Source organism: Phalangium opilio, unplaced genomic scaffold, assembly GCF_054372755.1.
Source record: "Phalangium opilio isolate 3A_F unplaced genomic scaffold, DU_Popi_V2 ptg000200l_1, whole genome shotgun sequence".
Classification (NCBI taxonomy): Eukaryota; Metazoa; Arthropoda; class Arachnida; order Opiliones; family Phalangiidae; genus Phalangium; species Phalangium opilio.
The window spans coordinates 1,345,253-1,417,149 of record NW_028324213.1 but is presented as its reverse complement, the minus strand read 5'-3'; the positions used below and the strand labels follow the sequence as shown (position 1 = coordinate 1,417,149).

Here is a 71,897-nt window from a genome sequence, read left to right as displayed (position 1 = left end):
AATCTCTCGCCTAAGGAGCGTAAATCATTCGCCTAAGTGGCGTAAATCACTCGCCTAAGGAGCGTAAATCACTCGCCCAAGGAGCGTAAATCACTCGCCCAAGGAGCGTAAATCACTCGCCCAAGGAGCGTAAATCACTCGCCCAAGGAGCGTAAATCACTCGCCCAAGGAACGTAAATCGCTCATCCAAAGAACGTAAATCACTTATCTAAGTGGCGTAATTCACTCATCCAAAGAACGTTAATCACTTATCTAAGTGGCGTAAATCACTCTCCTAAGTGGCGTAAATCACTCGCCCAAGGAGCGTAAATCACTCGACCAAGGAGCGTAAATCATTCGCCTAAGTGGCGTAAATCACTCGCCCAAGGAGCGTAAATCACTTGCCCAAGGAGCGTAAATCACTCATCAAAGTGGTGTAAATCACTCATCCAAAGAACGTAAATCACTTATCTAAGTGGCGTAAATCACTCGCCCAAGGAGCGTAAATCACTCGCCCAAGGAGCGTAAATCACTCGCCCAAGGAGCGTAAATCACTCGCTCAAGGAGCGTAAATCACTCATCCAAAGAACGTAAATCACTTATCTAAGTGGCGTAAATCATTCGCCTAAGTGGCGTAAATCACTCGCCTAAGGAGCGTAAATCACTCGCCCAAGGAGCGTAAATCACTCACCCAAGGAGCGTAAATCACACGCCCAAGGAGCGTAAATCACTCGCCCAAGGAGCGTAAATCACTCGCCCAAGGAACGTAAATCACTCATCCAAAGAACGTAAATCATTTATCTAAGTGGCGTAATTCACTCGCCCAAGGAGCGTAAATCACTCGCCCAAGAAGCGTAAATCACTCGCCCAAGGAGCGTAAATCACTCGCCCAAGGAGCGTAAATCACTCATCAAAGTGGCGTAAATCACTCATCCAAAGAACGTAAATCACTTATCTAAGTGGCGTAAGTCACTCTCCTAAGTGGCGTAAATCACTCGCTCAAGGAGCGTAAATCACTCGCCCAAGGAGCGTAAATCACTCGCCCAAGGAGCATAAATCAGTTATCTAAGTGGCGTAAATCACTCATCCAAAGAACGTAAATCACTTATCTACGTGGCGTAAATCACTCTCCTAAGTGGCGTAAATCACTCGCCTAAGGAGCGTAAATCATTCGCCTAAGTGGCGTAAATAACTCGCCTAAGGAGCGTAAATCACTCGCCCAAGGAGCGTAAATCACTCAAAGTGGCGTAAATCACTCATCCCAAGAACGTAAATCACTTATCTAAGTGGCGTAAATCACTCGCTCAAGGAGCGTAAATCACTCGCCCAAGGAGCGTAAATCACTCGCCCAAGGAGCGTAAATCACTCGCTCAAGGAGCGTAAATCACTCGCCCAAGGAGCGTAAATCACTCGCCCAAGGAGCGTAAATCACTCATCCAAGGAGCGTAAATCACTCATCCAAAGAACGTAAATCACTTATCTAAGTGGCGTAAATCACTCGCCTAAGGAGCGTAAATCATTCGCCTAAGTGGCGTAAATCACTCGCCTAAGGAGCGTAAATCACTCGCCCAAGGAGCGTAAATCACTCGCCCAAGGAACGTAAATCACTCATCCAAAGAACGTAAATCACTTATCTAAGTGGCGTAATTCACTCATCCAAAAAACGTAAATCACTCGCCTAAGGAGCGTAAATCATTCGCCTAAGTGGCGTAAATCACTCGCCTAAGGAGCGTAAATCATTCGCCTAAGTGGCGTAAATCACTCGCCCAAGGAGCGTAAATCACTCGCCCAAGGAGCGTAAATCACTCGCCCAAGGAGCGTAAATCACTCGCCCAAGGAACGTAAATCACTCATCCAAAGAGCGTAAATCACTTATTTAAGTGGCGTAAATCACTCATCCAAAGAACGTAAATCACTTATCTAAGTGGCGTAAATCACTCTCCTAAGTGGCGTAAATTAGTCGACCAAGGAGCGTAAATCACTTGCCCAAGAAGCGTAAATCATTCGCCTAAGTGGCGTAAATAACTCGCCTAAGGAGCGTAAATCACTCGCCCAAGGAGCGTAAATCACTCAAAGTGGCGTAAATCACTCATCCCAAGAACGTAAATCACTTATCTAACTGGCGTAAATCACTCGCTCAAGGAGCGTAAATCACTCGCCCAAGGAGCGTAAATCACTCGCTCAAGGAGCGTAAATCACTCATCCAAAGAACGTAAATCACTTATCTAAGTGGCGTAAATCACTTATCTAAGTGGCGTAAATCACTCGCCTAAGGAGCGTAAATCATTCGCCTAAGTGGCGTAAATCACTCGCCTAAGGAGCGTAAATCACTCGCCCAAGGAGCGTAAATCACTCGCCCAAGGAGCGTAAATCACTCACCCAAGGAGCGTAAATCACTCGCCCAAGGAGCGTAAATCACTCGCCCAAGGAGCGTAAATCACTCATCCAAAGAACGTAAATCATTTATCTAAGTGGCGTAATTCAATCATCCAAAGAACGTAAATCACTCGCCTAAGGAGCGTAAATCATTCGCCTAAGTGGCGTAAATCACTCGCCTAAGGAGCGTAAATCACTCATCCAAAGAACGTAAATCACTTATTTAAGTGGCGTAAATCACTCATCCAAAGAACGTAAATCACTTATCTAAGTGGCGTAAATCACTCTCCTAAGTGGCGTAAATCACTCGCCCAAGGAGCGTAAATCTTTCGCCCAAGAAGCGTAAATCACTCGCCCAAGGAGCGTAAATCACTCGCCCAAGGAGCGTAAATCACTCATCAAAGTGGCGTAAATCACTCATCCAAAGAACGTAAATCACTTATCTAAGTGGCGTAAGTCACTCTCCTAAGTGGCGTAAATCACTCGCTCAAGGAGCGTAAATCACTCGCCCAAGGAGCGTAAATCACTCGCCCAAGGAGCGTAAATCAGTTATCTAAGTGGCGTAAATCACTCATCCAAAGAACGTAAATCACTTATCTACGTGGTGTAAATCACTCTCCTAAGTGGCGTAAATCACTCGCCTAAGGAGCGTAAATCACTCTCCTAAGTGGCGTAAATCACTCGCCCAAGGAGCGTAAATCACTCGCCCAAGGAGCGTAAATCACTCAAAGTGGCGTAAATCACTCATCCCAAGAACGTAAATCACTTATCTAAGTGGCGTAAATCACTCGCTCAAGGAGCGTAAATCACTCGCCCAAGGAGCGTAAATCACTCGCCCAAGGAGCGTAAATCACTCGCTCAAGGAGCGTAAATCACTCGCCCAAGGAGCGTAAATCACTCACCCAAGGAGCGTAAATCACTCATCCAAGGAGCGTAAATCACTCATCCAAAGAACGTAAATCACTTATCTAAGTGGCGTAAATCACTCGCCTAAGGAGCGTAAATCATTCGCCTAAGTGGCGTAAATCACTCGCCTAAGGAGCGCAAATCACTCGCCCAAGGAGCGTAAATCACTCGCCCAAGGAGCGTAAATCACTCGCCCAAGGAGCGTAAATCACTCGCCCAAGGAGCGTAAATCACTCGCCCAAGGAGCGTAAATCACTCGCCCAAGGAACGTAAATCACTCATCCAAAGAACGTAAATCACTTATCTAAGTGGCGTAATACACTCATCCAAAGAACGTAAATCACTCGCCTAAGGAGCGTAAATCATTCGCCTAAGTGGCGTAAATCACTCGCCTAAGGAGCGTAAATCATTCGCCTAAGTGGCGTAAATCACTCGCCCAAGGAGCGTAAATCACTCGCCCAAGGAGCGTAAATCACTCGCCCAAGGAACGTAAATCACTCATCCAAAGAGCGTAAATCACTTATTTAAGTGGCGTAAATCACTCATCCAAAGAACGTAAATCACTTATCTAAGTGGCGTAAATCACTCTCCTAAGTGGCGTAAATTAGTCGACCAAGGAGCGTAAATCACTCGCCCAAGAAGCGTAAATCATTCGCCTAAGTGGCGTAAATAACTCGCCTAAGGAGCGTAAATCACTCGCCCAAGGAGCGTAAATCACTCAAAGTGGCGTAAATCACTCATCCCAAGAACGTAAATCACTTATCTAAGTGGCGTAAATCACTCGCTCAAGGAGCGTAAATCACTCGCCCAAGGAGCGTAAATCACTCGCCCAAGGAGCGTAAATCACTCGCCTAAGTGGCGTAAATCACTCGCCTAAGGAGCGCAAATCACTCGCCCAAGGAGCGTAAATCACTCGCCCAAGGAGCGTAAATCTTTCGCCCAAGGAGCGTAAATCACTCGCCCAAGGAGCGTAAATCACTCGCCCAAGGAGCGTAAATCACTCGCCCAAGGAACGTAAATCACTCATCCAAAGAACGTAAATCACTTATCTAAGTGGCGTAATACACTCATCCAAAGAACGTAAATCACTCGCCTAAGGAGCGTAAATCATTCGCCTAAGTGGCGTAAATCACTCGCCTAAGGAGCGTAAATCATTCGCCTAAGTGGCGTAAATCACTCGCCTAAGGAGCGTAAATCATTCGCCTAAGTGGCGTAAATCACTCGCCCAAGGAGCGTAAATCACTCGCCCAAGGAGCGTAAATCACTCGCCCAAGGAACGTAAATCACTCATCCAAAGAGCGTAAATCACTTATTTAAGTGGCGTAAATCACTCATCCAAAGAACGTAAATCACTTATCTAAGTGGCGTAAATCACTCTCCTAAGTGGCGTAAATTAGTCGACCAATGAGCGTAAATCACTCGCCCAAGAAGCGTAAATCATTCGCCTAAGTGGCGTAAATAACTCGCCTAAGGAGCGTAAATCACTCGCCCAAGGAGCGTAAATCACTCAAAGTGGCGTAAATCACTCATCCCAAGAACGTAAATCACTTATCTAAGTGGCGTAAATCACTCGCTCAAGGAGCGTAAATCACTCGCCCAAGGAGCGTAAATCACTCGCCCAAGGAGCGTAAATCACTCATCCAAGGAGCGTAAATCACTCATCCAAAGAACGTAAATCACTTATCTAAGTGGCGTAAATCACTCGCCTAAGGAGCGTAAATCATTCGCCTAAGTGGCGTAAATCACTCGCCTAAGGAGCGTAAATCACTCGCCTAAGGAGCGTAAATCACTCGCCTAAGGAGCGTAAATCACTCGCCCAAGGAGCGTAAATCACTCGCCCAAGGAGCGTAAATCACTCGCCCAAGGAGCGTAAATCACTCGCCCAAGGAGCGTAAATCACTCGCCCAAGGAGCGTAAATCACTCGCCCAAGGAGCGTAAATCACTCGCCCAAGGAGCGTAAATCACTCGCCCAAGGAGCGTAAATCACTCGCCCAAGGAGCGTAAATCACTCGCCCAAGGAGCGTAAATCACTCGCCCAAGGAGCGTAAATCACTCGCCCAAGGAGCGTAAATCACTCATCCAAGGAGCGTAAATCACTCATCCAAAGAACGTAAATCACTTATCTAAGTGGCGTAAATCACTCGCCTAAGGAGCGTAAATCATTCGCCTAAGTGGCGTAAATCACTCGCCTAAGGAGCGTAAATCACTCGCCCAAGGAGCGTAAATCACTCGCCCAAGGAGCGTAAATCACTCGCCCAAGGAGCGTAAATCACTCGCCCAAGGAGCGTAAATCACTCGCCCAAGGAGCGTAAATCACTCGCCCAAGGAATGTAAATCACTCATCCAAAGAACGTAAATCACTTATCTAAGTGGCGTAATTCACTCATCCAAAGAACGTAAATCACTCGCCCAAGGAGCGTAAATCACTCGCCCAAGGAATGTAAATCACTCATCCAAAGAACGTAAATCACTTATCTAAGTGGCGTAATTCACTCATCCAAAGAACGTAAATCACTCGCCTAAGGAGCGTAAATCACTCATCCAAAGAACGTAAATCATTTATCTAAGTGGCGTAATTCACTCGCCCAAGGAGCGTAAATCACTCGCCCAAGAAGCGTAAATCACTCGCCCAAGGAGCGTAAATCACTCGCCCAAGGAGCGTAAATCACTCATCAAAGTGGCGTAAATCACTCATCCAAAGAACGTAAATCACTTATCTAAGTGGCGTAAGTCACTCTCCTAAGTGGCGTAAATCACTCGCTCAAGGAGCGTAAATCACTCGCCCAAGGAGCGTAAATCACTCGCCCAAGGAGCATAAATCAGTTATCTAAGTGGCGTAAATCACTCATCCAAAGAACGTAAATCACTTATCTACGTGGCGTAAATCACTCTCCTAAGTGGCGTAAATCACTCGCCTAAGGAGCGTAAATCATTCGCCTAAGTGGCGTAAATAACTCGCCTAAGGAGCGTAAATCACTCGCCCAAGGAGCGTAAATCACTCAAAGTGGCGTAAATCACTCATCCCAAGAACGTAAATCACTTATCTAAGTGGCGTAAATCACTCGCTCAAGGAGCGTAAATCACTCGCCCAAGGAGCGTAAATCACTCGCCCAAGGAGCGTAAATCACTCGCTCAAGGAGCGTAAATCACTCGCCCAAGGAGCGTAAATCACTCGCCCAAGGAGCGTAAATCACTCATCCAAGGAGCGTAAATCACTCATCCAAAGAACGTAAATCACTTATCTAAGTGGCGTAAATCACTCGCCTAAGGAGCGTAAATCATTCGCCTAAGTGGCGTAAATCACTCGCCTAAGGAGCGTAAATCACTCGCCCAAGGAGCGTAAATCACTCGCCCAAGGAACGTAAATCACTCATCCAAAGAACGTAAATCACTTATCTAAGTGGCGTAATTCACTCATCCAAAAAACGTAAATCACTCGCCTAAGGAGCGTAAATCATTCGCCTAAGTGGCGTAAATCACTCGCCTAAGGAGCGTAAATCATTCGCCTAAGTGGCGTAAATCACTCGCCCAAGGAGCGTAAATCACTCGCCCAAGGAGCGTAAATCACTCGCCCAAGGAGCGTAAATCACTCGCCCAAGGAACGTAAATCACTCATCCAAAGAGCGTAAATCACTTATTTAAGTGGCGTAAATCACTCATCCAAAGAACGTAAATCACTTATCTAAGTGGCGTAAATCACTCTCCTAAGTGGCGTAAATTAGTCGACCAAGGAGCGTAAATCACTTGCCCAAGAAGCGTAAATCATTCGCCTAAGTGGCGTAAATAACTCGCCTAAGGAGCGTAAATCACTCGCCCAAGGAGCGTAAATCACTCAAAGTGGCGTAAATCACTCATCCCAAGAACGTAAATCACTTATCTAACTGGCGTAAATCACTCGCTCAAGGAGCGTAAATCACTCGCCCAAGGAGCGTAAATCACTCGCTCAAGGAGCGTAAATCACTCATCCAAAGAACGTAAATCACTTATCTAAGTGGCGTAAATCACTTATCTAAGTGGCGTAAATCACTCGCCTAAGGAGCGTAAATCATTCGCCTAAGTGGCGTAAATCACTCGCCTAAGGAGCGTAAATCACTCGCCCAAGGAGCGTAAATCACTCGCCCAAGGAGCGTAAATCACTCACCCAAGGAGCGTAAATCACTCGCCCAAGGAGCGTAAATCACTCGCCCAAGGAGCGTAAATCACTCATCCAAAGAACGTAAATCATTTATCTAAGTGGCGTAATTCAATCATCCAAAGAACGTAAATCACTCGCCTAAGGAGCGTAAATCATTCGCCTAAGTGGCGTAAATCACTCGCCTAAGGAGCGTAAATCACTCATCCAAAGAACGTAAATCACTTATTTAAGTGGCGTAAATCACTCATCCAAAGAACGTAAATCACTTATCTAAGTGGCGTAAATCACTCTCCTAAGTGGCGTAAATCACTCGCCCAAGGAGCGTAAATCTTTCGCCCAAGAAGCGTAAATCACTCGCCCAAGGAGCGTAAATCACTCGCCCAAGGAGCGTAAATCACTCATCAAAGTGGCGTAAATCACTCATCCAAAGAACGTAAATCACTTATCTAAGTGGCGTAAGTCACTCTCCTAAGTGGCGTAAATCACTCGCTCAAGGAGCGTAAATCACTCGCCCAAGGAGCGTAAATCACTCGCCCAAGGAGCGTAAATCAGTTATCTAAGTGGCGTAAATCACTCATCCAAAGAACGTAAATCACTTATCTACGTGGTGTAAATCACTCTCCTAAGTGGCGTAAATCACTCGCCTAAGGAGCGTAAATCACTCTCCTAAGTGGCGTAAATCACTCGCCCAAGGAGCGTAAATCACTCGCCCAAGGAGCGTAAATCACTCAAAGTGGCGTAAATCACTCATCCCAAGAACGTAAATCACTTATCTAAGTGGCGTAAATCACTCGCTCAAGGAGCGTAAATCACTCGCCCAAGGAGCGTAAATCACTCGCCCAAGGAGCGTAAATCACTCGCTCAAGGAGCGTAAATCACTCGCCCAAGGAGCGTAAATCACTCACCCAAGGAGCGTAAATCACTCATCCAAGGAGCGTAAATCACTCATCCAAAGAACGTAAATCACTTATCTAAGTGGCGTAAATCACTCGCCTAAGGAGCGTAAATCATTCGCCTAAGTGGCGTAAATCACTCGCCTAAGGAGCGCAAATCACTCGCCCAAGGAGCGTAAATCACTCGCCCAAGGAGCGTAAATCACTCGCCCAAGGAGCGTAAATCACTCGCCCAAGGAGCGTAAATCACTCGCCCAAGGAGCGTAAATCACTCGCCCAAGGAACGTAAATCACTCATCCAAAGAACGTAAATCACTTATCTAAGTGGCGTAATACACTCATCCAAAGAACGTAAATCACTCGCCTAAGGAGCGTAAATCATTCGCCTAAGTGGCGTAAATCACTCGCCTAAGGAGCGTAAATCATTCGCCTAAGTGGCGTAAATCACTCGCCCAAGGAGCGTAAATCACTCGCCCAAGGAGCGTAAATCACTCGCCCAAGGAACGTAAATCACTCATCCAAAGAGCGTAAATCACTTATTTAAGTGGCGTAAATCACTCATCCAAAGAACGTAAATCACTTATCTAAGTGGCGTAAATCACTCTCCTAAGTGGCGTAAATTAGTCGACCAAGGAGCGTAAATCACTCGCCCAAGAAGCGTAAATCATTCGCCTAAGTGGCGTAAATAACTCGCCTAAGGAGCGTAAATCACTCGCCCAAGGAGCGTAAATCACTCAAAGTGGCGTAAATCACTCTTCCCAAGAACGTAAATCACTTATCTAAGTGGCGTAAATCACTCGCTCAAGGAGCGTAAATCACTCGCCCAAGGAGCGTAAATCACTCGCCCAAGGAGCGTAAATCACTCGCCTAAGTGGCGTAAATCACTCGCCTAAGGAGCGCAAATCACTCGCCCAAGGAGCGTAAATCACTCGCCCAAGGAGCGTAAATCTTTCGCCCAAGGAGCGTAAATCACTCGCCCAAGGAGCGTAAATCACTCGCCCAAGGAGCGTAAATCACTCGCCCAAGGAACGTAAATCACTCATCCAAAGAACGTAAATCACTTATCTAAGTGGCGTAATACACTCATCCAAAGAACGTAAATCACTCGCCTAAGGAGCGTAAATCATTCGCCTAAGTGGCGTAAATCACTCGCCTAAGGAGCGTAAATCATTCGCCTAAGTGGCGTAAATCACTCGCCTAAGGAGCGTAAATCATTCGCCTAAGTGGCGTAAATCACTCGCCCAAGGAGCGTAAATCACTCGCCCAAGGAGCGTAAATCACTCGCCCAAGGAACGTAAATCACTCATCCAAAGAGCGTAAATCACTTATTTAAGTGGCGTAAATCACTCATCCAAAGAACGTAAATCACTTATCTAAGTGGCGTAAATCACTCTCCTAAGTGGCGTAAATTAGTCGACCAATGAGCGTAAATCACTCGCCCAAGAAGCGTAAATCATTCGCCTAAGTGGCGTAAATAACTCGCCTAAGGAGCGTAAATCACTCGCCCAAGGAGCGTAAATCACTCAAAGTGGCGTAAATCACTCATCCCAAGAACGTAAATCACTTATCTAAGTGGCGTAAATCACTCGCTCAAGGAGCGTAAATCACTCGCCCAAGGAGCGTAAATCACTCGCCCAAGGAGCGTAAATCACTCATCCAAGGAGCGTAAATCACTCATCCAAAGAACGTAAATCACTTATCTAAGTGGCGTAAATCACTCGCCTAAGGAGCGTAAATCATTCGCCTAAGTGGCGTAAATCACTCGCCTAAGGAGCGTAAATCACTCGCCTAAGGAGCGTAAATCACTCGCCCAAGGAGCGTAAATCACTCGCCCAAGGAGCGTAAATCACTCGCCCAAGGAGCGTAAATCACTCGCCCAAGGAGCGTAAATCACTCGCCCAAGGAGCGTAAATCACTCGCCCAAGGAGCGTAAATCACTCGCCCAAGGAGCGTAAATCACTCGCCCAAGGAGCGTAAATCACTCGCCCAAGGAGCGTAAATCACTCGCCCAAGGAGCGTAAATCACTCGCCCAAGGAGCGTAAATCACTCGCCCAAGGAGCGTAAATCACTCATCCAAGGAGCGTAAATCACTCATCCAAAGAACGTAAATCACTTATCTAAGTGGCGTAAATCACTCGCCTAAGGAGCGTAAATCATTCGCCTAAGTGGCGTAAATCACTCGCCTAAGGAGCGTAAATCACTCGCCCAAGGAGCGTAAATCACTCGCCCAAGGAGCGTAAATCACTCGCCCAAGGAGCGTAAATCACTCGCCCAAGGAATGTAAATCACTCATCCAAAGAACGTAAATCACTTATCTAAGTGGCGTAATTCACTCATCCAAAGAACGTAAATCACTCGCCCAAGGAGCGTAAATCACTCGCCCAAGGAATGTAAATCACTCATCCAAAGAACGTAAATCACTTATCTAAGTGGCGTAATTCACTCATCCAAAGAACGTAAATCACTCGCCTAAGGAGCGTAAATCATTCGCCTAAGTGGCGTAAATCACTCGCCTAAGGAGCGTAAATCATTCGCCTAAGTGGCGTAAATCACTCGCCCAAGGAGCGTAAATCACTCGCCCAAGGAGCGTAAATCACTCGCCCAAGGAGCGTAAATCACTCGCCCAAGGAACGTAAATCACTCATCCAAAGAGCGTAAATCACTTATTTAAGTGGCGTAAATCACTCATCCAAAGAACGTAAATCACTTATCTAAGTGGCGTAAATCACTCTCCTAAGTGGCGTAAATTAGTCGCCCAAGGAGCGTAAATCACTCGCCCAAGAAGCGTAAATCACTCGCCCAAGGAGCGTAAATCACTTATCTAAGTGGCGTAAATCAGTTATCAAAGTGGCGTAAATCACTCATCCAAAGAACGTAAATCACTTATCTAAGTGGCGTAAATCACTCTCCTAAGTGGCGTAAATCACTCTCCTAAGTGGCGTAAATCACTCGCCTAAGTGGCGTAAATCACTCGCCTAAGTGGCGTAAATCACTCGCCTAAGTGGCGTAAATCACTCGCCTAAGTGGCGTAAATCACTCGCCGAAGGAGCGTAAATCACTCGCCTAAGGAGCGTAAATCACTAGCCTAAGGGGCGTAAATCACTCGCGTAAGGGGCGTAAATCACTCACCTAAAAGGCGTACATCACTCACCTAAAAGGCGTAATCACTTCAATTACCCAAGGTTGTAAGTCAATTACATAAAGGGCGTAAATCAGTTACCTGAGGTAACGTAAAAGGTGTACTATAACGCCAAAAATGTGCCTAGTAAAGAAATTATTGGGTGTAAAAAACACCTTTATGGCTTTAAAATGGGGTTATATGTGTGTGTAGGCACACGAAAAAAGGGTGTCCGATCTTGGAAAAAGAGAAATTTCTTATGAATGTGTTACCATATACCCTTAAAAAGAGTGTATTGCACTCGCATGAGCCTAATCAATATTTTAAGGGTGTATTTGAGTCTTGCACTAAAGGATTCCGAAACTCTGGCTCTTTAGGATGAAACCGATATAGAATCCAAAAAATTAAGGGTCATACTTTGGATAATCGTAGCGTAGATAAAACAGATAACCCTATATCAACGTATCGCTCGGTGGTAGTGATCAATATGGAAAAAAAAATTACTGATTCAGATGATCGTCCACATTAATCAAATACATTACATTTTTAATTACGAATAATTTGGCCCATTCGCGATCTTTGTATTGGACATATGCATCAGTAAATAATTCTCCTTTTGTATTGTATATATTTGAAATTTTGATAGAATGTGCTCGATCTCGTGATTTGTAACCAAATTTTTTCATTGCACAATAAGCCGCTTAAACATTCATTCATAATTACTCAAATATAGAAAATAGCAGACATGATCCTGGAGTTAAATTATCGGATCATGAAAGGCTTAATACTTTGATAATTTTAGAAATTTGGGAAAAAACCACTATAGCCTACTTCCATTTCATTGCTAATAACAATTGCGCTTTACTAGAATTATTTAATGGCGTATTTTCTAACGGAACTACCACTCCACGAGACGCGCCTCTAGATGCTTTAAATTGGTCTAAATCATCATTTAGTATTGTAAGGAGCGAGTACTTATTTACGGGTGATTGAATAAAGATTTTTGCAACAGACAGACTGATAATATCACCAAAAAGTTTTATCTTAAAGATTTAGTTTAGACAGCATTTTTGCTTTTTCACGCCATCTATTGATGCATGAAAAAGTCATGCATTTATACGGAACATTTACTACCCGCACTTTTCTCTCTTTTTAGCGCGTTCCCTCTTTTTCCCCATTATAGCGTATTATATAGCTGGTTGCCTCTTCTACGCCCTCTCCCCGCCCATTTTCGGGAACTTGAAAATAATCACATTCGTAAATAATGGTCAGATGGATCTGGGTAGCTAAACCTAAATTTATTTTATTTCATAAATTTTGAAATCTGCAAGGAGTCTCTAACTCTAACGCTATCGATCAGAAAACCTATTTGCTAGCACTGAGTTTCGGATACTTACACAGTTAGAGTACTTTTAAAATAAGTGGCGCCAAAACTTGCAAAAGAGAGAAATTCAATAATCGCCCACTGCCAAGTTAATATGACGTTCAGTCAGCCTCAAAAACACGTTCTAAGCTTCAAGTTCTTTTCTTTATACCTTTTCAGTCTTTTATGTAGAAAGAAACGAATGAGCAGTCAAAGTTCACCATGAGTTAACCAATGATATCGTGTCATCACAACTAATCTGCTTGTTAAGCGAGCGGTCCAAGCTCAAGAGTGAGATTAATAATAACTTAGTAAATAATGATGTAGTTCAACTAAGTTTAAAATTAACCGTATGAGGAAGTTACCATAGTTTAATGAATATTACTCTGTAATTTATTAAAGATTAAACTAAACCTATCTTCACGAGTGAGATTAATGATAACTTTAAAAATAATGACGTTTCAAGTAAGTTAATTGAGGAATTTACTCTTGTTAAATTAATTTAATACTGTAATTCAATTAATATTATATTTTAGTTTATGATAACTTGACAAATAATGATGTAGTTAAAATACGTTTAAAAAACAAATTTAGAAATTTATTATAGTTTAATTAATATGATAAAGTAATAAAATTAAGATAACTTATTGTAGAATAAGTGTAAAATGAAGCTCATGAGTAAGTTACTGTAGATAATGATGTAGTTTAATTTTGTTTAAAACTAACTGATTGTGGAAGTTACTAAAGTTTAATTTATATTATTCTGTAATTTAACTCAGAATTAAATTAACCCATCTTCACGAGTCAGATCAATGATAAATATAAATAATAATGTTTCGAGTAAGTTAGTTGATAAGAATGCGTATTGTATCCGTGATGTTTTTATATTGAAGCGTTTAAATGGGTTGGGCACTAAGGGCCTAATCACTCAAACATTCTGTATGTCTGTTTTGGGCTACGTCCGGTTTACGGGTAATAATTTTATCACTGTGAAACCTAGCGCATCGAGGGGCTATTATTAAGGGTTACATTGGATTACAGTTACATGTAATGATTTTTGGAATGGTGATGGACAATTCACTCAAGTTTTCTGTAAGTACGAAACAGTACGATGTGGCTACTATTACGAGCACTGCCTTTGGGCCATCTTGTTAAATACAACTTTCAGGGCTTTAGAAACCGAAAGACAACATTTTGAACTTTACCAAAAGTATTGAAATAAATTAAAAATTTGAATAATAAATTAGTTTAAATGTAATTAAAACCATGGTGACTAAATGCAATATTTTTAATCTTCAAATTGAAGCAAATTTTTTGATAAGTGCGTAATTATATTTTATGTAGTGTTTAATCGATAAAACCAAAATTGGATGAGGGGAAAGTATGAAAATGGCCAAAAGTCGCGAGGCATCAGATTTTCGCCGTTGTTGGCCGTTGAATCGGCGTAGCTTTATCAGGCTTATTCACTCCCTAAAAGTAGGTCTTGTGTTAATGCTCAGTTACGCGGTTACCGTCATCTGCTATTGTGTATGGTAGAGCTTCCTCGAATGTGTTTTAAATCTGGACAGAGTTGGTAACTTTGATGTTCGCACTTTTTAACACGGTCTCTATGGCCATTTTCATACTTTTCCTCTCATCCACCTTTGATAAAACCTTTTGTACAGTCGGATTTAATAAAATATTTTAATAAGTTAAGAAATCAAACTGTGGAAAATTGTCTCCATTTCTCACTATAGTAGAGGAAATCATGCAAAATTTGCTCGTGTGAACGGAATTTAATTTTTTATAATAACACAGAAAATAACACTGAATACATTTCTGGAACCCCTAGAAGGAGAAGGATGGTCTCTTTCATTTCAGGCGGGGGTTTATGTTTCAGAATATGGTTTTAGATTTTGAGTAATGCGTGATTTCCTCTTACTGCAATATACGTTATGATTATCCAACCTACGATTGATTTGTGAGCTCGCGAATTTTGAAAATAACGTGAAACTATATTGATAGCAAACCCAAGTTTATTATTTTACGCGTTCTATAGGACTTTGGGTAGACTAGTGAGAAAATAAAAACTTAATCTTATCCAAATCTTCTCTTATTTTTACGAAAGGAAACTACTCATCGCAACCAAATGCTAATTTTCACATCGAAGCTATCAGCGTATTCGGTAATATTCGCCTTTGAAGATGGGCATTCAATGTTAAAAGATGGCGACGATTCCGAGATTTATTGGAGCTCTTGAAGGCCTTACCCCCAGATTTGTATAAATCTTGGCGCAAAGCTATCTCAGTACATGCTTATAATATCCTGAAAATTTGGTTTTGTAGGAACTAGTGGTATTGATGTAACAGATGGATAAAGAATATGACGTTTCCTTAAATGAATAGACTAATTATAGACAACAACACCTGATAGGGTGCTCCACTAAAAGAGTGGCTGCAACGTTGGAAACATCGCTACAAAGGAATCTCAGGAAGTGTTTTTCAATACCAAAAATCCCCGTGTTGAATGAAAATATTTCTTGTTAGTTGTTTTGCTTTCAATGAATATGATAAAAAAATACAACTGTTTGGGAAAACGTCGACCTTCTTAGGCTTACCCCCTCTCACAACCCTTACACAATTCACTATTCAAACAAACCTCTTTTTCATCGGCAGTTTAGTAGTAGCCGGACCGTAAACATGTAGGAGGGAAAAATTCTCTCTTGTTTTGATAATGTTACAAGATATTTTCGAGTGTGTTTTAACGAATCGTTAATTCTGTTTCCCACTGGCTGCTAGCAATTTATCACCCTCAAGTACTATTTAGGGAGACCAATTAATGCATTATTAATGAAACTTGCATTCTCTCTGATAAAGCTGCTCCGTGAAAATGCATATAGAAAAGCAACACTGTCATACCTTTGTGGGCATACAATACAATACCTTTTGTCCAGTTTATTGCAGAAACGTACTAATCAATGTATATTATTTAGTTTTTTTTTAAATGAAGAGACAAGAATTTTACGAACTTGCTGCTCGAGATCGTAGTATACATTTGAGATACAAGACGATTATCATCCACAACAACCATAAAATTTCTATATAACCACGATAATGATTCTGATCGTTAAAAGAGCGAACATTGGGGAAACTACCGAATGCAAACACTGGTGTCTACCATTATATGATGAAACAACGATTAACGGTGGTTCCTAGCTAACATACATATAATTCACTCTACTGTTTTCTTAAATTTTCCCGATATTATTAGGTACACAAAGATAAGCTACTTTCAGATTTCAGCCGTTATTTTTAATTGTTTGCTATCGAAACTTACGGTTTAAAAATGTTCGAACAACTCGTTCCTCACGAAGGCTTACCTACTTTAATGGACGTTTTATGCACTAGTTTACATTAATGGAAAATTTCCACAAACATGTTTTTTATTTTACCTTATACATAAGCAGATAATAAAAATAAGTGGGACAGTACACATTATATCCATACTCCATCGCAATGAATGTCTGTTTTATGACTGACAAGACGAAAATGGACTGATCTAGGACTATCTACCTTGTTTTTAGGTCCTATTAATACTTGGAATTTACAAGCGTAATCAAATGGTTCACGAGACTTTATTACGAGACTTTATTTTCTACCAATGATATTAACCCTTATGGATATAGTACACAACTAAAATGCCAGAGTTGACTCGCTTTGCAGACAATCGCGCTTAAGTTTAACACGTATTGAACATGATAAGTATAAAGAAAACCGGTAAAAATAAATCAAATTCTATTTTGCGTCCTGTAAGTAAAGACAATTTTAGTAAAGACTGTAAAAATGATGTTCCAAAATGAAGTGAATCTCGATCAAATGAAAATGAGCCTAGTCTTAATGTGATAGTTAGCCTTCAGAGTGGGGAGAGTACGACCCAAGATGCTTTAGAGAAGATGCTTGCGTTACAGTATATCGTTGAACACTGTTAAAAAAAGGCGTTCACAACCCGTTCAATATAGATAGTCGCGTTGGAGATTGAACAAAACTCTTAATTTCTTCAGTGCACTCTATGGTTTGTTTATTGACTATGAGCTCGTTCAAAACCAGAAAATTGCGTCAAAGACTATAGTCGTGCTAATTGCTCGTTCAATATAGAACCAAAAACATAAATGACGTCATATACTAGAATCCCTCTAAGTATGTCGTTCAATTTAGAACGAAAACAATAAATGACCCACCTGAGAAGAAATATTGAACCTTCTGAGTCCAATTCAATCGGAAAATATAGGTCAAGGTAAATTACTTGGCTTTCAAAGATAAGAAAACGAAATTCATAAAATCATCGCGCAAAGAATTTCCCAAAGGAAATGGAGATCTCTTTTCGGTCAGCACATCCGCGCATTCTTCCGGCTGAACGTAACATAATAAACAACCATAACAATTAGTTAATTACTAGTCGCGACAATTTAGAAGTTAAATAGGTCACAAGAAATGATGATACCCTGTTATACAAATTAAAAAATAAGATTTTTAGATATTTGAACTTACAAAATTGCAGGTAATTCTAAGTTTGTCCTCCATGACCTCTTAATAGAAAATGTTTGCCCGACTATTCGATTCTCGGCACTCGAATTGAAGCGAGTGTTATTGTGAAGGGAGAGATGATACTTTATGATTAATAAAGTATCGATTTCTTGGTAAAGAAACGCGAATTTCGCGTTAAATTTCTGATCGACAAAACATTAATCTCGTTTCCTCCGACACCAATTAACGAAATAGAGCCGGTAGGAAAGGTGAAGCGTTCCTAAACTAGATTGCCGATACCTTTATCTGTATTCAGCAGATTAGGCCACTCTAATAAAATAGCAATTTTCTCAATGCGGAAATATATTGTCCTATATATATATACACACAACAAATACTATGTTCCATTTAGAATATAGGAAAGTCCATTGGTAAACAAGCTAATGGATACCTTTCATTTGAACATAGTTAACGTTTTTTCCAATCTCCAGCACGCTATTATGTGCCAAAAGCTACTTTCTCTGTACATTAATTGAGTATAGAGTAACCTTCCACGCGTACCGTATTATGTACTTACCGTACAAAAGTGTTATTGAACTTTAGAGTAAATTAAAAGCAACACGAATGGTGATTAGTGCATGGTCAAGGGCAGCTTTTCATTCACACAGAGAATGACGTTCAGTTCATAACCAGGAGATTTTAGATGAAGGCATTATTGAAAGCGAGCATTGAAGCAAATTCCGCCTGAGTTTAAGAACTTACTGAATTTCGAAGGTTAAGCGACGCGATTCATTACTTTGTTTATCGATATTTAAAATTTAAGACCTCCTTCCGGACTTTTATCTACCGAATCTAAAGTACAATTAAGCCATGTTCACACTTGTTGGGATAAATGGTTCCAAGTGATTAAAAACGTTTCCAAAGTTAAGTTTTCAAAAAACTGAAACTGGAGCAACGGATTACGAACGCGGTTTCCTGAACTAAGCAACTTAATGCTGGTTTGGAGGCTTGTTTCTAGTTTTCAGGGATAATAGACTTGTATTAATGGTATTTTCACGAAAGATCCGACAATTACACGAAATCTTTGAAGAAATTACGAAATCAAAGAGAAAATTCCAAAATCTTTCGCAAAATTGTGTACCCAAGAAGCAATCATGAAATCTTTGGCAAAATTGCGAAATAAAATAAGAAATCTTTGGCTAAATCGTGAAATCAAAGAAGAAATCCCGAAATCTTTGTCGAAATCACGAAATAAATGAAGAAATCCCGAAAGTGTTGGCAAAATCGCGAAATTAATGAAGAAATCGTGAAATCACAAAATCTTTGGTGAAATCATGAAATCTTTTTCGAAATCATGAAATCTTTCTCGAAATCATGAAATATTTTTGGAAATCATGAAATCTTTGGCAATCACGAAATACCGTACGTTTTTTTGGGAATTTTGGACCCCTCGTATTTTCACCGGCCTTAGCACTGAGCCCAAACGAAACCATATAGTAGGCAGCACTTAAAGAAGCATTTTCAAGTGTGAACCGAGGTTGTTAAAATTGTTCCAGGCTGTTAATGAATAGAGTTTTAAAACAAGTTGAGCCAACCAGTTCCGGAATGACTCCAGTGAAAGTAAACACAAAGATGAAGTTTTTTATCTCTTGCTACGAATTAAATAACCATGTTAGGGGAAAAGCATTCTATCGCTAATTATCAAGAACGACCCCGAAAATTGTTAAGTAGTATCGCACTTAAAAGGAGGCGTTATGCTTATAAAACACAAACTGCGATAAAGGCTATTTTAAGAATTTCAATATTACTTAAAAGATAGCAATATGAAATCGCAATATGAATGGAAAATTACTCTATTTGATTTCGTTTTTGGAGTCACAGTAATTCTGATGGGGCGCTTAAAGTACACAATTCAATTTATTTGCAACAAATTTGCAATTCCCTCTTTCCCCCAACCGTTACGGTAGCAACGGTGAATCATTTTTTCCCCATTCTTCGTTTATTTTGACACTATTACATTCGAGAAACTTCTAGATTCAAAGGTTTTTGGAATAACGTGTGATAGTGCAGTGATACTCAAAAGGGACTATTGTGGAAAGGGGGAAGAAAAAATGCGAATCACACACCTCATTCAGTTACATGCACTCTTCGTCTCACAAACCTTGCGAAAATGGTCGCGCCACGTGACGATTGATAGAGGGGATAGCGTGGATATTAGGAAATTATTACCTCTCAGAGTGACGTATGTCACGGAGAGGTTCTAATTTCAACGTGTCTGTCTGTCTGTCTGTCAGGCTGTTGCTATTGGCTTACACCCCAGAGGACCGCGTTCACAGTTTCCGGAAAATTCAAAACTTGAATCTATCCACAAATCAACTGGCCACTATTTCTTTATCTGACAAGTCAATTGTCTATAGTGCAGTGATACTCAAAAGGGACTATTGTGGAAAGGGGGATGGAAAAATGCGAATCACACACCTCATTCAGTTACAGGCACTCTTCGTCTCACAAACCTTGCGAAAATGGTCGCGCCACGTGACGATTGATTGAGGGGATAGCGTGGACATTAGGAAATTATTACCTCTCCGAGTGACGTATGTCACGGAGAGGTTCTAATTTCAACGTGTCTGTCTGTCAGACTGTTGTTATTGGCTTAGACCCCAGGGGACCGCGTTCGCAGTTTCCGAATCGAAGCTAATGTGTTCGCTATTTCCGGACCACATTCACAGTTCCCTGAAAATTCAAAACTTGAATCTATCCACAAATCAACTGGCCACTATTTCTTAATCTGACAAGTCAATTGTCTATTCCACATGAATACCAATCTGTACTTATTGGCTTCAAACACCATCTTCTGGACTATGTCCATTCCACATGGACACAAATCTGTACACACTGGCTTCTTGCACCACCATTTTCTGGTCTTTGTTTTTGTCCATCCCACATGGACACCAGTCTGTACACCTGGCTTCTAACAATCTTCTGATCTTTGAATTTGTCCATCAAACATGGACACCAGTCTGCACACCTGGCTTCTACTCCATCATCATCTTGAAGGTTAAGACATAAGCGGCGATCGGCCACGGTTACTAGAAACGTCCGGCCTCCCAATGGCGGGGCTTCCACCAAAGGTTCACGCAATTGCGCTGTTCTTGTCCATAGCTGCGATTCGAAACCCTCATATACTATCTATTTGAGTAAGGCGAAACAAAAGTCGTATCCTTCAATTCAAACGTCAATATTAGTCAAGTCTCTCAAGAATGTTTAATTGTTCTTTTTAAAAAGGATGTGAAGGTCCATCCACACTACAGATATTTCGCACGCCTCGCACGCGTTGCCAGATCGCTAGCTTGGCGCGCTTCGCTCGCATCTCGTCCACACACACGAAGTTTATTTTCCATATTAAGGAGCGCAAGCGCCACGCCTGTTTGTTTCAACCAATGCCGGAGCTTCGAAGTCAAGTTTGCTCCTTTGCCTTTCTCAGCTTTATGTATTCTGTTGTGCACATCCTTAATTTCGGGACTAAATTACGAAAATCTCCGTCTATCTCACGGTCATCGAATACTTTCCAAAACCCATACTCTTCTTTTATTCTTAATTTTCATATTATTTCTACGATTTATTAAAAGTAGACAAAATATCATGAGATTATTCATTTCTAAAAACTGCTTGCGGTGTGTTTCACCTATCGACGCCATCTTAAAAAGATCACGTGATTCATTGCCTCTCCTGATTGGCTGCGTAGGCGCGTACGACGCGAAAATGTTTGAAATTTCAAACAAATTTTCTTGGTGCTGCGTACAGAGCGATCTCGCGTGCGAAGCAAATATTTTGAGTGTGAACGAGGCGCGTAACTGGCGTGCGAAGCGCGCGCGCGAGCGAAACTGAAAAATACCTCTAGTGTGGACGGACCTTAACGCTGAATAAGGTAAATAACTAACGAAGAAAATTTATTATAATAATTATATTTATTTTAGTATTTAAGATAATCTTTTCTCTCAACTCAAAATTAATACGGAAAGGGTAAAACAGCAGTCTATGTGTTTGTATGTGTGTGTCTGTCCATTGTTACACTAGTGCACCGCGTTAGCAGTGTAACGTTGCCCGGATATGTAACGTTATAAGTCTCTCTACTAGCGCGATTTTAACTAGCGAATGTAGGAGATGTTAAAAATAGACTCTTCGTTTTGAGGGTAGAAACTGAAATGATATTTTATTATTCGGAACAACAGAATCCCCCAAGTCAACCCTGTCATAAAACCATTCGGAGAGAGTTTCTTAACATCTCTCCGCCAAGTCATCAAGCCATAAATTTAGGTAGATTCTTGGAAACTGCAATTAGTGCCTAATGGCATCCTAGTCCGGGAGCTCAGGGTCACGAGGACCACCCCAGCTAAGATGACAATAGGACACCCTGAATATTGGAGAGTATGGAGACGCGCGGCTTTTAGCGCCTATACGGCGAGTGAGTAGCCGGCTGTTACACCACCCCCTCCCTAGCCCCAGTTTGTCCTCAACTGGACCACCTCGTATCACGCCCAAGCAAACGCGACCGAACGAATTAATCGTGATTTAAAACCGATGCTCCGTGCCTACATTGAGGATGACCAAAAGACGTAGGACGTTTATGTAACGGATTTCGCCTTTGCGATAAACAGCGCCGTACATGAAACGACAGGTGTCACGCCTTCGGAATTGGCCACGGGGAGGAAAGAGGAAACTCCGTGGACCGCTGGAGAGATTCCTAGCGGAGAAATTACCCCCAATTCGTTCGTTAAAGAAACGGGAATTCAATGAAACGACCCGATCGAGGTTTGACCATCTCAACGAAAATGTCGTAGAGCAGATTCGGAAATCAAAGGAGAAACAAAAGAAGTACTATGACCAACACCGGCGCGAGACTACGTTTAATCCGGGTGAACCAATTCTATTGAAAACACACCACCTTTTGGGTGCTTCAAAGGGTTTTAGCGCGAAACTCGGTGATCTCTATGACGGGCCTTACCGCCTGGGGGATCAAAACGCAAACTCTCCCGTAAATTTCACGGTATACTCTCTTAAGAGACAAAACCTGGGTACCCACCACGTAGACAAAATGAAAGAATACGTGGAACGAGAGGGTGAGACAGGTCTAGGGAGCTGTTTCAACAATCCTTTTTAAGTAACTTGCCTTGCCACTCACCCAGAATGATATTTTGACTTTTGAGCCGTTTCCCATGCGGTTCCTTCCTATACTTTTTCAACGCAACATACTTATCATTGCATTTCGACGTGGCAATTAATGCTACTCTTCTTCACTTAAATTCGTCAATAGGTTTTTCTGTGAAAAGCTTTAACGTCAAAGACGTGTTGCGGTGTGTGGGTGGGGGTGTGTTTGTGAGTTAACCCAGGTTACACGATAAAAAAAACGTGGATAGAAACCGATTAAGGAAAGATCCACCTTGGAGCCTGTAATATAAAATAATTGCGAAAGGCAGTACATTAGTGCTATGATATGAGATAACAGTAATAGACGTAAAACCTCAGATTAATAACCCTGGACCGAGCACAACCGGTCGTTTTCAATTAGTATTACCTGGTGGCATCCTCAGACGATATAACGTAGAACTTTGTCACCCCATGCAGATGACGTAAACGGGTATTTTACGTCATTCAAATTAAGCTGATGATATTAGATTTTTTCAAAAACGCCTAGGAAACGTTGTTCTTAGTAAAAAATGTTTTTCGGGACGCTTGTTAAGAAAATATCCTCTTCTGGCTCTTCGAAGTATATGGGAAGAAACAATAATGCCCTTGTCAAAGGCTTCACCCGGTTATATTGTGGCAACCCTCAAGTTTATTATTCATTTGATGGGCACCTGTATCAAAGCCAATTTATTGAAAAGGGTATATTCGAAATATTTTCTTTATCAGGAATGAATGGAGGGGAGTTGGAATGGCTAAGGTCAAATCATAATTAATCAAAAATGTCTTGATTAGAATCAAGACCTAAGGATCAAATATTAATTTTTCTTTTTAATTGAAACTAGGCATGCTTAAGAAAAAACAACGTTCCATTACCTTTTTCGGTTGAAATAACATATTTTAATGGTAAACAATTTCAAAAATTTACTTATCTCGGCTTTTCGACTACAATTCCATTCCCCGAAAACATTTTATCATTACATTAATTACTTTTAAGAGAGTACGTGTATGTCAATGCGTTTTGAAAGGTGGAACATTTTAATTATTCTAAAACCATGACGGCAAATTCAATAGGGACAGAATGATTTTTACTCGTGGTTTTGCAAAATGATGTAATATCAAGTGTATTTTAGTATCATGTTCAAACTCGTGACTTCGGTCGGAGGGACGTCAATTCCCCAAGCCATTGAGGAAACATATAATTGGAACCTTTCCCTTTTGCAACTCTTTAGAACAATAAGTTCATAAAAGCATGTCCATTTCTCTAGTCAGGATTTTTCAACAGTAAACCAGCTCTTAAAATGAGAAAGTCGTGGTTGTCAAAAACTGCAGTGCATGCTTGTTTTTCAACGGTCCTCAAATCTGAATTCTTTAATAATCTAGCGCAACAATCGCAAGATGTGTCGTGAAATTCATTCGTATCACGCTCAGCTCTAGCAAATTGTTTAGCGTAGAAAGCCAAGATTTCACTCTCATCGAGACAAGGCCTTATATCGTTCTCACCGCCTTTCGTCGCCTCGTTTTCGGCATTTGCCATTTTTAATCCACGTGCCTCCACAACTTTACTAATTTTGGGTATATCATTTTGAAGAGATTCGTAATCACCATGCTCAATCTCATCGGTCAATGTTGAAAAAGCATTAAGCAACGCTCTAACGGAGTAGATTTTACTCAAAATGGTTCTAATTCCCGAGTAATGCGGAGCCAGCTCTCTGAAGGCCCTCAAGTAACTTTGGCATTCCTCGCTTTCAGAGCAATAGTAGAAATGACCAAGATACGGCAAAACTTTAACTTCAAAATCTCAATCGTCCAATGGATTTCTGGCAAAACTTATTTTTGTAGGATCAAACGTCAAAACCAGAACAAAAAAGTTGATTCAAGACGCTATCACTGGCCTTTGTCGCCTGATTAATGAAAGCTATGACTTTAAAAATAGTCCGCTCTCTAACGTTGCAAATGTCACTGCATTCCCAATACGAAGCTTTTTCTTTGATTTCAATAAACCCAGATTCGTTAATTACGATATTCGCTTTGGGATTTTTGTCCTTTGAAACGTTTTCTACTGCATTGAATAGATTCGTGACAACACCGAAATCATTAACTTGCAATTAGCGTTCAATGCCTCTGTTCAGTCTTTTCTGGTCAATAAAATTACCAGTTTCATCAACCCATAATTCATTAACGTTTTCGCCGCTACGAGAGCTTTCTCGTAGCACCTTTATTAGAAGACCATTTTCGTCGAACTGCAAAATTTTTTCAAAACGTGTTTCGTGGTCCTCGTTTTTTAAAATTCTACCATCATTCCCCAAAGTAAAATATGTTGTCTCGTGATAAAAAGCTTCTTCGAGACTATTGTGAAGCCTTTTTCCTCCAATGACTTTGATTAAATTGTCACTATCCACCAATCCAATTTCTTGCACTTTCTTGGCAGAACTTTTGAAATCTTCAATAAGTAACGAACGCCTTGCCTAGAAGGCCGAATATATTTGCCTTTTTAAGTGAAATGTTTTTCCAGATACCAACTGGCATTGGAGTTTGTGGGATGTAAATTTGGAACTTTGCTTTTTTACCTCTCCGAGTGACGTATTCACGGAGAGGTATTACACCGGCCGTGTCTGTGTGTCTGTCAGACCCCACGTGACCGAGTTCGCAGTTTGCGTATCGGAGCAAACAAATACCCGATTTCCGGAACGCGTTCGCGGTTCACGGAAATTTGACCATTCATCTACCAACACCAGTCTTTACTAACTGGCTTCTAAGTGTCGCACATGGACACTAGTCTGTACTTGCTAGCTTCCAAGCACAACCATCTTCTGTTCTTCGTCTTTACCACATAGACACCAATCTGCAACATTGGCTTCTTACACCACCATCTACTGGACTTTCGTCCATACCACATAGACACCCATCTGCAACATTGGCTTCAAACACCACCATCTACTGGACTTTCGTCCATGCCACATAGACACCAATCTGCAACATTGGCTTCAAACACCACCATCTACTGGTCTTTCGTCTATACCACATAGACACCAATCTGTAACATTGGCTTCTATTCCATCATCGTCGTTAGGCTTAAGATGTACGCGGCAAGCGGCTAGGGTTACGAGAAACGTCTAGCCTCCCAATGTCAGGGCTTCCACCATCGGTTCACGCGAATGCGTTTTTATTCTACAGGGCCGGTAGGCCCTTGTAGATATGACTTGATACCGTTTTGTAACGTTAAAGTAATATTCACCCGCTTTTGTGAATTTCCTATGGAGATTAACATGGGTTTTTCGTGATTTTTCCCCACCGATAACTTAAAAACTACAGCGAAGATACTTTTCGGAATTATCTTAAATTAACAATTAAGTATTCAGGGTGTGCTATCAGCCAGTTTGATCAAAACAATTAAGTCTAAGTAGGTTAATTTTATTTAATTACAGAAGTACGGCTTTGACCACCATCGTGATTGGACATTATAATTAGCTAAATCTCTTGGAAAACTCGGTATTATTACGTATCTGTAGTGTGGTGGTTATCACGTCCGCTTCACACGCGGAAGGTCCCAGGTTCGAGCCCTGGTAGATACATGTATTGACCATCGTGATTGGACATAAGAATTAGCTAGATCTCTTGGCAAACTCAGTGTTATTACGTATCTGTAGTGTGGTGGTTATCACGTCCGCTTCACACGCGGAAGGTCCCAAGTTCGAGCCCTGGTAGATACATGTATTGACCATCGTGATTGGACATAAGAATTAGCTAGATCTCTTGGCAAACTCAGTGTTATTACGTATCTGTAGTGTGGTGGTTATCACGTCCGCTTCACACGCGGAAGGTCCCAGGTTCGAGCCCTGGTAGATACATGTATTGACCATCGTGATTGGACATAAGAATTAGCTAGATCTCTTGGCAAACTCAGTGTTATTACGTATCTGTAGTGTGGTGGTTATCACGTCCGCTTCACACGCGGAAGGTCCCAGGTTCGAGGCCTGGTAGATACATGTATTGACCATCGTGATTGGACATAAGAATTAGCTAGATCTCTTGGAAAACTCAGTGCTACCACGTATCTATGGTGCAGTGGTTATCACGTCCGCTTCACACGCGGAAGGTCCCAGGTTCAAGCCCTGGTAGATACATGTTTTGACCATCGTGATTGGGCGCTTGAATTAGCTAGATCTCTTGGAAAACTCAGTATTACAACGTATCTATGGTGTAGTGGTTATCACGTCCGCTTCACACACGGAAAGTCCCAGGTTCGAGCCCAGGTAGATACATGTTTTAACCATCGTGATTGGACATAATAATTGGTTAGATCTCTTGGAAAACTTAGACTTACCTCGTGTCTGTGGTGTAGTGGTTATAATAAATATTTAACAATTATTTCACTTCACTTGGTTTGATAATGTGACATAGGTGGCATACTTTTTCCCTACTTTTAAAACCATTAAACTAAGTAATATTAGAAGTTCAACAGATTGTCAAAAAAAGATGCTAAAAGCCACTGTAAATGGTGCTTAAATGCCTAATATTTCCTTAATACTTCCAAATAATATATAGTAAATGGCGTGAATTGATCATAGAAATGGGGTTAAAGTACACCCTAAATGATGTCTTTTTTGGCACTGGAAAAAACAGCATATATGGTGTTTGAATGCACCATTATATTTTAGAGTGCTAATGTATGACGGTAAAGCAATCATAATTATTCAAAATTTAATTACATTAAGACTGAAGTGACAGATATTATATAAAAACGTCTTGGTTTGGACCAAGGCCGAAAAAACAAACGATATGTGTGAGGTTTATCAATTGACTGAAGTTTCAGATATTGAAATTTTTTTCTAGTTATTTTTATCCACTCAATCCTTAATCAATATTTAATTCAATCAACTGATTTTACTGTTAATCGATCTAGTCCCTCTAAATTAATTGAAAAAATTACATATCTACGCTTTTTCAAGAACAATTAATTTCATGATAAAATGTTTTCGGAAAATGTAATTTTTCTTGAAAAAGCGTAGATATGTAATTTTTCCAATTAATTTAGAGGGACTAGATCGATTAACAGTAAAATCAGTTGATTGAATTAAATATTGATTAAGGATTGAGTGGATAAAAATAACTAGAAAAAAATTTCAATATCTGAAACTTCAGTCAATTGATAAACCTCACACATATCGTTTGTTTTTTCGGCCTTGGTCCAAACCAAGACGTTTTTATATAATCTATTATTGGTTTCAAGATACACGCGGCGATCGGCTAGGGTTACGAGAAACGTCTAGCCTCCCAATGGCAGGGCTTCCACCAAAGGTTCACGCGAATGCGTTTTTATCTATTATTATGATGGAAACGAATCGTATATATATCCCAAAATTTGAAAAAAGCGGGCAAGAAGGGTACCCTTCACTTTAAACGTCAATATTAGCAAAGTTTCGAAAGATATTAGGAACAACTTTATTTTAAACGATTTAACTATTTTTAAAGTTATTTACTGGCCATTAAAATAATTAAAAATAATTATATTTATTTAAATATTAAAGATAAACCCAAGTACCGAAGTCGTTAAATCATTGCCTCCTATATCTATCAAGGCCCGTGCATTGCGTTATATTTCCTACATTGCCTCTTATATCTATATAGGCCCGTGCATTGCGTTATATTTCCTACATTGCGTCCTGTATCCATCAAGGCCCACGCATTGTGATATATTTCCTTCATTGCCTCCTATATCTATTGAGGCCCGTGCATTGCGATATATTTTTGAGAACAACAACGAAATGGGAAGCTCCTCTCAGAACCATAATAATTTGTTTTCTCTGTTATATGAAATGAAAATATGGATAATATTTTCGGCAATTCGATTTGAATGGCTCTTTCTGATGTATCATTCTCTCAGCACTGTTCATAATGGACAGGAACGTAGAGATTCGAGACACTAGGAATTACGATTATGTTTCAAATCCTCTGTAATGAGGGCTTAAAGGCTTGGAGTGAGTCGAAAAATAAATACACATCCTATTTTTTAGTTGTACCATGCGTACCACAATGTTGCCAGGCGTTTATTGAAGGATGCTTGGGTACTAGTACAGACTGTTACGTCTACCAAGTTTCCTAGCATCCAACAATAAATAGGATTCATAAAAGCCAGTGTTAAGCGCATGTCATGGGTCAAGTCGTTAAATATATCGACGCAGTTAAATAGCTGATGGCATTATTTTATCCACTTTCTCATTGCGTTTCGAGAGGAAGTTCAACTTTAGCACGGACGGCAGATGGCGCTCTTAACCTTCTACCCCCAAAAATCGCTGTTGTCTGCTCGTTTTCCCCTTCCGCGTTTTTTCGTTATAAACTTATGATTTAGCGAACTGTTAAGACAAAATTTCATATTTTCTAAGACAGTTAAGCAGCTACTCCTTTCATCTTACTCCCAGTTAGATTTAACCTTGTTAAAACATAATCAGATGAATTTGAGTTACAATGTCGTAAAATCCTGTGCATACAGTTACCTAGGAGTGATAGAGACATTTTTAATGATGCCTAGAGATGATAAACTTAAGCGAAATTGTTTTACGTTTGAATAAAAATACCGCTTCCAGTAGTGGGTTTATAGTACTCCTTGTTTGTGTAAGATTAGTGTAGCTGTAGAGCATAATCATGGTAAACGCTTAAAAATATATATTTTCAATAAAAACACCGCTTCCACTAGTGGATTTATACTCCTTGTTTGTGTAAGATTAGTGTAGGTGTAGAGAGTAATCATTATAAACGCTTAAAATTATATTTTCAAAAATGAGGAATATAGAACATTTATTTTGTATCAAAAAATATTTTGGTGCTTAGATTGCTTTAGAAAAATCCAAACGGCTAGGTATTGGTAAAAAAGACATGTGTAAGCTATTTGTAGATGAGATAATGTTTTACATGTTTTAAATGAGGCTAAAACTTCCACTATTGTGTCTAAAAAAGTGTTGGCAATGTATATTTTTTAAATATGACGGAATTGCGGTTGATATGATAGCGCCTATTTGCGAAAAAAAACTTTTTTTAAACAGTTGATAGAATTTAAAAGGAAGAAGTTAAACGTTAAATTTGCTCGATTAATTTTGTTCGGAAAATAATATATTTAAGCGCTACGTATTACTGAAGGAGATTGATTTTGCCAATCTTTGTGAGTGTTTAACTGTTTAATAATTATTTTGGTTAAGTGGGAGCCTAGCTTATGTGTAACTGGGTTGTGGCTTCCATGTTTTGGGGACATTTGCTTTTTGTGTGGCGAGGTATGATTCAGCTTTGATATGGACAAATGTTACAAATCGTACTGGTAGACTAAGAATACGGTTGAGGTATAGCGAGAGACTAGAGTTTCCACAGCAATTGAGAAATATTGAATAGGCTTGAACAATTGACTATTTTAAAATTGAATTCCTGCACTTGCAAAGAATTAAAAAAAGCGATAGATGCATATATTTAGGTTGTTTAAGGGGTAGTGATAGTCATCTCCACTCGGAGAGGTAATATTTTGGCTTTCCCAACTTGTACATGAATTAGCAGAAGTTTTTTTGACAGCAAACGTTCCGTAAGTCGCGTGATCAAAAACCTCTTGAAACTTTCGGCAATCATCTTTTTATTTTTTGTTTTAAAAATTCCTTTGTTGAAGGAGATTTTTTAACATAATAGTTGGCAGGATTCGCACCACCTTTTCTTTGTCGCGAAGTGCCACCTATTTTGGGGGCCTGCAAAACCTTTTTTTGTTGAACTTGTCAATAAAGACTTACGATTACGTTCACACTCGATTTTTTACTCTGAGAGAGCTGTTTTTTTTAAATAGTACCTTTTACACCTAACTCGGTTTGATACAGAGTTTTCCAAAATCTTATTAACCCTAGCCTGAGCTTGGTCTTTCAACGCAATTCGCTTTAAATATTTTAAGTGATTTTTTTGTTTCTTAGCACGTAGCAGCGAAACCATTTTAGTTCTCTTTCAGAGCCAGAAAGGCATCTTTTAAAGCCAGAAAGGACTCCCTCTCTGTTGAACCACGAAAAAAGGTTTCTTTGTTGAACCACGAAAAAAGGTCTCTCTGTTGGACCACGAAAAAGGTCTGTTCTACCACGAAAAAAGGTCTCTTTGTTGAACCACGAAAAAAGGTCGGTCTGTTGAACCACGAAAAAAGGTCTCTCTGTTGGACCACGAAAAAAGGTCTCTCTGTTGGACCACGAAAAAAGGTCTCTCTGTTGGACCACGAAAAAAGGTCTCTCTGTTGGACCACGAAAAAAGGTCTCTCACACATAAACACAAACACAAATACAAAGAATGAAGCAAGAAAAATTTTCTTACCTTTAAAAAGACACTAAGAAATTGCAATGTACAGCTTAGTCCACTTTTAGAAAAGCGTCAAACCTAAGCCAACTGAAACGATGCTCAGCAAACTTCACAGCTGAAAATAAGAAAACCCAAAACTCAATAAAATGTAATTAGGCTTACCTATAAGCTTTCACGAGTGAAGTGAATGTCTTTGTCTGAATTAAAAGCACGCGTGCCGTCACTGCCGTGATCGGACGAACTTCACATACAGTTCAGTTCAGCTCAAATGTAGACCAAAACATTGAGAGTGAAAAAATTTATTTGTAGCAGTCGCACTCGCTGGGGCCTACTTAGCCATAGCCAACTCGATTACGCAACCACCTGTACACGTTTTCCCCTCCAGTAGTCCAGGCCCATCATCCTCCTTACTCGATGGAAAATTTCAGCTGGTCAAGTTGCTACCGATCTTCTCCAAGCTTGTGTTTATACTCTATGGAAGGTCGTTCCATGGTGGGAGATTTAAAACGGCATTATTTTATTAACCATCTTCGGTCAATTTTTTGCTCCGTATAGTATGTTTCATGAGACGCTCTCATTGTACAAACAAACAGTTGATAGCATATTCGTACATAAACACTGTATTATCGGTTTATTCGCACTGAAGTTCTTTCAAGATCCATAGTTTGAAGTAAAAAATTTCACTACTACCCGTTTTGAGTCAAGGATAGTTAGTGGCGGTAACCATCTTAAATATATAGGCTCTTATGCCTCTGTGGTTGGCAGTAAGTTTGGCAACGATCATTTTTACATTTGCGCGAAATTTACAACCTTAAACCGCTTTGTGAATTGTGATACACAGTGTTCCTTTTTTGCTATATTCACGTTGGCGTCTGCTTATCCTCCTAAATTGTTGTGAATATTGAAATTCTAGCCATAGTGGGTGACAAGATCATTCGTTAACATATTTTCCAGATCATGTTTAAGTGAACACTGCACTTTTGCAACGTTAACAGCAATAGGGTTGATAATTGATTTTTACCAAATTCAATTCAGAAGACTTCATTATACATTAACATATTTTCCTTCATCAACTGTACATTCAAGTAATTATTTTTATATTTACTCGACACTTTACTTTAAAACACTTGTTCCGCTAGATTTTGATCAATACTAATTGATGATCTGTGGCAAATAACACTTACTGCCTCGAAACTTCTGTTCCAGTTATTTCAAATATGACAAGGTGTAAATTGGAAATAATTTTAATTGTAAGAACAGAATAAACTTAAATACTGAATAGATTTTTAGTAGGGTTTGGATCATTTGACTTTATTTATTATTAGAATTTCTTACAGCCTAACTTACTGTCCAGCAGATGAAAATTACGTGAAACACCCAATAAAGCGCAATGTCATAGTACCTTCCTGGCTTATCATCCTGTGATACAAAGCACCTTAAATTTAATTCATTCCGCATTTTCAAAATAAAAATACCAGAAATAATTGCGTAGAAATATAAATTATCATGTAAATAAAACTATGACGTAAATAAATAGGACGGTGACTATTGACAGACATTGTGTGGCAATAGCCTCACCCATAAATTAATTATTTCTATGTTTTGCAATAGTTCTTTTATTGACAATAATCAAGTAAAATAATTTAAAACAAAAAAATTAAATAATAAAAATATTTTAAATGAAAAAAAACGTTTGTTACATAACTTCTAATAACAAAAAAGAGATATTTAAAGAAAATTATGACAATTAAAAAAGAATGAATAATTAAAAAAAATATTCTTTGTTGATTGTCACACTGCAGTTAAAAAATTAATATATATTATTAAATATTTGTATAGTCTAAAGCTCCACCTCCAATTGCCTGATGATTTTTTCATCTTCAGCGGCAACCCGCTGTCGGCCTTGAAGAGTGGCCACCACCTCAAGGAGGGGCGCCACCTCCGACCCCGCCGCCACCTCACTCTCCGTCTCCACCTGGGACCCTTCCGCCCCCTCGGAGTCCATTGGTGGGGGCATCTGGGAGCCCTCGCCCCCCTTAAGCTCCATCCCCTCCCCCTCGGCCTGCATCGGCGGAGGTATCTGGGACCCCTCCAGCTCCATCCCCTCCCCCTCGGCCTGCATCGGCGGGGGTATATGGGACCCCTCCGCCCCCTGCGCCGCGACTTGCGGGCGCGCTTTTTGGCTTCGTGGGCCTGTTTCATTAATAATAAAATTTTAGAATACGGGCATTTGAAAATTTATATCGTTTAGCAATGAATGAAGAACTATACCATGTCGGCCCCAGCAATCTCGAGCTAAGTGGCCGTAGCGTTGGCAGTGATTGCAGCGGCGTCTTCTTCCGCTGCCGCAACTACGGCCACAATTTTGAGCGCCCCCGCGCCTGACTCAACCCTTCCGGGCCCTCGCCCTCTAATGGGCTCACGCCCTCTGGTGGGCTCACGCCCTGTGCTGGGCCCACGCCCACGCATTGCGCTGGGCCAACGCCCACGGCCCGATTCAGTGTAAGGGGCACCGCCCTGGTTAAAATTGACGTTGACCGTCGAATTTGCACCGGTCACCGTAAAATATCTCTCCATATTGAAACAAAATTTGGAAATAAAGAATTTTGAAATGGGATTTCGTGGGAACTCTGGTGTGGAAGGAGCCTAGGTTTTTGCGCCAAATTACTAGTTATAATTTTAGTGTGAAGTGTAAGAACTGTTTTTGAAACCAAGTACCATTTATTATTCAGACGGGGATTAGAAACCCGGTAGAATAAACCAAAGTTTGTTTCATAAAATGATATATAGTTAGTGCCATATAACACTGAGTCTTTTTCATGGAAACGGGATCAATTCCTATTCAAAATCCGAGTAACTGCCATTCCGCTAATACTCACGAAAAGGACGCTGCTATCCGAGATTGCTAAAATATACGATCCTGTGGTCGTCCAAGCGATGATTCTAATGCAAGATGTTTGGAAAGAGAAGATTGCTTGGGATGAACAACCGTCGGTTTCCATTCGGAAGCAGTGGCAGGACTTCCAAGTATCCTTCGCTTAATTAATTCAAAACGTAAGACTGGATCGATGGACACATTATTCCGAGAAGATTACCGAGCTCGAGCTACATAGGTTCTCAGATGCGTCAGAGAAAGCGTATGCGGGTGTCGTCTATCTACGATCGATAGACACCTTTGGAAACGTGAAGATATCGCTACTTACCTCGAAAACGAAAGTTGCTACATACCACGACTGGAACTCAGTGGGGCACTGTTACTCTCGGACCTTATGGAAACTGTCAAGGAATCGTTGAAAGTCTCGTTCGACCGGGTCCACGCTTGGACGGATTCTACGATAGTACTTTGCTGGCTTGCCTCATGTCCACGGCGTTGGAAGATGTTCGTGGCAAATCGTGTGTCTCGAATACAAGAAGTCATTCCCGGATCGAATTGGAGTCATGTACTGGGGACCGAGAATCCCGCCGACGTCGCGTCCCGAGGAATTGCGGAACATGAATTAAGCAATCATCCGCTTTGGTGGCGTGGACCATCATGGTTGTCGGACCTTACATTGAATCTTAACTCATCTGTCCAAGCCATGGATACTGACTCAATAAACACGGCCAAAATTGAAGAAAGGGTTACCATTGTCGTCGCAAGAACCCATGTAGTCAACATGGCCATGCTCACGAGATACTCAACGCTACTGCGACTTCGCCGTATTACGGCATGGATCTATCGATTCTTCAACAACTGCGCCATCAAGCATGAAATTCAAGTTAATCAACATTCAGCAGCTTCCACTCGGATTACTGGTCCACTCACAACTGCGGAATTAGAGGCGGCGACGGTGGTTTGGGTCAAGACGGTACAGTCATATTCATTTGCCAAAGACATCGAAGACTTACAAGAAGGAAGGTCCCTGTCGCATAAAAGCAAGCTGTTAAGTCTACGACCAGCATTGGATACAAATGGGCTACTACGTGTTGGAGGACGTTTAAATCAAGGAGATTTCGGACACGATATGAAGCATCCAATTCTACTTCCAAGACACCACCGATTCACTGAAATGGTGATACAAGAAGCACACATACAGCATCTACATACGGGAGCCCAACTAGTACAGAGCATAATTTCAATGAAATACTGGATTATTCGAGCTAGAGATGACATTCGACATCAAATTCGGAAATGTGTTACATGCACGAGGTACCGCAAGCACCGCATTTTGGAGGCATATGGGAGGCAGGCGTGAAGTCCATGAAACATCATTTGCTCAGAGTAGTGGGTCAGACTCGCCTAAAGTTCGAAGAATTCACAACCATTACAACTCAGATTGAGGGATGTCTTAACTCTCGGCCGCTGACACCACTCTCGTCTGACCCAAAAGATCTCCGAGCACTCACCCCTGGGCATTTCTTGATAGGTGATTCGCTCCAATCAATTCCGGACCCAAACCTTCTGCACCTGCCTATCTCAAGTCTTGGTCGATGGTAGTTACTAAAAAAATTGAAACAAGACATCCATAAACGTTGGCTACGAGAATACGTGACACGATTGCAACAACGTCCCAAATGGATGACTCCACAAAGAAATATTGTAGTCGGCGACATCGTCCTGATCAAGTCTGACGTTGCTTCTCCCACTACCTGGCCGTTAGCTAGAGTTGTACAAATCCATCCAGGACTCGACCAACTAACCAGAGTCGTGACCCTGCGAACAAGCAAGGGCGAAATACAGCGACCCATTGTGAAGCTTTGCCTACTCCCTTTGGACCAAGGAAACTCGAGTGAAGATACTACCGACGTTCATAATTGATATGGGATATCAAAGCCGGAGAATGTTAAGTCGCTGATAAGAGAAACCAACTAAAACATAATACGATCTTACACTATTGTTTTTAACTGTTATCTTTACCTCTCCGTATATTGTTACAGTTTTAGGCGATATATTTTTTAATGTTATATTTAAAGCGTTGTCAAGAAATAAACTAATCAGTGTGTTTTCAAATATGGTCGCATTCATTTCATAACTAAATTACTCCTTATCAAAGTACGAATGGTAGGTCACCGCGGCGTCTAGTCACGAACAGAACCGATATATTTTTATTGCTTTTCTTGAATTAGAATTTAGAAGAAACCACATTATGGTTTTAAAACTGGCGGTTTAACAAGTTTGTCCGGTTTCAAGCGACTTCTCACGGTAAAAATTAATAAACATATATCTTAACTAGATTTCTGCTGGATAATGAATAGTGTAATTATTTGAAGTAAATTTTTCCTTCTGATTTAATTAACTGAATTGCAAGTGAAATTTAAATTTTGTAGAAGGGAAATTATCATTTCTCAACAATTTTCCTTTTCATATAATCATTAGACCAACACAAGCGCGGGCGCTCGCTCCTCTGCTTCTGATTCTGATATAGTAAGCAATAAGTAAACAAAGCTAAGTAAAACCTATCACCAAAGGTAAACGTTTCCTAGATTATACAAAATCCCCCTACTGCTCTGTCATAATCTCCCATCATAGTGAAAATAAGAAGGTAAAAATACAATATAAAAATAATCTAAAAAAACTAGAGGCTTCCTAGTCAGCAGAGCGAATGATAGTCTAATTAGGTCCTTGACTTTCATTCATTGCAGGGTTACAAATTGGTTGAGTTGTGAGTGAAAATAACGTAGAAAGTTGCTGCTAATATGTAACCATTTTTGATTTGGAATTGTTAATTGGTGTTGCCGCTGACATTCGCTATTGTCTTTCAGTTTGACAGTACGTGATCCTAGCAGAACATTCATTACCACAAACTTAAATTTTGCGCCTTTTGAATATTGGTGAAAATGCTTTCTCGTGAAAATTTAAATAATTGTAGGTATGAAGTAGGAAAATGGAGTCTTTTATCTTTATTTACTTCCGAAACAATATTAAAACCTTTTTCAAAAAATATTGATGTTTACATTTATTTAGTTCCAATATAATATTACACCTTTTCCAAAGTTAATTTTACCCTAACTATACTTCGTAAAGTTTAATTTAACGGTTTTTTTGTAGTGTTGATTTACTTTAATACGAGTTGCAATAAAATATTAAATTGAATTGTATCCTGGCATGAGATTTGAAAATGTTTTAGCGGGTGTTTAAATTTCATGACGATTTTTCCGTCATTGTTGTCACAGGTCACCAAAAAACTATTATTTTGGATTAATTTCACGTTAATTATAGTTATTAAGCTCTCTTACTAGAGTTAATTTAGTTTATTACGTAAGTTGAACAAGAAATTCTCCTTAAACGCAAAGCTTAGTGGAGTGTTTGATCCTAGCAAAACATTCATTACCGCAAACTTTTAAATTTTGCGCCTTTTGAATATTGGGAAAAATGCTTTCTAGTGATAATTTAAAAAATTGTAAGTATTAAATAGGAAAACGGAGTCTGGGTGAAAGATAAGTGTAGTTTCAACTTTAATCTGTTAGTTAAATTTAAACTAATACCAATATATTGGTTTAGCCAAATATCGGTAGCGATGGGCCAATACCAGTTTAAACCAATTCCAATAACATATCAGTTTAGTCAAGTAAAGGTATCGGCGCAACACTATCCTGAATATTATTATAAAACAGTTATAGCAACGGCTGCGGAGCTTCTGAAATTTTGAAATATTTTCAAATAAATTAAAGATAAGTTCTTCAAGTAGCAGTTCTTTTTCTAAAACATATCTTCGCTTCGCTATCCTAAAGATCAACAAGCATCACTATTTTTAACAATAACCTAAACTGTGAACCTTCAGTTCTAGAAATGAAAGCCTAAGCCAAACTAGACGCTGGAGGCTCTGAAGCTGGGGGTTCCCGCCGTCTAACGACTACGAGAGTCGAGAAAAACTACGTACGAAATCTAAGCCTTGGTCTTCCAAAAACCAATATCAAATAATATAATGAAATCAATTACCTTTAGTTTTATAACTGGATTGCTTTTTTCAACAAAATTTCGACCTAATAGCAAAGGGTGTTACAGAAAATTTATAAAATGAAATAAACATTTTAAGGCGGTAAAATACTAAAAAGCGTCGACTCAGAGTGTAGTTCCAAAACAAGTTCAACCATGGAGGCTGTATCTTCATAAGATACAGGCTCTATGCATAGCCCACTCGATCACGCGCGTCACGACGCAAGCTGCTCGCGCTTTAGCTATACACGAGCAGCGCAGCGTCCGGGAGCGCGGATCGAGTGGGCTATGCTCTATGGTTCAACTTAACTTGTTATCATGAACAAAGCTAGGCCCTCCCTTGTTCTCAATCTGGTTGAAAATTGAAGAAATGGGTATCAGCGCGCTAACAGGTTAACCTGACGTTTAACTCAAGAGCCATACTTCCGTAATTAACTAAAATTAACATACTTAGACTAAATTGTTTTTGATGACACTTGCAAAGGCACACCCTGAATACTTAATTGTTAAATTAAGAGTATTCCGAAAAGTAACTTCTAGTTTTTCAGTTAGAGGTGGTTAAATATCGCGAAAAACCCCATGTTAATCTCCATAGGAAAATTGGTAAAAGCATGTGAGTTTTGCTTTAACGTTACAAAAGAGTATCAAGTCATATCTACAAGGGCCTACCGGCCCTGTAGAATGTCGCGAAGTGCCACCTATTTTGGGGGCCTGCAAAACCTTTTTTTGTTGAACTTGTCAATAAAGACTTACGATTACGTCCACACTCGATTTTTTACTCTGAGAGAGCTGTTTTTTTAAATAGTACCTTTTACGATTGTCTACCATTGGGTCGAATCCCATTGGATCGAATGTCTCGTTCGACCGAATCCCATTAGACCGAATACCGCAATTTGGGCGGTTTTCCAATCATGAATTTTCCTTTCAATCCTATTTTTCTATTGATTTTCCTATTAAACTTCTTGTTATTGCAGAAAATACTAAACCAAACGTAACCTAATACAACAGTAATGTTTTGGAAAAGGCATATTTTTGGAGAAGTCAATGAAGCTAAATTTCAATATTTTGGAAAAGGCGTAACATTGTTAAATGATTTATAAATTATTACTAACCTAATTTAACCAAACCTAACCTAACATAGAAGTAATGTTTTGGAAAAGGCATATTATTTGAGAAGTCAATGAAGCTAAACGTCAATATTTTGGAAAAGGCGTAACATTGTTAAATGAATTATAAAATATTACTAACCTAACCTAACCTAACCTAACCTAACCTAAACTAACCTAACCAAACCTAACCTAACCTAACCAAACCTAACCAAACCTAACCAAACCTAACCAAACCAAACCTAACCTAACCAAACCTAACCAAACCAAACCTAACCTAACCTAACCTAACCTAACCAAACCTAACCAAACCTAACCAAACCTAACCTAACCAAACCTAACCAAACCAAACCTAACCTAACCTAACAAAACCTAACCTAACCAAACCTAACCAAACCTAACCTAACCAAACCAAACCAAACCAAACCTAACCTAACCAAACCAAACCAAACCAAACCTAACCTAACCAAACCTAACCTAACCAAACCAAACCTAACCTAACCTAACCAAACCTAACCAAACCTAACCTAACCTGACCTAACCAAACCTAACCTAACCTAACCTAACCTAACCTAACCTAACCTAACCTAACCAAACCTAAACTAACCTAACCTAACCTAACCTAACCTAACCTAAAATAACCTAACCTGACCAAACCTAACCTAACCTAAAAATAAAATTGATTTTCTTATTAAACTTCTTGATACTGCAGCAAATAATATGTGTTCACCAATAACATTCTTTAATAAATTTCAGAAAATAACTTCCATTTTTGGAAATTGTCTAACCCTAACCTAACCATACCTAACGTAATCTAGCCTTACCATTAAGAGATCTCCCTCCCAAGTACTGACGGCGCTCGATGCTGCTTAACTTCTTCGATCATCCAAATCACTTTATCCATTGCGCTACTGGAGCCCGGCAACTCAAGGAAAACGCTATGATTTTATATGTGTAAACCCATCCAATTCTGTCGAAAGCTCTCCCATTTAAATATTCCCATTCAGTAGAAAATCGCTCTTTGGGCTATAAATTGTTTTAAATTTGGCTACAATTTTAGAAATTTGAATTCGATCCAACGGGATTCTATCCAATAGGATATTACCCCTTTTACACCTAACTCGGTTTGATACAGAGTTTTCCAAAATCTTATTCACCCTAGCCTGAGCTTGGTCTTTCAACGCAATTCGCTTTAAATATTTTAAGTGATTTTTTTGTTTCTTAGCACGTAGCAGCGAAACCATTTTAGTTCTCTTTCAGAGCCAGAAAGGCATCTTTTAAAGCAAGAAAGGACTCCCTCTCTGTTGAACCACGAAAAAAGGTTTCTTTGTTGAACCACGAAAAAAGGTCTCTTTGTTGAACCACGAAAAAAGGTCTCTCTGTTGAACCACGAAAAAAGGTCTCTCTGTTGGACCACGAAAAAGGTCTGTTCTACCACGAAAAAAGGTCTCTTTGTTGAACCACGAAAAAAGGTCTCTTTGTTGAACCACGAAAAAAGGTCTCTTTGTTGAACCACGAAAAAAGGTCGGTCTGTTGAACCACGAAAAAAGGTCTCTCTGTTGGACCACGAAAAAAGGTCTCTCTGTTGGACCACGAAAAAAGGTCTCTCTGTTGGACCACGAAAAAAGGTCTCTCTGTTGGACCACGAAAAAAGGTCTCTCACACATAAACACAAACACAAATACAAAGAATGAAGCAAGAAAAATTTTCTTACCTTTAAAAAGACACTAAGAAATTGCAATGTACAGCTTAGTCCACTTTTAGAAAAGCGTCAAACCTAAGCCAACTGAAACGATGCTCAGCAAACTTCACAGATGAAAATAAGAAAACCCAAAACTCAATAAAATGTAATTAGGCTTACCTATAAGCTTTCACGAGTGAAGTGAATGTCTTTGTCTGAATTAAAAGCACGCGTGCCGTCACTGCCGTGATCGGACGAACTTCACATACAGTTCAGTTCAGCTCAAATGTAGACCAAAACATTGAGAGTGAAAAAATTTATTTGTAGCAGTCGCACTCGCTGGGGCCTACTTAGCCATAGCCAACTCGATTACGCAACCACCTGTACACGTTTTCCCCTCCAGTAGTCCAGGCCCATCATCCTCCTTACTCGATGGAAAATTTCAGCTGGTCAAGTTGCTACCGATCTTCTCCAAGCTTGTGTTTATACTCTATGGAAGGTCGTTCCATGGTGGGAGATTTAAAACGGCATTATTTTATTAACCATCTTCGGTCAATTTTTTGCTCCGTATAGTATGTTTCATGAGACGCTCTCATTGTACAAACAAACAGTTGATAGCATATTCGTACATAAACACTGTATTATCGGTTTATTCGCACTGAAGTTCTTTCAAGATCCATAGTTTGAAGTAAAAAATTTCACTACTACCCGTTTTGAGTCAAGGATAGTTAGTGGCGGTAACCATCTTAAATATATAGGCTCTTATGCCTCTGTGGTTGGCAGTAAGTTTGGCAACGATCATTTTTACATTTGCGCAGAATTTACAACCTTAAACCGCTTTGTGAATTGTGATACACAGTGTTCCTTTTTTGCTATATTCACGTTGGCGTCTGCTTATCCTCCTAAATTGTTGTGAATATTGAAATTCTAGCCATAGTGGGTGACAAGATCATTCGTTAACATATTTTCCAGATCATGTTTAAGTGAACACTGCACTTTTGCAACGTTAACAGCAATAGAGTTGATAATTGATTTTTACCAAATTCAATTCAGAAGACTTCATTATACATTAACATATTTTCCTTCATCAACTGTACATTCAAGTAATTATTTTTATATTTACTCGACACTTTACTTTAAAACACTTGTTCCGCTAGATTTTGATCAATACTAATTGATGATCTGTGGCAAATAACACTTACTGCCTCGAAACTTCTGTTCCAGTTATTTCAAATATGACAAGGTGTAAATTGGAAATAATTTTAATTGTAAGAACAGAATAAACTTAAATACTGAATAGATTTTTAGTAGGGTTTGGATCATTTGACTTTATTTATTATTAGAATTTCTTACAGCCTAACTTACTGTCCAGCAGATTAAAATTACGTGAAACACCCAATAAAGCGCAATGTCATAGTACCTTCCTGGCTTATCATCCTGTGATACAAAGCACCTTAAATTTAATTCATTCCGCATTTTCAAAATAAAAATACCAGAAATAATTGCGTAGAAATATAAATTATCATGTAAATAAAACTATGACGTAAATAAATAGGACGGTGACTATTGACAGACATTGTGTGGCAATAGCCTCACCCATAAATTAATTATTTCTATGTTTTGCAATAGTTCTTTTATTGACAATAATCCAGAGCTGTGCTAATTAGCTGACAACTAATTGAATTAGAATTAGCAATTAGGGAAATATTTATGAACTAATTAATTAGTAAATTAGCAATTAGAGAAATATTTATGAACTAATTAATTAGCAAATTAGCAATTAGACATAGAAACTAATTCAATTCAATTAGAAATTAGACATTTATTTATCAAACTAATTAATTAGAATTACTATTTTCTAATTAAGGTAAAAAAGAAACCATAAGTAAACATAAAAGTTTAGAAGTGCTCATGGGTTTAGTACTTTGGTGATGTTTTAATGCCATTGAAAAACGGGTACGGAAGCCAAGAATTATTCTCGAAAAATGAGACAAGCCTCAAGCCTTCCGTCATTTTAAAATTTTTCTCATTTCTTCATTTTCTTGCCACAGTACCTATAATGGACTCCTGAGTAGTAAATACATGCGCACTGCTATAAATTCGAGTAGGTAAAACAGTCGAAATTTCGAAATGGGGCAGTTGCGAACTACGAAATTTTCTACTAGTACTAGTATTCTCTCATATTTGAGGAGCTGAAATATTTAGAGTAGCACTAAGGTTTCCTCATCGATATAATAAGGCTTTTTCATATTCAAATAGATGAATCCAGAGTTAATTCCTCGATTTTTTACAACAAATTGGCGTAAAAGATTAATTGAAAATCCAATTGGCTAATTAGTTAATCCTAAATCTAATTAAATTTTAATTAGATAATTACCTTTCCGATTCATACTAATTAATTAGAATTACTTCTCAATTAGCACAAGGTAATTAAAATTCAATTACCATTTTCAATTAGTAAATGTTGCTAATTAATTAGAAATTCAATTAGCTAACTAATTAATTAGCACAGCTCTGCAATAATCAAGTAAAATAATTTAAAACAAGAAAATTAAATAATAAAAAATATTTTAAATGAAAAAAAACGTTTGTTACATAACTTCTAATAACAAAAAAGAGATATTTAAAGAAAATTATGACAATTAAAAAAGAATGAATAATTAAAAAAAATATTCTTTGTTGATTGTCACACTGCAGTTAAAAAATTAATATATATTATTAAATATTTGTATAGTCTAAAGCAAAATTATCAAACACGTTACCAATCAAGCTCCACCTCCAATTGCCTGATGATTTTTTCATCTTCAGCGGCGTCCCGCTGTCGGCCTTGAAGAGTGGCCACCACCTCAAGGAGGGGCGCCACCTCCGACCCCGCCGCCACCTCACTCTCCGTCTCCACCTGGGACCCTTCCGCCCCCTCGGAGTCCATTGGTGGGGGCATCTGGGAGCCCTCGCCCCCCTTAAGCTCCATTCCCTCCCCCTCGGCCTGCATCGGCGGAGGTATCTGGGACCCCTCCAGCTCCATCCCCTCCCCCTCGGCCTGCATCGGCGGGGGTATATGGGACCCCTCCGCCCCCTGCGCCGCGACTTGCGGGCGCGCTTTTTGGCTTCGTGGGCCTGTTTCATTAATAATAAAATTTTAGAATACGGGCATTTGAAAATTTATATCGTTTAGCAATGAATGAAGAACTATACCATGTCGGCCCCAGCAATCTCGAGCTAAGTGGCCGTAGCGTTGGCAGTGATTGCAGCGGCGTCTTCTTCCGCTGCCGCAACTACGGCCACAATTTTGAGCGCCCCCGCGCCTGACTCAACCCTTCCGGGCCCTCGCCCTCTAATGGGCTCACGCCCTCTGGTGGGCTCACGCCCTGTGCTGGGCCCACGCCCACGCATTGCGCTGGGCCAACGCCCACGGCCCGATTCAGTGTAAGGGGCACCGCCCTGGTTAAAATTGACGTTGACCGTCGAATTTGCACCGGTCACCGTAAAATATCTCTCCATATTGAAACAAAATTTGGAAATAAAGAATTTTGAAATGGGATTTCGTGGGAACTCTGGTGTGGAAGGAGCCTAGGTTTTTGCGCCAAATTACTAGTTATAATTTTAGTGTGAAGTGTAAGAACTGTTTTTGAAACCAAGTACCATTTATTATTCAGACGGGGATTAGAAACCCGGTAGAATAAACCAAAGTTTGTTTCATAAAATGATATATAGTTAGTGCCATATAACACTGAGTCTTTTTCATGGAAAACAATTAGTACGGTTTATGAAACAATCTGGTTTATTGTACGAGGTTTCTAATCCTCGTCTGAAAAGGGCATTATACAAAAACGTGGTATAATACGACATTTTTTTATTATACCCGCTTCAGACGAAGTGTAAAAACGTGGTATAACAAACCAAAGTTTTAGTTTCTTTCATAAATTGTGGTTAGTGACAAATTACATTGAATCTTCGTGTGAGACAATATCCACGGTTTATGAAAGAAACTTTGGTTTGTTATAACATTAATACCACCATCAAACGAGCTTTATGTGGTGTGCTAAACAAAAATGTTTTTTTTTTCATAAATTGACGTTAGCGCCAAATTACATTGAATTTTTTCGTGTCAAACACTAACCACAGTTTATGAAAATATCTTTGGTTGGCAACACAAGGTTTTTACACTTCATCCGACGAGGGCATGTCGCGGCATGATTCATGCTCTCTTCAGATAGCTGCAATCGCGGAATTGAAACGGACAAAGTAAGCAGTGCTCATTAGCCAAGGCTTAATATCTATATGGTTAAGAAAACGTTTTAAAAGATTTAAACTATTTATTGTAAGATATAAACTATGTGTCGCGTAATAGAGAAATAACATATGCTCTGCATAAAATTATATAATTTGTTACTAAATTTTGAATTTAAAATCGGAAGGAAATAAAATTAGAAGCTCCGTATTAAAACTACTTTCTTGTTTTTCGCGTCCAAAAAGAGAAATGACTGCGTTCAGCAAGCATCAACAATGCACCGGTTTACTACGGCATTATTATTCTCTCTAACGTGCCATTTAACCAGTTTTTTGATAGGTTTAGCTGAAGGTTTTCCAAAAAAAACTGCGAGAAAGCGTTAGATGCTGCAGAGATTGTTTATTCGCTAATAAAAGTAGAGTTTAATGTTTGAAGCAACATATAAGGGAAAAAATTGGGAACCTGTTCAGTCTCTGATAAGAGAAACCAACTAAAACATAATACGATCTTACACTATTGTTTTTTACTGTTATCTTTACCTCTCCGTATATTGTTACAGTTTTAGGCGATATATTTTTAATGTTATATTTAAAGCGTTGTCAAGAAATAAACTAATCAGTGTGTTTTCAAATATGGTCGCATTCATTTCATAACTAAATTACTCCTTATCAAAGTACGAATGGTAGGTCACCGCGGCGTCTAGTCACGAACATTTTTGGTCCGTCGAGCCGGATTGTTCGAATCAGGCTTTATTTCCGTGGGACACTAGTTCACCGTGGGAAATCTACTGTTGCGACAAGTCCTAGAATATACTTGGTGTCGTCGTTCAATTTGGCAGGATGCCAGCGACAGCCTTGGGGAAAGCTGTAGCTGAGAGAACGAAAGGAGAATTGGGTTTGGCTACGATCACGAAGAAAGTCCAGGGTCATTCTAAGATCCCACTCACTATCCATCAAGCAGAATTTTTCATCGAAGAAGCAGACAAAGCATGGGGGAACATTGAAGAAGCCAATGTGAAGATTACAACGTTAGATCCCGACAACCTTGAGGATTATGAATCAGTATGGAACAAGCTGTTTAACGATTACTCTGGGGCAAAGTGCGATCTTCGTGGTATCAAAGCCAGCTTAAATCCCAGCCCTTTCAGTTCAAGCCATCATACGGAGGTCAAGCTACCAAAGTGTCAACTACCACAATTCTCTGGCGAAGTTCATGATTGGATTTCGTTTCGAGATATGTACATTACTGCAATTCATAACAATACGGATCTGTCCGAAGCTCAGAAGTTCACTTATCTCAAGTCCAGCTTGACAAGAAAGGCCGCTAAGCTGATCAAGTCACTTACGATTTCAGATGCCAACTACCGAATCGCCTGGGACACAGTTACAAACCGGTTCGAGAATAAACGCGAACTCTACTTCGCTATCATGCAACGATTTACCACGCTACCAACTGCGTCAACCAGCAATTCAAGCTCCTTGCGGTCAGTTGTGGATGGCGGAATGGAATGTACAAGAGCCTTGGACACACTAAACATATCGGACAAATGGGATTCGGTTCTAGTCTACATGATGACGCAGAAATTGGACCCGGCATCCAGGGAACAATGGGAGTTGAGCCTAAAAACTACGGAAATTCCGGCGTATCAAGACCTTTTGGATTTCATTGAGCAACGAGCACGTTCCCTGGCAGCCTCGTCGTCAGATTCCGGGACGAAAAAGAAAGACTCACTACACAGGGCAGTCAATCTTCACACCAGACCAAGGACTATTCCCACCAATGGGGAATGTTCATTCTGTGCTGGAGCACATTTCAATTTCCGGTGTCCCAAGTTCACCGCCATGAAAACCGACGAGCGACGATCGTTGGTAAAACAGAAGAAGTTGTGTTTCAACTGCCTGCGGACTAACCATAGAGCTCAAGAGTGTCAGCTGGGAAAAAATTTCAACTGCCGGCGGACTAACCATAGAGCTCAAGAGTGTCAGCTGGGAAAAAGTTGCAAGACCTGCGGAAGAAACCATCATTCGCTTCTTCATCCCGACGAAACCACTAATCTCGGCAGTACTCAATCGTCTAACTCAACTCCAAATCCACCGTAGAGTCAAGTCCAGAATTTTTACTGCCAGGGATGGAATCACTCAAGGTCCGACGCGTTATTGGCAACAGCAATCTTGCAAGTCAAGACCTCTCAAGGCGGATGTTTGCAGTTCCGTGCCCTATTGGATAGTGGGTCAACAGTTTCATGCATATCTGAATCCTGTATTGGACGGCAAGGTCTGAACCGAGAGAAAGTCGATAGCGAAGTAATCGGTCTGGGCTCAACACAGATCGGCATGACAAGGGGGCTTACGCAAGTCCACTTCAAGGCTCATTTTGATACGACGAAAGAGGAGAAATTTTGCGTAGATGCCTACGTGTTGAAGAAGGTCACGTGTCGTCTTCCGACCAGAAGTTTTGACATTCGAGGCTGGCATCACCTGAAGCAGCTCCAACTTGCCGATCCTAACTTCAATATTCCCGGAGAAATTGACATTCTCTTGGGAGCGGATATATTCTTCAAACTACTCCTCGATGGGAAACGAAATGGAGATCCGAAACTTCCCGACGCTGTTCACTCGAGGCTGGGCTGTTTGATATCAGGACCAGTCGACTCCATTCAACCCGGAATTCAAGTCCATCACGCAACGATTGGCCTTGAAGAAACGCTGAATCGGTTTTGGACCATCGAGCAAGTACCGAAACGGATGGCTATGACCCAAGAGGAGAGGCGGTGCGAAGAGACGTTTCAAGAGACTCATTACCGAGATCAAACTGGGCGATTCGTGGTTCAGATACCGATGTAAGAACCAAGGGTGCCTCTGGGAAATTCAAGAGAAACCGCAAAGGGACGGCTGTTGCAGATGGAAAAAAGATGAATGCTCGTCCTGAACTGAAATCTCTCTACCAGGGATTCATGGATCAGTATGAGTCCTTGGGGCATATGACGGAGGCGTGGCAACTACATTCATCCGAACAGCGCATCTTTATTCCACAAAATTACGTACTCAAAAATTGGGATATAACCAGTAAATTCCGAGTCGTTTTTGATGCCTCGGCCAAAACCAGCTCTGGTTCATCACTTAACGACGCTCAGATGGTTGGCCCGGTGGTTCAAGATTCGCTGTACGCTATAATACTGAGGTTCAGGATGAATCAATTCGCTTTCACAGCAGACATTACGAAGATGTATCGGCAAATCTGGGTGGCACCTCACCAACGCGATTTACAATGCATTTTAAGGAGACCGTCACCAACTTCACCCATTCGAGAGTACCAATTGAACACCATCACATACAGAACGGCGTCGGCGCCGTTCCTAGCGACTCGGGTTCTTCAGCAACTCGGCGATATGGAAACAGCCACGTATCCGTTGGGATCTAAGATCTTAAAGCAAGACTTCTATGTAGACGACGTCATGAGCGGCAGACAAACCATTGACGACACAAAGAAATCTATCTCAGAACTCCGTTCTCTAACCGATAGCGCTGGACTCATGCTCAGGAAATTTTCGTCAAACTCGTCTGAATGTCTGTCCGAGGTCCCAGCAGAACTTCGAGAAATCAACGATGTACCTGTGGTGGATGAAGATGCACTAGTCAAAACTCTTGGGTTATACTGGGATACGAAACGGGATCAATTCCTATTCAAAATCCGAGTAACTGCCATTCCGCTAATACTCACGAAAAGGACGCTGCTATCCGAGATTGCTAAAATATACGATCCTGTGGTCGTCCAAGCGATGATTCTAATGCAAGATGTTTGGAAAGAGAAGATTGCTTGGGATGAACAACCGTCGGTTTCCATTCGGAAGCAGTGGCAGGACTTCCAAGTATCCTTCGCTTAATTAATTCAAAACGTAAGACTGGATCGATGGACACATTATTCCGAGAAGATTACCGAGCTCGAGCTACATAGGTTCTCAGATGCGTCAGAGAAAGCGTATGCGGGTGTCGTCTATCTACGATCGATAGACACCTTTGGAAACGTGAAGATATCGCTACTTACCTCGAAAACGAAAGTTGCTACATACCACGACTGGAACTCAGTGGGGCACTGTTACTCTCGGACCTTATGGAAACTGTCAAGGAATCGTTGAAAGTCTCGTTCGACCGGGTCCACGCTTGGACGGATTCTACGATAGTACTTTGCTGGCTTGCCTCATGTCCACGGCGTTGGAAGATGTTCGTGGCAAATCGTGTGTCTCGAATACAAGAAGTCATTCCCGGATCGAATTGGAGTCATGTACTGGGGACCGAGAATCCCGCCGACGTCGCGTCCCGAGGAATTGCGGAACATGAATTAAGCAATCATCCGCTTTGGTGGCGTGGACCATCATGGTTGTCGGACCTTACATTGAATCTTAACTCATCTGTCCAAGCCATGGATACTGACTCAATAAACACGGCCAAAATTGAAGAAAGGGTTACCATTGTCGTCGCAAGAACCCATGTAGTCAACATGGCCATGCTCACGAGATACTCAACGCTACTGCGACTTCGCCGTATTACGGCATGGATCTATCGATTCTTCAACAACTGCGCCATCAAGCATGAAATTCAAGTTAATCAACATTCAGCAGCTTCCACTCGGATTACTGGTCCACTCACAACTGCGGAATTAGAGGCGGCGACGGTGGTTTGGGTCAAGACGGTACAGTCATATTCATTTGCCAAAGACATCGAAGACTTACAAGAAGGAAGGTCCCTGTCGCATAAAAGCAAGCTGTTAAGTCTACGACCAGCATTGGATACAAATGGGCTACTACGTGTTGGAGGACGTTTAAATCAAGGAGATTTCGGACACGATATGAAGCATCCAATTCTACTTCCAAGACACCACCGATTCACTGAAATGGTGATACAAGAAGCACACATACAGCATCTACATACGGGAGCCCAACTAGTACAGAGCATAATTTCAATGAAATACTGGATTATTCGAGCTAGAGATGACATTCGACATCAAATTCGGAAATGTGTTACATGCACGAGGTACCGCAAGCACCGCATTTTGGAGGCATATGGGAGGCAGGCGTGAAGTCCATGAAACATCATTTGCTCAGAGTAGTGGGTCAGACTCGCCTAAAGTTCGAAGAATTCACAACCATTACAACTCAGATTGAGGGATGTCTTAACTCTCGGCCGCTGACACCACTCTCGTCTGACCCAAAAGATCTCCGAGCACTCACCCCTGGGCATTTCTTGATAGGTGATTCGCTCCAATCAATTCCGGACCCAAACCTTCTGCACCTGCCTATCTCAAGTCTTGGTCGATGGTAGTTACTAAAAAAATTGAAACAAGACATCCATAAACGTTGGCTACGAGAATACGTGACACGATTGCAACAACGTCCCAAATGGATGACTCCACAAAGAAATATTGTAGTCGGCGACATCGTCCTGATCAAGTCTGACGTTGCTTCTCCCACTACCTGGCCGTTAGCTAGAGTTGTACAAATCCATCCAGGACTCGACCAACTAACCAGAGTCGTGACCCTGCGAACAAGCAAGGGCGAAATACAGCGACCCATTGTGAAGCTTTGCCTACTCCCTTTGGACCAAGGAAACTCGAGTGAAGATACTACCGACGTTCATAATTGATATGGGATATCAAAGCCGGAGAATGTTTAGTCGCTGATAAGAGAAACCAACTAAAACATAATACGATCTTACACTATTGTTTTTAACTGTTATCTTTACCTCTCCGTATATTGTTACAGTTTTAGGCGATATATTTTTTAATGTTATATTTAAAGCGTTGTCAAGAAATAAACTAATCAGTGTGTTTTCAAATATGGTCGCATTCATTTCATAACTAAATTACTCCTTATCAAAGTACGAATGGTAGGTCACCGCGGCGTCTAGTCACGAACAGAACCGATATATTTTTATTGCTTTTCTTGAATTAGAATTTAGAAGAAACCACATTATGGTTTTAAAACTGGCGGTTTAACAAGTTTGTCCGGTTTCAAGCGACTTCTCACGGTAAAAATTAATAAACATATATCTTAACTAGATTTCTGCTGGATAATGAATAGTGTAATTATTTGAAGTAAATTTTTCCTTCTGATTTAATTAACTGAATTGCAAGTGAAATTTAAATTTTGTAGAAGGGAAATTATCATTTCTCAACAATTTTCCTTTTCATATAATCATTAGACCAACACAAGCGCGGGCGCTCGCTCCTCTGCTTCTGATTCTGATATAGTAAGCAATAAGTAAACAAAGCTAAGTAAAACCTATCACCAAAGGTAAACGTTTCCTAGATTATACAAAATCCCCCTACTGCTCTGTCATAATCTCCCATCATAGTGAAAATAAGAAGGTAAAAATACAATATAAAAATAATCTAAAAAAACTAGAGGCTTCCTAGTCAGCAGAGCGAATGATAGTCTAATTAGGTCCTTGACTTTCATTCATTGCAGGGTTACAAATAGGTTGAGTTGTGAGTGAAAATAACGTAGAAAGTTGCTGCTAATATGTAACCATTTTTGATTTGGAATTGTTAATTGGTGTTGCCGCTGACATTCGCTATTGTCTTTCAGTTTGACAGTACGTGATCCTAGCAGAACATTCATTACCACAAACTTAAATTTTGCGCCTTTTGAATATTGGTGAAAATGCTTTCTCGTGAAAATTTAAATAATTGTAGGTATGAAGTAGGAAAATGGAGTCTTTTATCTTTATTTACTTCCGAAACAATATTAAAACCTTTTTCAAAAAATATTGATGTTTACATTTATTTAGTTCCAATATAATATTACACCTTTTCCAAAGTTAATTTTACCCTAACTATACTTCGTAAAGTTTAATTTAACGGTTTTTTTGTAGTGTTGATTTACTTTAATACGAGTTGCAATAAAATATTAAATTGAATTGTATCCTGGCATGAGATTTGAAAATGTTTTAGCGGGTGTTTAAATTTCATGACGATTTTTCCGTCATTGTTGTCACAGGTCACCAAAAAACTATTATTTTGGATTAATTTCACGTTAATTATAGTTATTAAGCTCTCTTACTAGAGTTAATTTAGTTTATTACGTAAGTTGAACAAGAAATTCTCCTTAAACGCAAAGCTTAGTGGAGTGTTTGATCCTAGCAAAACATTCATTACCGCAAACTTTTAAATTTTGCGCCTTTTGAATATTGGGAAAAATGCTTTCTAGTGATAATTTAAAAAATTGTAAGTATTAAATAGGAAAACGGAGTCTGGGTGAAAGATAAGTGTAGTTTCAACTTTAATCTGTTAGTTAAATTTAAACTAATACCAATATATTGGTTTAGCCAAATATCGGTAGCGATGGGCCAATACCAGTTTAAACCAATTCCAATAACATATCATTTTAGTCAAGTAAAGGTATCGGCGCAACACTATCCTGAATATTATTATAAAACAGTTATAGCAACGGCTGCGGAGCTTCTGAAATTTTGAAATATTTTCAAATAAATTAAAGATAAGTTCTTCAAGTAGCAGTTCTTTTTCTAAAACATACCTTCGCTTCGCTATCCTAAAGATCAACAAGCATCACTATTTTTAACAATAACCTAAACTGTGAACCTTCAGTTCTAGAAATGAAAGCCTAAGCCAAACTAGACGCTGGAGGCTCTGAAGCTGGGGGTTCCCGCCGTCTAACGACTACGAGAGTCGAGAAAAACTACGTACGAAATTTAAGCCTTGGTCTTCCAAAAACCAATATCAAATAATATAATGAAATCAATTACCTTTAGTTTTATAACTGGATTGCTTTTTTCAACAAAATTTCGACCTAATAGCAAAGGGTGTTACAGAAAATTTATAAAATGAAATAAACATTTTAAGGCGGTAAAATACTAAAAAGCGTCGACTCAGAGTGTAGTTCCAAAACAAGTTCAACCATGGAGGCTGTATCTTCATAAGATACAGGCTCTATGCATAGCCCACTCGATCACGCGCGTCACGACGCAAGCTGCTCGCGCTTTAGCTATACACGAGCAGCGCAGCGTCCGGGAGCGCGGATCGAGTGGGCTATGCTCTATGGTTCAACTTAACTTGTTATCATGAACAAAGCTAGGCCCTCCCTTGTTCTCAATCTGGTTGAAAATTGAAGAAATGGGTATCAGCGCGCTAACAGGTTAACCTGACGTTTAACTCAAGAGCCATACTTCCGTAATTAACTAAAATTAACATACTTAGACTAAATTGTTTTTGATGACACTTGCAAAGGCACACCCTGAATACTTAATTGTTAAATTAAGAGTATTCCGAAAAGTAACTTCTAGTTTTTCAGTTAGAGGTGGTTAAATATCGCGAAAAACCCCATGTTAATCTCCATAGGAAAATTGGTAAAAGCATGTGAGTTTTGCTTTAACGTTACAAAAGAGTATCAAGTCATATCTACAAGGGCCTACCGGCCCTGTAGAATGTCGCGAAGTGCCACCTATTTTGGGGGCCTGCAAAACCTTTTTTTGTTGAACTTGTCAATAAAGACTTACGATTACGTCCACACTCGATTTTTTACTCTGAGAGAGCTGTTTTTTTAAATAGTACCTTTTACGATTGTCTACCATTGGGTCGAATCCCATTGGATCGAATGTCTCGTTCGACCGAATCCCATTAGACCGAATACCGCAATTTGGGCGGTTTTCCAATCATGAATTTTCCTTTCAATCCTATTTTTCTATTGATTTTCCTATTAAACTTCTTGTTATTGCAGAAAATACTAAACCAAACGTAACCTAATACAACAGTAATGTTTTGGAAAAGGCATATTTTTGGAGAAGTCAATGAAGCTAAATTTCAATATTTTGGAAAAGGCGTAACATTGTTAAATGATTTATAAATTATTACTAACCTAATTTAACCAAACCTAACCTAACATAGAAGTAATGTTTTGGAAAAGGCATATTATTTGAGAAGTCAATGAAGCTAAACGTCAATATTTTGGAAAAGGCGTAACATTGTTAAATGAATTATAAAATATTACTAACCTAACCTAACCTAACCTAACCTAAACTAACCTAACCAAACCTAACCTAACCTAACCAAACCTAACCAAACCTAACCAAACCTAACCAAACCTAACCAAACCAAACCAAACCTAACCTAACCTAACCTAACCAAACCTAACCAAACCTAACCAAACCTAACCTAACCAAACCTAACCAAACCAAACCTAACCTAACCTAACAAAACCTAACCTAACCAAACCTAACCTAACCAAACCAAACCAAACCTAACCTAACCAAACCAAACCAAACCAAACCTAACCTAACCAAACCTAACCTAACCTAACCAAACCAAACCTAACCTAACCTAACCTAACCAAACCTAACCAAACCTAACCTAACCTGACCTAACCAAACCTAACCTAACCTAACCTAACCTAACCTAACCTAACCTAACCTAACCTAACCAAACCTAAACTAACCTAACCTAACCTAACCTAACCTAAAATAACCTAACCTGACCAAACCTAACCTAACCTAAAAATAAAATTGATTTTCTTATTAAACTTCTTGATACTGCAGCAAATAATATGTGTTCACCAATAACATTCTTCAATAAATTTCAGAAAATAACTTCCATTTTTGGAAATTGTCTAACCCTAACCTAACCATACCTAACGTAATCTAGCCTTACCATTAAGAGATCTCCCTCCCAAGTACTGACGGCGCTCGATGCTGCTTAACTTCTTCGATCATCCAAATCACTTTATCCATTGCGCTACTGGAGCCCGGCAACTCAAGCAAAACGCTATGATTTTATATGTGTAAACCATCCCATTCAGTCGAAAGCTCTCCCATTTAAATATTCCCATTCAGTAGAAAATCGCTCTTTGGGCTATAAATTGTTTTAAATTTGGCTACAATTTTAGAAATTTGAATTCGATCCAACGGGATTCTATCCAATAGGATATTACCCCTTTTACACCTAACTCGGTTTGATACAGAGTTTTCCAAAATCTTATTCACCCTAGCCTGAGCTTGGTCTTTCAACGCAATTCGCTTTAAATATTTTAAGTGATTTTTTTGTTTCTTAGCACGTAGCAGCGAAACCATTTTAGTTCTCTTTCAGAGCCAGAAAGGCATCTTTTAAAGCAAGAAAGGACTCCCTCTCTGTTGAACCACGAAAAAAGGTTTCTTTGTTGAACCACGAAAAAAGGTCTCTTTGTTGAACCACGAAAAAAGGTCTCTCTGTTGAACCACGAAAAAAGGTCTCTCTGTTGGACCACGAAAAAGGTCTGTTCTACCACGAAAAAAGGTCTCTTTGTTGAACCACGAAAAAAGGTCTCTTTGTTGAACCACGAAAAAAGGTCTCTTTGTTGAACCACGAAAAAAGGTCGGTCTGTTGAACCACGAAAAAAGGTCTCTCTGTTGGACCACGAAAAAAGGTCTCTCTGTTGGACCACGAAAAAAGGTCTCTCTGTTGGACCACGAAAAAAGGTCTCTCTGTTGGACCACGAAAAAAGGTCTCTCACACATAAACACAAACACAAATACAAAGAATGAAGCAAGAAAAATTTTCTTACCTTTAAAAAGACACTAAGAAATTGCAATGTACAGCTTAGTCCACTTTTAGAAAAGCGTCAAACCTAAGCCAACTGAAACGATGCTCAGCAAACTTCACAGCTGAAAATAAGAAAACCCAAAACTCAATAAAATGTAATTAGGCTTACCTATAAGCTTTCACGAGTGAAGTGAATGTCTTTGTCTGAATTAAAAGCACGCGTGCCGTCACTGCCGTGATCGGACGAACTTCACATACAGTTCAGTTCAGCTCAAATGTAGACCAAAACATTGAGAGTGAAAAAATTTATTTGTAGCAGTCGCACTCGCTGGGGCCTACTTAGCCATAGCCAACTCGATTACGCAACCACCTGTACACGTTTTCCCCTCCAGTAGTCCAGGCCCATCATCCTCCTTACTCGATGGAAAATTTCAGCTGGTCAAGTTGCTACCGATCTTCTCCAAGCTTGTGTTTATACTCTATGGAAGGTCGTTCCATGGTGGGAGATTTAAAACGGCATTATTTTATTAACCATCTTCGGTCAATTTTTTGCTCCGTATAGTATGTTTCATGAGACGCTCTCATTGTACAAACAAACAGTTGATAGCATATTCGTACATAAACACTGTATTATCGGTTTATTCGCACTGAAGTTCTTTCAAGATCCATAGTTTGAAGTAAAAAATTTCACTACTACCCGTTTTGAGTCAAGGATAGTTAGTGGCGGTAACCATCTTAAATATATAGGCTCTTATGCCTCTGTGGTTGGCAGTAAGTTTGGCAACGATCATTTTTACATTTGCGCAGAATTTACAACCTTAAACCGCTTTGTGAATTGTGATACACAGTGTTCCTTTTTTGCTATATTCACGTTGGCGTCTGCTTATCCTCCTAAATTGTTGTGAATATTGAAATTCTAGCCATAGTGGGTGACAAGATCATTCGTTAACATATTTTCCAGATCATGTTTAAGTGAACACTGCACTTTTGCAACGTTAACAGCAATAGAGTTGATAATTGATTTTTACCAAATTCAATTCAGAAGACTTCATTATACATTAACATATTTTCCTTCATCAACTGTACATTCAAGTAATTATTTTTATATTTACTCGACACTTTACTTTAAAACACTTGTTCCGCTAGATTTTGATCAATACTAATTGATGATCTGTGGCAAATAACACTTACTGCCTCGAAACTTCTGTTCCAGTTATTTCAAATATGACAAGGTGTAAATTGGAAATAATTTTAATTGTAAGAACAGAATAAACTTAAATACTGAATAGATTTTTAGTAGGGTTTGGATCATTTGACTTTATTTATTATTAGAATTTCTTACAGCCTAACTTACTGTCCAGCAGATTAAAATTACGTGAAACACCCAATAAAGCGCAATGTCATAGTACCTTCCTGGCTTATCATCCTGTGATACAAAGCACCTTAAATTTAATTCATTCCGCATTTTCAAAATAAAAATACCAGAAATAATTGCGTAGAAATATAAATTATCATGTAAATAAAACTATGACGTAAATAAATAGGACGGTGACTATTGACAGACATTGTGTGGCAATAGCCTCACCCATAAATTAATTATTTCTATGTTTTGCAATAGTTCTTTTATTGACAATAATCAAGTAAAATAATTTAAAACAAAAAAATTAAATAATAAAAAATATTTTAAATGAAAAAAAAACGTTTGTTACATAACTTCTAATAACAAAAAAGAGATATTTAAAGAAAATTATGACAATTAAAAAAGAATGAATAATTAAAAAAAATATTCTTTGTTGATTGTCACACTGCAGTTAAAAAATTAATATATATTATTAAATATTTGTATAGTCTAAAGCAAAATTATCAAACACGTTACCAATCAAGCTCCACCTCCAATTGCCTGATGATTTTTTCATCTTCAGCGGCGTCCCGCTGTCGGCCTTGAAGAGTGGCCACCACCTCAAGGAGGGGCGCCACCTCCGACCCCGCCGCCACCTCACTCTCCGTCTCCACCTGGGACCCTTCCGCCCCCTCGGAGTCCATTGGTGGGGGCATCTGGGAGCCCTCGCCCCCCTTAAGCTCCATCCCCTCCCCCTCGGCCTGCATCGGCGGAGGTATCTGGGACCCCTCCAGCTCCATCCCCTCCCCCTCGGCCTGCATCGGCGGGGGTATATGGGACCCCTCCGCCCCCTGCGCCGCGACTTGCGGGCGCGCTTTTTGGCTTCGTGGGCCTGTTTCATTAATAATAAAATTTTAGAATAAGGGCATTTGAAAATTTATATCGTTTAGCAATGAATGAAGAACTATACCATGTCGGCCCCAGCAATCTCGAGCTAAGTGGCCGTAGCGTTGGCAGTGATTGCAGCGGCGTCTTCTTCCGCTGCCGCAACTACGGCCACAATTTTGAGCGCCCCCGCGCCTGACTCAACCCTTCCGGGCCCTCGCCCTCTAATGGGCTCACGCCCTCTGGTGGGCTCACGCCCTGTGCTGGGCCAACGCCCACGGCCCGATTCAGTGTAAGGGGCACCGCCCTGGTTAAAATTGACGTTGACCGTCGAATTTGCACCGGTCACCGTAAAATATCTCTCCATATTGAAACAAAATTTGGAAATAAAGAATTTTGAAATGGGATTTCGTGGGAACTCTGGTGTGGAAGGAGCCTAGGTTTTTGCGCCAAATTACTAGTTATAATTTTAGTGTGAAGTGTAAGAACTGTTTTTGAAACCAAGTACCATTTATTATTCAGACGGGGATTAGAAACCCGGTAGAATAAACCAAAGTTTGTTTCATAAAATGATATATAGTTAGTGCCATATAACACTGAGTCTTTTTCATGGAAAACAATTAGTACGGTTTATGAAACAATCTGGTTTATTGTACGAGGTTTCTAATCCTCGTCTGAAAAGGGCATTATACAAAAACGTGGTATAATACGACATTTTTTTATTATACCCGCTTCAGACGAAGTGTAAAAACGTGGTATAACAAACCAAAGTTTTAGTTTCTTTCATAAATTGTGGTTAGTGACAAATTACATTGAATCTTCGTGTGAGACAATATCCACGGTTTATGAAAGAAACTTTGGTTTGTTATAACATTAATACCACCATCAAACGAGCTTTATGTGGTGTGCTAAACAAAAATGTTTTTTTTTCATAAATTGACGTTAGCGCCAAATTGCATTGAATTTTTTCGTGTCAAACACTAACCACAGTTTATGAAAATATCTTTGGTTGGCAACACAAGGTTTTTACACTTCATCCGACGAGGGCATGTCGCGGCATGATTCATGCTCTCTTCAGATAGCTGCAATCGCGGAATTGAAACGGACAAAGTAAGCAGTGCTCATTAGCCAAGGCTTAATATCTATATGGTTAAGAAAACGTTTTAAAAGATTTAAACTATTTATTGTAAGATATAAACTATGTGTCGCGTAATAGAGAAATAACATATGCTCTGCATAAAATTATATAATTTGTTACTAAATTTTGAATTTAAAATCGGAAGGAAATAAAATTAGAAGCTCCGTATTAAAACCACTTTCTTGTTTTTCGCGTCCAAAAAGAGAAATGACTGCGTTCAGCAAGCATCAACAATGCACCGGTTTACTACGGCATTATTATTCTCTCTAACGTGCCATTTAACCAGTTTTTTGATAGGTTTAGCTGAAGGTTTTCCAAAAAAACTGCGAGAAAGCGTTAGATGCTGCAGAGATTGTTTATTCGCTAATAAAAGTAGAGTTTAATGTTTGAAGCAACATATAAGGGAAAAAATTGGGAACCTGTTCAGTCTCTGATAAGAGAAACCAACTAAAACATAATACGATCTTACACTATTGTTTTTTACTGTTATCTTTACCTCTCCGTATATTGTTACAGTTTTAGGCGATATATTTTTAATGTTATATTTAAAGCGTTGTCAAGAAATAAACTAATCAGTGTGTTTTCAAATATGGTCGCATTCATTTCATAACTAAATTACTCCTTATCAAAGTACGAATGGTAGGTCACCGCGGCGTCTAGTCACGAACATTTTTGGTCCGTCGAGCCGGATTGTTCGAATCAGGCTTTATTTCCGTGGGACACTAGTTCACCGTGGGAAATCTACTGTTGCGACAAGTCCTAGAATATACTTGGTGTCGTCGTTCAATTTGGCAGGATGCCAGCGACAGCCTTGGGGAAAGCTGTAGCTGAGAGAACGAAAGGAGAATTGGGTTTGGCTACGATCACGAAGAAAGTCCAGGGTCATTCTAAGATCCCACTCACTATCCATCAAGCAGAATTTTTCATCGAAGAAGCAGACAAAGCATGGGGGAACATTGAAGAAGCCAATGTGAAGATTACAACGTTAGATCCCGACAACCTTGAGGATTATGAATCAGTATGGAACAAGCTGTTTAACGATTACTCTGGGGCAAAGTGCGATCTTCGTGGTATCAAAGCCAGCTTAAATCCCAGCCCTTTCAGTTCAAGCCATCATACGGAGGTCAAGCTACCAAAGTGTCAACTACCACAATTCTCTGGCGAAGTTCATGATTGGATTTCGTTTCGAGATATGTACATTACTGCAATTCATAACAATACGGATCTGTCCGAAGCTCAGAAGTTCACTTATCTCAAGTCCAGCTTGACAAGAAAGGCCGCTAAGCTGATCAAGTCACTTACGATTTCAGATGCCAACTACCGAATCGCCTGGGACACAGTTACAAACCGGTTCGAGAATAAACGCGAACTCTACTTCGCTATCATGCAACGATTTACCACGCTACCAACTGCGTCAACCAGCAATTCAAGCTCCTTGCGGTCAGTTGTGGATGGCGGAATGGAATGTACAAGAGCCTTGGACACACTAAACATATCGGACAAATGGGATTCGGTTCTAGTCTACATGATGACGCAGAAATTGGACCCGGCATCCAGGGAACAATGGGAGTTGAGCCTAAAAACTACGGAAATTCCGGCGTATCAAGACCTTTTGGATTTCATTGAGCAACGAGCACGTTCCCTGGCAGCCTCGTCGTCAGATTCCGGGACGAAAAAGAAAGACTCACTACACAGGGCAGTCAATCTTCACACCAGACCAAGGACTATTCCCACCAATGGGGAATGTTCATTCTGTGCTGGAGCACATTTCAATTTCCGGTGTCCCAAGTTCACCGCCATGAAAACCGACGAGCGACGATCGTTGGTAAAACAGAAGAAGTTGTGTTTCAACTGCCTGCGGACTAACCATAGAGCTCAAGAGTGTCAGCTGGGAAAAAATTTCAACTGCCTGCGGACTAACCATAGAGCTCAAGAGTGTCAGCTGGGAAAAAGTTGCAAGACCTGCGGAAGAAACCATCATTCGCTTCTTCATCCCGACGAAACCACTAATCTCGGCAGTACTCAATCGTCTAACTCAACTCCAAATCCACCGTAGAGTCAAGTCCAGAATTTTTACTGCCAGGGATGGAATCACTCAAGGTCCGACGCGTTATTGGCAACAGCAATCTTGCAAGTCAAGACCTCTCAAGGCGGATGTTTGAAGTTCCGTGCCCTATTGGATAGTGGGTCAACAGTTTCATGCATATCTGAATCCTGTATTGGACGGCAAGGTCTGAACCGAGAGAAAGTCGATAGCGAAGTAATCGGTCTGGGCTCAACACAGATCGGCATGACAAGGGGGCTTACGCAAGTCCACTTCAAGGCTCATTTTGATACGACGAAAGAGGAGAAATTTTGCGTAGATGCCTACGTGTTGAAGAAGGTCACGTGTCGTCTTCCGACCAGAAGTTTTGACATTCGAGGCTGGCATCACCTGAAGCAGCTCCAACTTGCCGATCCTAACTTCAATATTCCCGGAGAAATTGACATTCTCTTGGGAGCGGATATATTCTTCAAACTACTCCTCGATGGGAAACGAAATGGAGATCCGAAACTTCCCGACGCTGTTCACTCGAGGCTGGGCTGTTTGATATCAGGACCAGTCGACTCCATTCAACCCGGAATTCAAGTCCATCACGCAACGATTGGCCTTGAAGAAACGCTGAATCGGTTTTGGACCATCGAGCAAGTACCGAAACGGATGGCTATGACCCAAGAGGAGAGGCGGTGCGAAGAGACGTTTCAAGAGACTCATTACCGAGATCAAACTGGGCGATTCGTGGTTCAGATACCGATGTAAGAACCAAGGGTGCCTCTGGGAAATTCAAGAGAAACCGCAAAGGGACGGCTGTTGCAGATGGAAAAAAGATGAATGCTCGTCCTGAACTGAAATCTCTACCAGGGATTCATGGATCAGTATGAGTCCTTGGGGCATATGACGGAGGCGTGGCAACTACATTCATCCGAACAGCGCATCTTTATTCCACAAAATTACGTACTCAAAAATTGGGATATAACCAGTAAATTCCGAGTCGTTTTTGATGCCTCGGCCAAAACCAGCTCTGGTTCATCACTTAACGACGCTCAGATGGTTGGCCCGGTGGTTCAAGATTCGCTGTACGCTATAATACTGAGGTTCAGGATGAATCAATTCGCTTTCACAGCAGACATTACGAAGATGTATCGGCAAATCTGGGTGGCACCTCACCAACGCGATTTACAATGCATTTTAAGGAGACCGTCACCAACTTCACCCATTCGAGAGTACCAATTGAACACCATCACATACAGAACGGCGTCGGCGCCGTTCCTAGCGACTCGGGTTCTTCAGCAACTCGGCGATATGGAAACAGCCACGTATCCGTTGGGATCTAAGATCTTAAAGCAAGACTTCTATGTAGACGACGTCATGAGCGGCAGACAAACCATTGACGACACAAAGAAATCTATCTCAGAACTCCGTTCTCTAACCGATAGCGCTGGACTCATGCTCAGGAAATTTTCGTCAAACTCGTCTGAATGTCTGTCCGAGGTCCCAGCAGAACTTCGAGAAATCAACGATGTACCTGTGGTGGATGAAGATGCACTAGTCAAAACTCTTGGATTATACTGGGATACGAAACAGGATCAATTCCTATTCAAAATCCGAGTAACTGCCATTCCGCTAATACTCACGAAAAGGACGCTGCTATCCGAGATTGCTAAAATATACGATCCTGTGGTCGTCCAAGCGATGATTCTAATGCAAGATGTTTGGAAAGAGAAGATTGCTTGGGATGAACAACCGTCGGTTTCCATTCGGAAGCAGTGGCAGGACTTCCAAGTATCCTTCGCTTAATTAATTCAAAACGTAAGACTGGATCGATGGACACATTATTCCGAGAAGATTACCGAGCTCGAGCTACATAGGTTCTCAGATGCGTCAGAGAAAGCGTATGCGGGTGTCGTCTATCTACGATCGATAGACACCTTTGGAAACGTGAAGATATCGCTACTTACCTCGAAAACGAAAGTTGCTACATACCACGACTGGAACTCAGTGGGGCACTGTTACTCTCGGACCTTATGGAAACTGTCAAGGAATCGTTGAAAGTCTCGTTCGATCGGGTCCACGCTTGGACGGATTCTACGATAGTACTTTGCTGGCTTGCCTCATGTCCACGGCGTTGGAAGATGTTCGTGGCAAATCGTGTGTCTCGAATACAAGAAGTCATTCCCGGATCGAATTGGAGTCATGTACTGGGGACCGAGAATCCCGCCGACGTCGCGTCCCGAGGAATTGCGGAACATGAATTAAGCAATCATCCGCTTTGGTGGCGTGGACCATCATGGTTGTCGGACCTTACATTGAATCTTAACTCATCTGTCCAAGCCATGGATACTGACTCAATAAACGCGGCCAAAATTGAAGAAAGGGTTACCATTGTCGTCGCAAGAACCCATGTAGTCAACATGGCCATGCTCACGAGATACTCAACGCTACTGCGACTTCGCCGTATTACGGCATGGATCTATCGATTCTTCAACAACTGCGCCATCAAGCATGAAATTCAAGTTAATCAACATTCAGCAGCTTCCACTCGGATTACTGGTCCACTCACAACTGCGGAATTAGAGGCGGCGACGGTGGTTTGGGTCAAGACGGTACAGTCATATTCATTTGCCAAAGACATCGAAGACTTACAAGAAGGAAGGTCCCTGTCGCATAAAAGCAAGCTGTTAAGTCTACGACCAGCATTGGATACAAATGGGCTACTACGTGTTGGAGGACGTTTAAATCAAGGAGATTTCGGACACGATATGAAGCATCCAATTCTACTTCCAAGACACCACCGATTCACTGAAATGGTGATACAAGAAGCACACATACAGCATCTACATACGGGAGCCCAACTAGTACAGAGCATAATTTCAATGAAATACTGGATTATTCGAGCTAGAGATGACATTCGACATCAAATTCGGAAATGTGTTACATGCACGAGGTACCGCAAGCACCGCATTTTGGAGGCATATGGGAGGCAGGCGTGAAGTCCATGAAACATCATTTGCTCAGAGTAGTGGGTCAGACTCGCCTAAAGTTCGAAGAATTCACAACCATTACAACTCAGATTGAGGGATGTCTTAACTCTCGGCCGCTGACACCACTCTCGTCTGACCCAAAAGATCTCCGAGCACTCACCCCTGGGCATTTCTTGATAGGTGATTCGCTCCAATCAATTCCGGACCCAAACCTTCTGCACCTGCCTATCTCAAGTCTTGGTCGATGGTAGTTACTAAAAAAATTGAAACAAGACATCCATAAACGTTGGCTACGAGAATACGTGACACGATTGCAACAACGTCCCAAATGGATGAGTCCACAAAGAAATATTGTAGTCGGCGACATCGTCCTGATCAAGTCTGACGTTGCTTCTCCCACTACCTGGCCGTTAGCTAGAGTTGTACAAATCCATCCAGGACTCGACCAACTAACCAGAGTCGTGACCCTGCGAACAAGCAAGGGCGAAATACAGCGACCCATTGTGAAGCTTTGCCTACTCCCTTTGGACCAAGGAAACTCGAGTGAAGATACTACCGACGTTCATAATTGATATGGGATATCAAAGCCGGAGAATGTTTAGTCGCTGATAAGAGAAACTAACTAAAACATAATACGATCTTACACTATTGTTTTTAACTGATATCTTTACCTCTCCGTATATTGTTACAGTTTTAGGCGATATATTTTTTAATGTTATATTTAAAGCGTTGTCAAGAAATAAACTAATCAGTGTGTTTTCAAATATGGTCGCATTCATTTCATAACTAAATTACTCCTTATCAAAGTACGAATGGTAGGTCACCGCGGCGTCTAGTCACGAACAGAACCGATATATTTTTATTGCTTTTCTTGAATTAGAATTTAGAAGAAACCACATTATGGTTTTAAAACTGGCGGTTTAACAAGTTTGTCCGGTTTCAAGCGACTTCTCACGGTAAAAATTAATAAACATATATCTTAACTAGATTTCTGCTGGATAATGAATAGTGTAATTATTTGAAGTAAATTTTTCCTTCTGATTTAATTAACTGAATTGCAAGTGAAATTTAAATTTTGTAGAAGGGAAATTATCATTTCTCAACAATTTTCCTTTTCATATAATCATTAGACCAACACAAGCGCGGGCGCTCGCTCCTCTGCTTCTGATTCTGATATAGTAAGCAATAAGTAAACAAAGCTAAGTAAAACCTATCACCAAAGGTAAACGTTTCCTAGATTATACAAAATCCCCCTACTGCTCTGTCATAATCTCCCATCATAGTGAAAATAAGAAGGTAAAAATACAATATAAAAATAATCTAAAAAAACTAGAGGCTTCCTAGTCAGCAGAGCGAATGATAGTCTAATTAGGTCCTTGACTTTCATTCATTGCAGGGTTACAAATAGGTTGAGTTGTGAGTGAAAATAACGTAGAAAGTTGCTGCTAATATGTAACCATTTTTGATTTGGAATTGTTAATTGGTGTTGCCGCTGACATTCGCTATTGCCTTTCAGTTTGACAGTACGTGATCCTAGCAGAACATTCATTACCACAAACTTAAATTTTGCGCCTTTTGAATATTGGTGAAAATGCTTTCTCGTGAAAATTTAAATAATTGTAGGTATGAAGTAGGAAAATGGAGTCTTTTATCTTTATTTACTTCCGAAACAATATTAAAACCTTTTTCAAAAAATATTGATGTTTACATTTATTTAGTTCCAATATAATATTACACCTTTTCCAAAGTTAATTTTACCCTAACTATACTTCGTAAAGTTTAATTTAACGGTTTTTTTGTAGTGTTGATTTACTTTAATACGAGTTGCAATAAAATATTAAATTGAATTGTATCCTGGCATGAGATTTGAAAATGTTTTAGCGGGTGTTTAAATTTCATGACGATTTTTCCGTCATTGTTGTCACAGGTCACCAAAAAACTATTATTTTGGATTAATTTCACGTTAATTATAGTTATTAAGCTCTCTTACTAGAGTTAATTTAGTTTATTACGTAAGTTGAACAAGAAATTCTCCTTAAACGCAAAGCTTAGTGGAGTGTTTGATCCTAGCAAAACATTCATTACCGCAAACTTTTAAATTTTGCGCCTTTTGAATATTGGGAAAAATGCTTTCTAGTGATAATTTAAAAAATTGTAAGTATTAAATAGGAAAACGGAGTCTGGGTGAAAGATAAGTGTAGTTTCAACTTTAATCTGTTAGTTAAATTTAAACTAATACCAATATATTGGTTTAGCCAAATATCGGTAGCGATGGGCCAATACCAGTTTAAACCAATTCCAATAACATATCAGTTTAGTCAAGTAAAGGTATCGGCGCAACACTATCCTGAATATTATTATAAAACAGTTATAGCAACGGCTGCGGAGCTTCTGAAATTTTGAAATATTTTCAAATAAATTAAAGATAAGTTCTTCAAGTAGCAGTTCTTTTTCTAAAACATACCTTCGCTTCGCTATCCTAAAGATCAACAAGCATCACTATTTTTAACAATAACCTAAACTGTGAACCTTCAGTTCAAGAAATGAAAGCCTAAGCCAAACTAGACGCTGGAGGCTCTGAAGCTGGGGGTTCCCGCCGTCTAACGACTACGAGAGTCGAGAAAAACTACGTACGAAATCTAAGCCTTGGTCTTCCAAAAACCAATATCAAATAATATAATGAAATCAATTACCTTTAGTTTTATAACTGGATTGCTTTTTTCAACAAAATTTCGACCTAATAGCAAAGGGTGTTACAGAAAATTTATAAAATGAAATAAACATTTTAAGGCGGTAAAATACTAAAAAGCGTCGACTCAGAGTGTAGTTCCAAAACAAGTTCAACCATGGAGGCTGTATCTTCATAAGATACAGGCTCTATGCATAGCCCACTCGATCACGCGCGTCACGACGCAAGCTGCTCGCGCTTTAGCTATACACGAGCAGCGCAGCGTCCGGGAGCGCGGATCGAGTGGGCTATGCTCTATGGTTCAACTTAACTTGTTATCATGCACAAAGCTAGGCCCTCCCTTGTTCTCAATCTGGTTGAAAATTAAAGAAATGGGTATCAGCGCGCTAACAGGTTAACCTGACGTTTAACTCAAGAGCCATACTTCCGTAATTAACTAAAATTAACATACTTAGACTAAATTGTTTTTGATGACACTTGCAAAGGCACACCCTGAATACTTAATTGTTAAATTAAGAGTATTCCGAAAAGTAACTTCGCTCTAGTTTTTCAGTTAGAGGTGGTTAAATATCGCGAAAAACCCCATGTTAATCTCCATAGGAAAATTGGTAAAAGCATGTGAGTTTTGCTTTAACGTTACAAGAGAGTATCAAGTCATATCTACAAGGGCCTACCGGCCCTGTAGAATAGCCGGTTTTTAATTCTCACCAGGTGCCAATGATAACTGCTACGAAGATAAATTGTTTGTCAAATTGCTGGTAGAATAAATGATTGATTAAATCACACGATCACAAAACCCTGTCACCAAACAAACCAGAGCTGTGCTAATTATCTGGCAATTAATTAAATTGGAATTAGCAATTGGACAATTATGACTTAATTAGCAATTAGGCATATAGGCTAATTAAATCCCTTTACACACTGATAAACAAATAAACCCTGTCAACTCCACTCTTGGACTACGGGAGCATGTAGTGGCGTTTGTTTTAACTAAAAAGAGGTAGTTATTTTTTTTTTAAATCAGGAAATAACAAGTTTCGGCTCTTTTACAAAAACATGATAATTAGGAAATTTAATTTTACTGAGCTTAGCAGGCCAGTTAGCTACACCTTTTCTACCCTGGGAGCATCTAGTGGCGAAACCACACCATTTATTTGCTTTAAAATTCGACAAAATTTCATTGAGTTATGAAGATTGAAGAAATTGATTAACGCGAGTTGATAAAGAAATTGTTTAATTTATTAATATTTGCTTACAGCAATTAATGATACATTCATATTAGTATAAATTGTTTATTTGTGTTAATAGGAGTTAAAGGGATAAGAAAATGTCTTTATGAAATATATTTGTAGCTTTAAACGGGTCAACCATTTTTTAGATAACTGGAAAACTAAATGGTTGCAAATCAAAAAGAATGGAATAAGGATGGTAAAGTTAGTTTATTTTTTTCAAAAGATAACAAAATGGTTGGGAAATCATTTCCTATGTTCAAGGGGTAATGAAATGACTGGTAAACCTTTTCTTCAGTTAAAGGGCTAAAATTTATTAAAATGGACTAAATAGAACGAACATTATTTTTTTAAAATGGATCAAAAAGAATGGAATAATGATGGGAAAGTTAACTGAATTTTTAAAAAATAACAACATGGCTGGGAAAATGAGTCTTCAATTCAAGGGATAAAGAAATAACTGGGAAACGTTTTCTTAAAGGGGCTAACCGGCGCTGTTGGGGTGGAGTCGCCCTTTGTTCAGGGGGAAAACACCCAGCTCTTTGACCACAAGGAATGGCGCCACCGTCGCGGTGGGCGGGTAAGCAATATGCTAACCAACAGTTTGAAAGAAATTAAAAGAACAACAGATAAAAACACAACCCCCTAATCAATCAAAGAATAAAATAAAACCTCTACTCCCTAAAATACTAAACAACTCATACTCATACAAAAATACTTGCCCCGTTATTAATAAATACAAAGCCCCAACAGCTCCGGCCAGCCCCTTAAGTTCAAGGGATAAAATTTATTAAAATGGATTAATTAGAACGGACCATTAACCTATTAAATAGATCAATAATGATAAAAAAAATATTTGGTTCAAGAGATAACCATTTTTAAGTCAAGGAATAACGTAATTGCGGGTCAATAGTTTCTTAAATTTAAGGTATTACAAAATGGCTGCGAAACCATTTCTCCGGTTCAAAGGATATACAAATGATATATTGAAGGAAATAAAAAAAAATTGGTGATGATGCTACAAAAAATAAAAAAAAATATATATTAATCATCTTAAATGAAAATTATTTATTGAAGAAGGTTACCCCCCATTTCACCCAATTTAAAACACCTAATTCCCATTTACCCAATTCCCATTCAACCCAATTCCCAGTTCGCCTATCCCAATTAACCCAATATTGCATACCCAAAAAGACTCAAATAGAGTAGAATTTGATGGTTTTATTTATTTATTTTTTCATAACATAAGGGATACACTTACTTGAAGTGTATAACCGCTCCAAAGAGGAAGAGACGTCCTCCTAACCAAACCAAACCTAACCTAACCTAACATAACAGTAATGTTTTGGAAAAGGCATATTTTTGAGAAGTAAATGAAGCTAAACATCAATATTTTGGAAAAGGCGTATCATAGTTAAATGATTTATAAAATATTACTAACCTAACCTAACATAACAGTAATGTTTTGGAAAAGGCATATTATTTGAGAAGTAAATGAAGCTAAACATCAATATTTTGGAAAAGGCGTACCATAGTTAAACGATTTATAAAATATTACTAACCTAACCTAACCTAACCAAACCAAACCTTACCTAACCTAACATAACCGTAATGTTTTGGAAAAGGCATATTATTCGAGAAGTAAATGAAGCTAAACATCAATATTTTGGAAAAGGCGTACCATAGTTAAATGATTTATAACATATTACTAACCTAACCTAACCTAACCTAACCTAACCTAACATAACAGTAATGTTTTGGAAAAGGCATATTATTTGAGAAGTAAATGAAGCTAACATCAATATTTTGGAAAAGGCGTACCATAATAAAATGATTGATAAATTATTACTAGCCTAACCTAATCTAACCTAACCTAACCTAACCTAAACTAACCTAACCTAACCTAACCTAACCTAACCTAACCTAACCTAACCAAACCTAACCTAACATAACAGTAATGTTTTGGAAAAGGCATATTATTCGAGAAGTAAATGAAGCTAAACATCAATATTTTGGAAAAGGCAAACCATAGTTAAATAATTTATAAAATATTACTAACCTAACCTAACCAAACCAAACCAAACCAAAGCTAACCTAACCAAACCAAATCTAACCTAACCTAACATAACAGTAATGTTTTGGAAAAGGCATATTATTTGGGAAGTCAATGAACCTAAACATCGATATTTTGGAAAAGGCGTACCATAGTTAAATGATTTATAAAATATTACTAACCTAACTTAACCAAACCTAACCTACCTAACCCTAACTCAGAATTACGGGGGCATATTTTCCTTTCGAAGTTTTCAGCCATTCGACATCCATATTTAATAAATTACACTGATCAACAGTCTCTTATATAATAATTTTAAAAAATTGCTTTTTTAATGGAAAATACGAATTAATAAAACGGGTATGTTATTCGTGCCAAATTCCTGTGTTATCGCCTTTTGTGGCAAACGGAAATTGGGAGAAATACATTTGGGTGAATCAGGAATATATGATTTGGGTTTAATTCTTCTGATTGTGACAAATGAGATTGGGTGATATGGGGGGACACCTTGAAGAATTCAGGATGTAAAAATAATTAAAACTTAAGGCTTTTAAGAGATCAATGAAAAAACCCGATAGTAACTTTTTTTCCTGTGCCCAATTTAATAAAAATGTTAACTTTTTTAAATGTGGCTTAATACTTACAAAATATTTACAATAAGGTTTCCATATTGGTGGTTGAGTTGGTGGTGGTGGTGGTTGGGTTTGTGGTGGTTGAGTTGGTGGTGGTTGGGTTCGTGTTGGTGGTGGTTACATTGCCCGGCAACGCGTCGTCTACCATGTAACCGTATATAAGTCAACTATATATGCTTGAGCCTTTAACACCTTTGGCTGATTTGTGTGCGATATACTTTTTTATATTTGATTTTGGTCTTACATGCAGAGATTCTCTGTCCTACAATTTCAGTCTAATATAACCTTTTCTCTAGATACTTTTATACCATAGAATATCTTTCTACCCCATTGCCAATATTAGAACAAAATTACGCTATGAAAGCCATGGCGATAACAGGGTCTAACTAAGATTGCTTGCATTAGGGCTACCTAGGGATAGCAGGGAACTTCACTGTCTTTTTTATTTTCAGTAGGGAGCTTCCAGATGGGATAGTAATACGTCACACCCTCCCAAGTCTTACCGCTGTTCTGTCACGAGACTCAGCTCCAACTGAAAGCTCTCTATAGCATTTTATTAAATTTAAAACTAGCTTCCCTAAATGAGAATTTTAACGAAGTGCATAGAAGTTTTTAGGTAGCCCCAGGAAAAGCAATCGAAAATATTTAGTACCTCCGTTTTGCGGACAGTCCCGCATTATGTCGCCGGCCTTCTTACACTTATAACAGGTCCGGACCCATTGCCACCGTCCGCGACCGCCGCCTCGTCGTCCGCCGTGTCCTCCGCCTCGTCTTCCGCCCCGTCCTCCACCCCGTCCGCGACCGCCGCCTAGTCCGCCGCCGCCGTAAAAGTACGCATTCACCACTTTTATATTTTTGCCTTCCATTACTAAACCCAAACCGACAAACAAGAAATTTCATTGAATAGTTTACAATCAATTACTTTCTATCTAGTTTAAAGTTTGACAATAAATTTAAACATTATAACTTCAAATTTTATGACTTAGCTTCAAAACCCGTTAATTAATAATTTTATCTATTAAAAATTGTGTTTAAAACATACTTACGAGGTTGATATACGGCTAGCTTGCTTTAAATAAAGTAATAGCTTTGGCAGGGGCTTTGGTAACAGTACTTTCCCGCCAAAAAAATTCCCTGGGCTAGGAGAAGCAGCATAGAGAAATAAAATGGGATTGGAGACTATGATTTTACACCAACGTATCCAGTTATAATTGCTCCATGCTACTACTCCAGAAGTAGCTTATTCCCTCGGCACTTGGCAGCCTTGGCTTCTATTTCGGCGGGAATTGTTCCAATTTCCACCTCGTTCCGTTCTCTTACAATTCCGAAGTCTTGTAAAAGAATATTGATTGCCACGAATCTTAATTTTTAAGGTTTTACATGATCTATTAATATTTTTGGTTTTTTTATGTTCCTATTGTTCTCATTTCAGATTGTGAAATTGTCTTTTTTACTCTTAGTCTTAATAGGTTTCACTTTCCCTTGTAATTATATTATCTTCATTAATTTATATTGTATTTTTTTTTCTTTTTACAATTTGCAATTCTGTCAGAAAATTTTTTTGACACTGGGTTCTTTCTTTGCGCCTAAATGGTTCCCTGTGTACCTATTATTCAGCCAATTCTTTGTGTTTGGCAAGTGGGTTCTCTGTGCTCACATTAATTGGTTTCTCTGTGCTCTCATT

The 71,897-nt window shown here is 39.7% G+C and overlaps 5 protein-coding genes and 6 non-coding genes across 11 annotated transcripts; all 11 read left to right on the top strand.

The window, feature by feature from the left end:
- Nucleotides 1–25,960: 25,960 nt before the first annotated feature.
- Nucleotides 25,961–26,033, top strand: TRNAV-CAC (transfer RNA valine (anticodon CAC)). Its single transcript has one exon. It is a non-coding gene; the product is annotated as a tRNA-Val (tRNA).
- A 65-nt stretch (nt 26,034–26,098) lies between these two features.
- On the top strand, nt 26,099–26,171 carry TRNAV-CAC (transfer RNA valine (anticodon CAC)). Its single transcript has one exon. It is a non-coding gene; the product is annotated as a tRNA-Val (tRNA).
- A 65-nt stretch (nt 26,172–26,236) lies between these two features.
- TRNAV-CAC (transfer RNA valine (anticodon CAC)) lies at nt 26,237–26,309 on the top strand. The gene has a single exon. It is a non-coding gene; the product is annotated as a tRNA-Val (tRNA).
- A 65-nt stretch (nt 26,310–26,374) lies between these two features.
- On the top strand, nt 26,375–26,447 carry TRNAV-CAC (transfer RNA valine (anticodon CAC)). Its single transcript has one exon. It is a non-coding gene; the product is annotated as a tRNA-Val (tRNA).
- Nucleotides 26,448–26,512: 65 nt separating this feature from the next.
- Nucleotides 26,513–26,585, top strand: TRNAV-CAC (transfer RNA valine (anticodon CAC)). Its single transcript has one exon. It is a non-coding gene; the product is annotated as a tRNA-Val (tRNA).
- Nucleotides 26,586–26,650: 65 nt separating this feature from the next.
- On the top strand, nt 26,651–26,723 carry TRNAV-CAC (transfer RNA valine (anticodon CAC)). Its single transcript has one exon. It is a non-coding gene; the product is annotated as a tRNA-Val (tRNA).
- Nucleotides 26,724–33,705: 6,982 nt separating this feature from the next.
- On the top strand, nt 33,706–35,003 carry LOC149622036 (uncharacterized). The gene is made up of 2 exons (XM_089853644.1): nt 33,706–33,795; nt 33,882–35,003. The coding sequence occupies exons 1-2, from the start codon at nt 33,706–33,708 to the stop codon at nt 35,001–35,003; spliced, it is 1,212 nt and encodes a 403-aa protein (XP_089709770.1).
- Nucleotides 35,004–45,541: 10,538 nt separating this feature from the next.
- Nucleotides 45,542–47,545, top strand: LOC149622035 (uncharacterized). Its single transcript, XM_089853643.1, has 2 exons — nt 45,542–46,570; nt 46,802–47,545. Exons 1-2 carry the CDS (start codon nt 45,542–45,544, stop codon nt 47,543–47,545), a joined length of 1,773 nt encoding a protein of 590 aa, XP_089709769.1.
- Nucleotides 47,546–47,613: 68 nt separating this feature from the next.
- On the top strand, nt 47,614–49,778 carry LOC149622034 (uncharacterized). Its single transcript, XM_089853640.1, has 2 exons — nt 47,614–48,570; nt 48,657–49,778. Exons 1-2 carry the CDS (start codon nt 47,614–47,616, stop codon nt 49,776–49,778), a joined length of 2,079 nt encoding a protein of 692 aa, XP_089709766.1.
- A 9,606-nt stretch (nt 49,779–59,384) lies between these two features.
- On the top strand, nt 59,385–61,388 carry LOC149622033 (uncharacterized). The gene is made up of 2 exons (XM_089853639.1): nt 59,385–60,413; nt 60,645–61,388. The coding sequence occupies exons 1-2, from the start codon at nt 59,385–59,387 to the stop codon at nt 61,386–61,388; spliced, it is 1,773 nt and encodes a 590-aa protein (XP_089709765.1).
- A 108-nt stretch (nt 61,389–61,496) lies between these two features.
- On the top strand, nt 61,497–63,619 carry LOC149622032 (uncharacterized). The gene is made up of 2 exons (XM_089853638.1): nt 61,497–62,411; nt 62,498–63,619. The coding sequence occupies exons 1-2, from the start codon at nt 61,497–61,499 to the stop codon at nt 63,617–63,619; spliced, it is 2,037 nt and encodes a 678-aa protein (XP_089709764.1).
- Nucleotides 63,620–71,897: the final 8,278 nt, after the last annotated feature.

Bases quoted from the DNA above. Each gene is read 5' to 3' on its own strand.
- LOC149622036 (XM_089853644.1), top strand. From the start codon at position 33,706: ATGATTCTAATGCAAGATGTTTGGAAAGAGAAGATTGCTTGGGATGAA. The intron at 33,796-33,881 runs GTATCCTTCGCT...CGAGCTACATAG, and splicing joins AGCAGTGGCAGGACTTCCAA to GTTCTCAGATGCGTCAGAGA.
- LOC149622035 (XM_089853643.1), top strand. From the start codon at position 45,542: ATGCCAGCGACAGCCTTGGGGAAAGCTGTAGCTGAGAGAACGAAAGGA. The intron at 46,571-46,801 runs GTAAAACAGAAG...AATCCACCGTAG, and splicing joins CCGACGAGCGACGATCGTTG to AGTCAAGTCCAGAATTTTTA.
- LOC149622034 (XM_089853640.1), top strand. From the start codon at position 47,614: ATGAATGCTCGTCCTGAACTGAAATCTCTCTACCAGGGATTCATGGAT. The intron at 48,571-48,656 runs GTATCCTTCGCT...CGAGCTACATAG, and splicing joins AGCAGTGGCAGGACTTCCAA to GTTCTCAGATGCGTCAGAGA.
- LOC149622033 (XM_089853639.1), top strand. From the start codon at position 59,385: ATGCCAGCGACAGCCTTGGGGAAAGCTGTAGCTGAGAGAACGAAAGGA. The intron at 60,414-60,644 runs GTAAAACAGAAG...AATCCACCGTAG, and splicing joins CCGACGAGCGACGATCGTTG to AGTCAAGTCCAGAATTTTTA.
- LOC149622032 (XM_089853638.1), top strand. From the start codon at position 61,497: ATGGATCAGTATGAGTCCTTGGGGCATATGACGGAGGCGTGGCAACTA. The intron at 62,412-62,497 runs GTATCCTTCGCT...CGAGCTACATAG, and splicing joins AGCAGTGGCAGGACTTCCAA to GTTCTCAGATGCGTCAGAGA.